The sequence below is a fragment of the Dendrobates tinctorius genome, unplaced genomic scaffold (genome assembly GCF_039654945.1).
Source record: "Dendrobates tinctorius isolate UK_male_01 unplaced genomic scaffold, ASM3965494v1 ptg000134l, whole genome shotgun sequence".
Classification (NCBI taxonomy): Eukaryota; Metazoa; Chordata; class Amphibia; order Anura; family Dendrobatidae; genus Dendrobates; species Dendrobates tinctorius.
In genome coordinates, this window is record NW_027361802.1 from 104,639 (window position 1) to 176,727 (window position 72,089).

The 72,089-nt window shown below is 43.2% G+C and overlaps 1 protein-coding gene across 1 annotated transcript; it reads right to left on the reverse strand.

The window, feature by feature from the left end:
• Positions 1-32,780: 32,780 nt before the first annotated feature.
• LOC141048328 (deoxyuridine 5'-triphosphate nucleotidohydrolase-like) lies at positions 32,781-33,338 on the reverse strand. The gene has a single exon (XM_073543813.1). It carries the CDS (start codon positions 33,336-33,338, stop codon positions 32,781-32,783), a length of 558 nt encoding a protein of 185 aa, XP_073399914.1.
• Between the last annotated feature and the right edge of the window lie 38,751 nt (positions 33,339-72,089).

Below are 72,089 nucleotides of genomic sequence, written 5' to 3' on the forward strand. Positions count from 1 at the left end.
GCACGTCCTTTTGGGGGCATTAGAGGAGGGCACTTTAGTATATAGTTTACATAGTCATGCATGAGTGTAGTTCTGTTGCGGGCCATTCGATGAGGGCCTACTAGTGGGCTCTATAGATATTACTGATAGGACGTTCATAGAGGGTTAAATGTAGGAGGGGCTGCCAGGTAGTAAGCAGGGACCTCGTAGTAAGATAGGCCAGATGGGGCCAGGGTGCCCTAGAGTCCACATGGACTATAGGTCTGGACAGCTTGGCAGCCATTTAATGTTCAAGTGCTGCAGCCCACATTAACCACGACCACTGTGTGTCATAGCAGTGGGCCAGTACAGAAAAGGAAAGATGTGACGACTTGTTGCCTGGGCCGGTGATTTTAGGGCAGGAGTCGGCTGGACAGCTGAAGTGAAGGAAGCTGGGGCTTCGACGAGTTTGGTACAGATGGGCTGGATGCTTTACCAGAGGCAACCAAACCTTGTGACTGGTGATTTCATATCTGGGGCGGGAACAGGCAGAAGGAATTGTCATCATGGCAAGGTTAGGCCAGGAAGGAACTGGGGAGCAGTCTAGGACGGTCCGGTCCGGGTGTGTACTGCACAGAAGTGACAGCCAAAAAGGGCAAGATGAGGAAACAAGCAAATGTCACAATGTACCAACTGTGGATGTAAAGTGTGAGATACTCAGTAAAGAAAGTGTTAAAGTTGACTCAGACTGTGCCTCCATTGCTGGGGGTCCAACAGTCAGCTGATGCAACAGGTGACCTTTTAAGGGATGTGGGAGTGGTCACCAACATCAGCTGACCCAGCAGGACTGCAATAACACCAGCATGCCAGTGGAGAAAAACTACATTTAACCCCTGCTGGCCTGAAAGGAAAAAAGTTTTAATGTGAGAGGAACCAGAGCTGCCACAAATCCAAAAATGGATCATGATAACAGTATTATTATGTGCTTTACCAAAAAACTCTACCTTGGTCTCATCTGTCCACAAGACACCTGTTGGCCCTCGAATAATAGAAAGTGCCACCTAATGGCCCTCTACAAATAGTGATGGCAGGCTGATGGACCTGCAAAAAATGACTTTCAATATGTCTGATCATGTCTGTTCCACACATCACATGGCCAGTTAAGGTATTAAAATGATAATATTACATTTCCTGTGCAATGTTTTGTTACACAATTAAAAGCAATGCAAATGTTCAAAACTGCAGCAAAAACACTAGGAGTGAACTTAGCCCAAATTAAGGAGGAGCATTTTTTTTCTCATATTTGTTTCACCTTACATAAAATTAATTATCCTGGAAAGAATGTTTCTTAAGCAATTGTCTGATCATGTGGAGCAGCTGGCTGCTGAAGTGCAGGGAATTTCCACCTACCTCATTCAGTCACATGCTGCTGAACCTAAGATCCCTATTCCTGATGTGTTTTCTGGGGATTGGTCTATATTTCTGAATTTTAAGAATAATTGTAAATTATTTCTGGCCTTGAAGCCTAACTCATTGGGGAGCTCTGTGCAGCAGGTTAAAATTGTCATCTCCTTGCTGCGCGGCGATCCCCAGGATTGGGCTTTTTCTCTGACACCTGAAAATCCTATTCTGACTAATGTGGATGCATTTTTTCAAGCCTTGGGGTTGTATGATGAACCTAATGCTGTTGATCAAGCTGAGAGAACCCTGTTGGCATTAAACCAGGGTCAGTATTCTGCAGAGTTATACTGTCAAAAATTCCGAAAGTGGGCAGTCCTTACTACATGGAATGATAGTGCATTGGCAGCTCTCTTTCGGAAGGGTTTATCAGAGACCGTAAAAGATGTTATGGTGGGATTTCCTGTTCCCTCTGGTCTGGATGATTCTATGTCATTAGCCATTCAAGTTGATCGGCGTTTACGTGAATGTAAAACTACACGGAAGGCGCTGCCACCTTCTGAACAAACGTCTGAACCTATGCAATGTGATGGGTTTTGTCTAGGGCGCAACGTCAGGAGTTTAGAAGGCGTAATAAGCTGTGTTTTTTCTGTGGAGACGCCTCTCATATTATTTCTGTCTGCCCTAAACGAGAGAAACGTTTTGCACATACATTTGCTGTGGGCAGCATACAACCTAAGTTTCTTTTGGCAATTACTCTGATCTGCTCCTTATCCACGTTTTCCACGAAGGCTTTTGTGGATTCAGGAGCAGCGTTGAATCTGATGGATTTGGACTTTGCTAAACGTTGTGGTTTTTCCATGACGCCTCTGCGGACGCCTATTCCTTTGAGGGGTATTGATGCTACTCCTTTGGGGGAGAATAAACCTCAGTTTTGGACCCAGGTGACAATGCGAGTTGCACCAGACCACCAAGAAAATTGTAAATTTTTGGTGCTGCATAATTTGCATGATACTATTGTTCTGGGATTTCCTTGGTTGCAAACTCATAATCCAGTTTTGGATTGGAAATCTGGGTCTGTGGTGAGTTGGGATTGTCAGTGTGTTCTTAGGGACGCTCCTGTTTTCTCCACCTCTCCTCAGTCTCATGATATTCCTGATTATCTAGACGATTTTTCTGATGTATTTAGTGAGAGTAAGTCTGCTTCTTTGCCTCCTCATAGGAGTTATGACTGTGCAATTGAGTTGATGCCTGGGTGTAAATTTCCCAAGGGTCGGCTTTTCAACTTATCAGTACCCGAACATGATGCTTTGCGATCCTATATTAAGGAGTCATTGGAGAAGGGTCATATTAGACCATCCTCGTCACCTTTAGGTGATGGGTTTTTTTTGTGGCCAAGAAAGATGGTTCATTAAGACCGTGTATTGATTATTGTTCCCTTAACAAGATGACGGTTAAATATCAGTACCGTTACCACTGATGTCTGATTTATTCTCCAGAGTTAAGAGTGCCTGCTGGTTTACTAAGCTTGACCTCAGGGGGGCGTATAATCTTATTCGCATCAAGCACGGGGATGAATGGAAGACGGCGTTTAATACTCCGGAGGGACATTTTGAGTACCTGGTGATGCCTTTTGGGCTCACTAATGCCCCTTCTGTCTTCCAGTCCTTTATGAATGATATTTTCCGTGACATTGTGGATACATTTTTGATCATCTATCTGGATGATATTTTGATCTTTTCTGGTGATTGGGATTCTCATGTGGAACACGTCCAGACTGTGTTCCGGATTTTGAGGGAGAATTCCCTGTTTGTTAAGGGATCAAAATGCCTCTTTGGTGTACAGAGGATTTCATTTTTGGGATTTATCTTATCTCCATCGACTATTGAAATGGACCCGGCCAAGGTACAGGCCATTTATGATTGGGTTCAGCCTCCTTCTTTGAAGGCCCTACAGAAGTTTTTGGGTTTTGCTAATTTCTATCGTAAATTTATAGGTAATTTTTCTGGTATTGTCAAACCACTGACTGATCTGACCAAGAAGGGAGCTGATGTGCTGAATTGGTCTCCTGAGGCTATCTCAGCATTTCAGGAGCTTAAGCAGAGATTTACTTTAGCTCCAGTTTTAAGGCAACCTGATGTCTCACTTCCAATTCAAGTGGAGGTAGATGCTTCTGAGATTGGTGCAGGAGCTGTTTTGTCCCAAAAAGACCCTGTGACTTCTAAGATGAATCCCTGTACCTTCTTTTCTCGAAAGTTCTCCCCATCTGAACGCAACTATGACGTGGGGAATCGGGAATTGTTGGCCATGAAGTGGGTATTTGAGGAGTGGAGACATTGGTTGGAGGGAGCTAGACATCAAGTTGTGGTCCTCACTGATCACAAGAATTTGATTTATCTGGAGTCGGCCAAACGCTTGAATCCTAGACAGGCTAGATGGGCCTTGTTTTTCACGCGTTTTAATTTTGTGGTCTCTTTTCTTCCGGGCACTAAGAATGTTAAGGCAAACGCCCTTTCTAGGAGTTTCTTTGCCGTTTCTCTTAGTGTGACCGAGCCTACTAACATCCTAGGTGAGGGGGTAGATCTTTCTGCCATTTTGCCCGATTTGAGACTCGCCCTGGAGGAATTTCAGGAGGATAAACCTGAGCATTGCCCTATGGGAAAATTGTATGTTCCTGACCAGTGGAGAAAGAGAGTGATGTCTGAAATTCATTGCTCCACATTGGCTGCTCATCCAGGTATTTTTGGTGCCAGAAATTTGGTGAGTCAGTCCTTTTGGTGGCCTGCCTGATCTCGTGATGTCTCGAATTTTGTACAGTCCTGTGGGACTTGTTCTCGGTCTAAACCCTGTTCTCGTTCTCGTGGGTTGCTGATGCCCTTGCCGGTGCCCAAGAGGCCATGGACCCATATCTCAATGGATTTTATTTCTGATCTTCCTGTCTCTCAGAGAATGACTGTTATCTGGGTGATTTGTGATAGATTTTCGAAGATGGTCCATCTTGTACCACTCCCAAAGTTGCCATCTTCCGCTGAGTTGGTGCCCTTGTTTTTACAACAGGTGGTTCAGTTACATGGGATTCCTGAGAACATTGTGTCCGACAGAGGAGTCCAGTTTGTTTCGAGATTTTGGAAAGCCTTTTGTTCCAATCTGGGAATTCAGTTATCCTTCTCCTCCGCGTTTCATCCCCAGACCATTGGACAGACTGAGAGAACAAACCAGACCTTGGAGTCTTATTTGAGATGTTTTATATCTGCTGATCAGGATGATTGGGTCTCATTTTTGCCCTTGGCCGAATTCGCACTAAACAATAGAGCTAGTTCTGCCACTTTGATGTCACCCTTTTTCTGTAATTTTGGGTTTCATCCTCAATTCTCTTCAGGGCAAGTGGAATCTTCGTCCTGCCCAGGTGTGGACACTGTGGTTAAGAGAATGCAGCAGATATGGGACCAGGTGGTGGATAAGTTGTCACTCTCTCAGGAAAAGGCCCAGCGATTTTCCAACTGGCAAAGGACCATTGGTCCCTGGTTTAAAGTGGGTGATATGGTTTGGTTGTCGTGTAATAATATTCCTATGAAAGTTGCATCTCCTAAATTTAAGCCAAGATTTATTGGTCCTTATAAGATTTTGGAAATTCTTAATCCTGTTTCGTTTCGATTGGCTCTTCCAGTTGTGATCAAGATCCATAGCGTATTTCACAAATCTCTGTTGAAGAGGTTTGTTGAGCCAGTGGTTCCTATGGCAGCACCTCCTGACCCTGTGTTGGTTGAAGGCAATGTGGAATATGAGGTAGAGAAAATATTGGATTCTCGTTTGGTTAGATGGAGACTCCAGTATTTGGTCAACTGGAAGGGTTATGGTCAGGAGGATAATTCTTGTGTCTCTGCCTCCGATATTCATGCCAATAGATTGGTTCATGCTTTTCACCGGGCCCATCCTGATCGGCCTGGTGGCGTGGATGAGGGTTTGGTGACCCCTCCTCAAGGGGGGGTACTGTTGTGAGTTCATTCTCTGGTTCACCAGTTGTGAGTTCTCCTTCCAGACTCCCTCTGGTGGTAACAGGAGGTAGTGAGGCTGATTTGATCGGTGGAGATCTACCACCTGAGAATGAGGATGACGATTGGACCTCAGGAGTCTCAGATTGGACTTAAGACAGCCGACGCCCTATTCAGTTGCTGGTGATTCCTTCTGGCTTGTCAGCTCTTGGTTTTCAGCTCTGTTCCAGTCATCTAAAGCTAAGTTTTTTTGCTAATGTTCACACTTGATTTTGTTGGTCTATTCAGTTTTTTGGTGTGGTCAGCCAGCCCCGGCTGGGGGCTGTGCTGAATTTCCACTCTTATTTATCAGTATTTTGCCAATTTGCTTTTTGCCCCTTACTAGTTTGGTCTTATTTTGCTCTGCCTCAGAATATTTCAGAGTGCTGATATAGTGGGAGAAGTCTAGTGACTTCAGGGTTAATTTTGCTATCAGAAGTGTTGGACATTATTTTTGTAGGGTTTTTTGCAGGTTACAGACAGTGTCTTTCCTTTCCTCTGTAGTTAGTTTGGGCCCCATCATTTGCTCAGCCTATTTTACTGCTTGTGTTTGTGCCTTCATCTTGTTTCACCGTCAATACATATGTGGGGGCTATCTATTCCTTTGGGGTCTGCTCTGGGGCAGTTAGTTTTCCCCTTTTCATGCTTCAGGCTTATTTAGTCCTCCAGCTGTGACGAAGCGTTTAGGAACATCGTAGATACACTCCACGGCTGCTGCTAGTTGTGTGGTAGGATCAGGTATCTGCAATCTGCATAGTTATCAACCTCTCTGGTTTTCTGTTACTTAGCTTGTTTTGCTTTTTTCTCCTCGGTGACCCATTCATAACAGAGTAAAGCTTTGGAACTGCAAGCCCTGGTGTCCTCCATTCATTCTTGCGCCAACGCATCCAGCCCCGCTACATCTGGGTAGAAGCTTCTACACCGCTTGTGCCTCTCCTCTTCCCCCACATCTACACTGCCCTGGGGCTACTGCTCCACCTGTGGGGAGCTTCACTGTTATGAGCTCAGTTTCTGCTCCACCAGCTGGGAGTTCTCCTTCTGTTCTCACTCTGGTAGTGACAGAAGGTAGTGAGGTTAGTTTAATTGGTAATGGTCTACCACCTGACGAGGAGGATAGTGATTGGATCTCTGGAGGATCAGAATGGATATAAGACAGCCGACGCCCTATCCTAATGCTGATGATTCAGTCTGTTTCTCAGGTCTTGGACTTCAGCTCTGCTCCAGTCTTCTCAAGTTAAGTTTGTTTTTTGCTAATGTTCACACTTGCTCTTGTTGGTCAACTCAGTTTTTGAGTGGTAAGCCAGCCCAGCTGGGCTGGGCTGAATTTCCACTCTTATTTATCTGTATTTGCCAATTTGCCTTTTTGTCCTTTATTAGATTGGCCTCTTTTTGCTCTGTCTCAGAATATTCCAGAGTGCTGATATAGTGGGAAAAGTCTAGTGACTTCAGGGTTAATTTTGTTATCAGAAGCGTTGGACATTATTTTTGGTAGGGTTTTTTGGCAGATTGCAGACAGTATCTTTCCTTTCCTGTCCTTTCAAGTTAGTTTGGCCCCATCGTTTGCTCAGCCTATTTTTCTGCCTTTGTTTGTGTTTTCATCTTGCTTCATCGTCAATACATGTGGGGGGCTGTCTTTCCTTTGGGGTCTGCTCTGGGGAGATAGTTTTCCTCTTTTCTTACTTTAGGCTTATTTAGCTCTACGGTTGTGACGAGGCATCCAGGACCACCGTAGGCACGCTCAACGACTGCTTCTTGTTGTGTGTTAAGATCAGAGCTCTGCAGTCTGCAAAGTTACCAACCTCTCTGGTTTTCTGAGACTTAGCGTTGTGTTGCTTTTGTCCTCCTCGGTGACCCATTCATAACAGAATCACCAGCCATACCGCAGATTCTAGGGTACTCAAAAGCAGGAAGGAATTGTTTAAGAGGATAAAAAAAGGGAAAGAAAAAGAAGTGTCAGAATTTTTATTTTTTATATTTTTTCCTCTTTTTCTCTAGGGCCATAGGAGGATTTTTTTTCTCTCCTAATAGAGATTAAGCAACTGTCTGATCGTGTGGAGCAACTTGCTGCTGAAGTGCAGGGAACCCAAGATCCCTACTCCTGATGTGTTTTCTGGGGATCGATCTAAATTTCTGAATTTTAAGAATAATTGTAAATTATTTCTTTCCTTGAAGCCTAACTCATCGGGGAGCTCTGTGCAGCAGGTTAAAATTGTCATCTCCTTGCTGCGCGGCGATCCCCAGGATTGGGCGTTTTCTCTGACACCTGAAAATCCTATTCTGACTAATGTGGATGCATTTTTTCAGGCTTTGGGGTTGTTGTATGACGAACCTAATGCCGTTGATCAAGCTGAGAGAACCCTGTTGGCATTAAGCCAGGGTCAGGATCCTGCAGAGTTATACTGTCAAAGATTCCAAAAGTGGGCGGTCCTTACTACATGGAATGATAGTTCACTGGCAGCTCTCTTTCGGAAAGGTTTATCAGAGACCGTAAAAGATGTTATGGTGGGATTTCCTGTTCCCTTTGGTCTGGATGGCTCTATGTCATTAGCCATTCAAGTTGATAGGCATTTACGTGAACGTAAAACTACACGGGAGGCGCTGCCACCTTCTGAACAAACGTCTGAACCTATGCAATGTGATGGGGTGTTGTCTAAGGCGCAACGTCAGGAGTTTAGAAGGCGTAATAAGCTGTGTTTTTTTTGTGGAGACGCCTCTCATACTATTTCTGTCTGCCCTAAACAAGAGATATGTTTTGCACACACATTTGCTGTGGGCAGTGTACAACCTAAGTTCCTTTTGGCAATTACTTTGATCTGCTCCTTGTCCACATTTTCCACAAAGGCTTTTGTGGATTCAGGAGCAGCTCTGAATCTGATGTATTTGGAATTTGCTAAACATTGTGGCTTGTCCATGACGCCTCTGCAGATGCCTATTCCTTTGAGGGGTATTGATGCCACTCCTTTGGCTGAGAATAAACCTCAGTTTTGGACCCAGGTGATAATGCAAGTTGCCCCAGACCACCAAGAAAATTGTAAATTTTTTGTTCTGCATAGAAGTCCATTGCTCCGCATTGGCTGGTCATCCAGGTATTTTTGGTAGCAGAGATTTGGTGAGTAGGTTGTTTTGGTGGCCTGCCTTGTCTCGTGATGTCAGGAATTTTGTACAGTCCTGTGGGACTTGTTCTCGGTCTAAACTCTGTTCTCGTTCTAGTGGGTTGCTGATGCCCCTCCCGGTGCCCAGGAGGCCATGGACCCATATCTCAATGGATTTTATTTCTGATCTTCCTGTCTCTCAGAGTATGACTGTTATCTGGGTGATTTGTGATAGATTTTCAAAGATGGTCCATCTTGTACCACTCCCAAAGTTGCCATCTTCCGCTGAGTTGGTACCCTTGCTTTTGCAACAGGTGATTCGGTTACACGGGATTCCTGAGAACATTGTGTCTGATAGAGGGGTCCAGTTTGTTTCCAGATTTTGGAAAGCCTTTTGTTCCAATCTGGGAATTCAGTTATCCTTCTCCTCCGTGTTTCTTCCCCAGACCAATGGGCAGACTGAGAGAACAAACCAGACCTTGGAGTCTTATTTAAGATGTTTTATATCTGCTGATCAAGATGATTGGGTCTCACTTTTGCCCTTGGCCGAATTTGCGCTGAACAATAGAGCTAGTTCTGCCACTTTGATGTCACCCTTTTTCTGTAATTTTGGGTTTCATCCTCGATTCCCTTCAGGAAAAGTGGAATCTTCTTCCTGTCCAGGTGTGGACACTGTGGTTGTGAGAATGCAGCAGATATGGGACCAAGTGGTGGATAAGTTGTCACTCTCTGAGGAAAAGGCCCAGCGTTTTTCCAACCGGCATAGGACCATTGGTCCCCAGTTTAAAGTGGGTGATATGGTTTGGTTGTCGTCTAAGAATATTCCTATGAAAGTTGCATCTCCAAAATTTAAGCCAAGATTTATTGGACCTTATAAGATTTTGGAGATTCTTAATCCTGTTTCTTTTCGGTTGGCTCTTCCAGTTTCGTTCAAAATCCATAACGTATTTCACAAATCACTGTTGAAGAGGTTTGTTGAGCCAGTAGTTCCTGTGGTGGCTCCTCCTGACCCTGTTTTGGTTAAAGGCAATGTGGAATATGAGGTAGAGAAAATATTGGATTCTCGCTTGGTCAGACGGGGACTCCAGTATTTGGTCAAATGGAAGGGTTATGGCCAGTAGGATAATTCTTGGGTCTCTGCCTCGGATATTCATGCCGATAGATTGGTTCGTGCTTTTCACCAGGCCCATCCTGATCGGCCTGGTGGCGTGGATGAGGGTTCGGTGACCCCTCCTCAAGGGGGGTACTGGTATGAGCTCATTTTCTGCTCCACCAGCTGGGAGTTCTCCTTCCGTTCTCCCTCTGGTAGTGACAGGAGGTAGTGAAGTTAGTTTAATTGGTAATGGTCTGTCACCTGACGAGGAGGATAGTTATTGGATCTCTGGAGGATCAGAATGGATATAAGACAGCCGACGCCTTATCCTAGTGCTGGTGATTCAGTCTGTTTCTCAGGTCTTGGACTTCAGCTCTGCTCCAGTCTTCTCAAGTTAAGTTTGTTTTTTGCTAATGTTCACACATGCTCTTGTTGGTCAACTCAGTTTTTTTGTGGTCAGCCAGCCCTGCTGGGCTGTGCTGTGCTGAATTTCCACTCTTATTTATCTGTATTTGCCAATTTGCCTTTTTGTCCTTTATTAGATTGGTCTCTTTTTGCTCTATCTCAGAATATTCCAGAGTGCTGATATAGTGGGAGAAGTCTAGTGACTTCAGGGTTAATTTTGTTATCAGAAGCGTTGGACATTATTTTTGGTAGGGTTTTTTGGCAGATTGCAGACAGTATCTTTCCTTTCCTGTCCTTTCAAGTTAGTTTGGCCCCATCGCTTGCTCAGCCTATTTTTCTGCCTTTGTTTGTGTTTTCATCTTGCTTCACCGTCAATACATGTGGGGGGCTGTCTTTCCTTTGGGGCCTGCTCTGGGGAGTTAGTTTTCCTCTTTTCTTACTTTAGGCTTATTTAGCTCTACGGTTGTGACGATGCATCCACGACAACCGTAGGCACGCTCCACGACTGCTTCTAGTTGTGTGTTAAGATCAGGGCTCTGCAGTCTGCATAGTTACCAACCTCTCTGGTTTTCTGAGACTTAGCATTGTGTTGCTTTTTTCCTCCTCGGTGACCCATTCATAACACTTCACCATCTTGGCTGCAATACACCACCAGCCCCAGAGGATCTGCATGCAGCATCGGCCTAACATCTCACTTGCCGAACACCACAGGTGGCGTCATGAACTATTCATTCAAATCATTACATTCCCCCCATTACTTGGGCGCCCAGAGCCATGGACCAGGTCCCCGCTGCTGTGATACATCCCGCTGATACCGGCCCGGTATCGAGTACCCCCACAGCCCTGGGAGGGCGACCCAACTTGGCATCACAAACAGGATGACAAGACCTGATACCATCGGGTTCTGTGTGCCTAAGATTTGTTGAACTTAAAACTTTTGAGAATGTGCAGAAGGCCCAATTTAATAGACTGCAAAATGAACATTAAACATGGCCACTGGCGTGGAGAAGAAGGGCGTGACCCGATATGGGAGGTCCTAAGAAAAGACCGTGAACAGTCTTGGGCCTCCCCTGCCTGAATTACTATGTGACAGCAACATGGCCCACTCCCTGAGGGGTTCGTATACTGGCTTGGTATGGAGGCGCTGGAAGAAGACGCCACCCCAAGAAGGAGGGGCAGAAGCCAGTGGCGGGAAAGGGGCCGCCGCCATCACACCACCGGCAGCATCCGGAGCCCCCTCGCTGCCGCCACAGGAAGAATTGTATGACGCCCCGGGAGCCAGAGCGGAGGAAGAGGAGCTCCCGCCCCGACCTGACACGGCCGCACAGGTCCCTACAGAGACCCCCGTGAATCCGAAGCCGCCATTAGCTCCACCGCCGTCCCCGGTATTGCACCAACCGGCGTCTACTGCCATTACGCCTGCAACGGAGCAGAGACCACACGCCAGGAGGCTCCAGGTATGTCTGATGCCCCTACACCTGGGAAGGCCCTGGGGTGTACCGCGGTCACAGCGGCTGGCCAGGTCGTGCTATATCTGGTCTGGGACCGGGATGCCTGTCCTCGGGGGGAAACACCGGAACCCCTGATGGTGGCGCCGCGGTACAAAACCGGCCTGGATCGGTCCCGGGAGGAATGGGAGGATGAGGATAACTGGGCTAGTTGTCAAGCTACCATCCGGCAACTGGCAGCTGAACACCGGGAGAGGGAGCAGCGCCGGCTAGCGGTACTAGGCCCAGATTTGGACCGGAAGGAGCAGGTCCGTGCCGGTCATTATGGTCCCAGAGATGCAGCAGGTTGGGGCCACGTCCTGAATGTCAATCATGAGAGGGAGTTTGGCTTCATCCATGACCCTAGCCGAATCTCCGATCTGTTTTTCAACCGGAGAGACGTAGAACCTCATTTGAGAAAAGGGCACCCTGCCAGGAACCTAAGCCCGGGAGATCATTTGACCTTCACCAGACATGAAGGATTGAGAGGCTGGTACGCAATGAATATCAGGCGGGTCCCGGAGGATCTCATCAAGACCTGCAGGCAGAAACCACCTACTGCCCCATGTGCCAAGGTGTGTCAACACAAGTCCCACAGCCAAAAGTACAGAGAACCACAAGTTTGACCCTACTGGAGGAAGAATACCTGAGGACTGCCAATGCATTTCTCTCATCTGGTAGCGGTTCCAGCCCAGAAACCCCAGGAGGGGATAACCATTAGTCAAGATGCTTCTTGAAATAACTCTCGTTACCCAGGAGGGTATTTGCACAGTTGTGCTTTGTTTTCTATTATGTTTTAGTTTTGGTTTTTCCAGTGTTGCCCTGTTTTGTTGGCAGCCTTTCCATTTGAACTACAGAGATCATGAACGCTGAATGGTCCAGAACTGTTATTGTAAATAGTTGCACCTCTTTAGGTGCCCTCTCTTGGTTTTACATGGACACTTTGCGAAGATAAGGTCTACCTCATCTGGAGTATGACTCAAATCAAAGGACACTGCAAGAGATCCCAGCTGGGAGCGGTGTCCAGCATTTACAAGAATTGTTGAAAGTTTTAATGTGAAGTATTTGATAATGATGTGTCTTATAAGAGTATTGGTAACTAGGAAATGGCTTTTATATAGAAGTAAGAATGTTTTGATATAGAGATGACAGATTTGAATAAAGAATAAAGAATTGAAAATGTAGGTGATGAACCAGGCACCACGGTTGTCACTCAGAATTAAAAGAAAGTAGAAAATGTGCGCTAAAGATGGAAAGAAATCTGTTGATGAAGAATACTGAAGTGATAGTGAGTAACAGACAATAGCACTTTGAATTACGTATTGTATTGAAAATTGCACTTTTGACTTAAGATTTTAGATAGTTAATTAAGAATTGTTTGCAACGTTCAAGAATGAGTGCCTCCCACATTGGGAAGTTTAGTATAAGACATGTTTATTCAGCATTACAAAAATTTGTATGTTCCTGTATTGTTAACTCTGTTTAACTTGCAGCCCGCGGATGTGCTGTGTTTAACGGGGGTATGTGGCGCCCCTGAGGCTCAGTCGCCACAGAGTTACTGCACCTCCTCCTAAGGTGTGGTGCCCCACCGTCCAGGTAAGTTGGAGGCTCCTGACCACGCTCCAACACTCACCCCACACAACAGAGTAGTTCAGTAAAGCCACATTGCGGCTCCTTGCTTAGAGAGTAGCAGAACACCTTTAGTGGTTCCCTGCTTGGAACACTAAACGTGCTGGGAGGTGGGTGGAGTTGAGAATACATAAAAGAGCAGGAAGGTTTAGAATTACAGGTCAGTCTGGGAGAGGAAGCCACTCAAAGAGGAGTGAGGAAAGAAGATCCCTGAAAGAGGGATGGAGGAAGGAGGTGCTGCAGCAGACCTAAGTGACCTGGGTCTGCTGGCACAGGAAAGGAAAGAAGGAGAAAGACATTGAACTGAAACCTGATCTTCCATAAGAGAGAGAGATTAGAATGGAACGAAGGAGTAAAAGGTAACAGAGAGGACGTGGGTTAGAGGAAGAACCATGCCTAGAAGTTCTAAGCACAAGGCCGGGGCCCGGTCCCCGAGGTTGTATGGACATTAATGGTTCTGCAGCAGATGCCGGTGGAGTAGTGGGCTGTAAATGCACTACTCCCATCTAAGACTTGGGGGCACAACAGCAACTTGGATAGTGAGCCGGGACTCAGGAGTAGAGAGTCCCGGAAGCAGGCTACAGCTGTCTGCCGTACAAGTAGAGTTCTTGGGAACATCTGTCAGGAGGCAATCCAGTGTAACTCAGTACTGGGAGTACTTCACACTTAAAGGCGCTATAGAGACGTTCAGAAAGGCACATGTTGGCGGAGCGTTGGAAGGGAGCATTCCATCTTGCCTGGAGGTTGACTGAGTCCCTGCCCCGAGGACACGGCACGAAGGCAGGCACCTGTGTGTACTACAGACTGTGAGTAAAGCTTTGGAACTGCAAGCCCTGGTGTCCTCCATTCATTCTTGCGCCAACGCATCCAGCCCCGCTACATCTGGGTACTTGTGCCTCTCCTCTTCCCCCACATCTACACTGCCCTGGGGCTACAGCTCCACCTGTGGGGAGCTTCACCATCTTGGCTGCAATACACCACCAGCCCCAGAGGATCTGCATGCAGCGTCAGCCTAACGTCTCACTTGCCGAACACCACAGGTGGCGTCATGAACTATTTATTCAAATCATTACATTCCCCCCATTACTTGGGCGCCCAGGGCCACGGACTGGGTCCCCGCTGCTGTGACACATCCCGCTGATACCGGCCCAGTACCGAGCACCCCCACAGGCGACCCTTATAGGAGGCTGAGAGTGCGGTCTGTACGATATATAGGAGGCTGAGAGTGCGGTCTGTATGATATATAGGAGGCTGAGAGTGCGGTCTGTACTATATATAGGAGGCTTAAAGTGCGGTCTGTGCGATATATAGGAGGCTGAGAGTGCGGTCTGTATGATATATAGGAGGCTGAGAGTGCTGTCTGTATGATATATTGGAGGCTGAGAGTGTGATCTGAATGATATATAGGAGGCTGAGAGTGCGGTCTGTACGATATATAGGAGGCTGAGAGTGCGGTCTGTATGATATATAGGAGTCTGAGAGTGCGGTCTGTAACATATTTGGTCGGCTGAGAGTGTGGTCTGTATGATATATAGGAGGCTGAGAGTGTGGTCTGTACGATATATAGGAGGCTGAGAGTGCGTTCTGTATGATACATAGGAGGCTGAGAGTGTGGTCTGTATGATATATAGGAGGCTGAGAGTGTGGTCTTTATGATATATAGGAGGCTGAGAGTGCGGTCTGTACGATATATATAGGAGACTGAGAGTGCGGTCTGTATGATACATAGGAGGCTGAGAACGTTCTCTTTTGCACACTGTACAGTTTGCTAAAAGGCACACATTTTAGCCAAAAAACGAACACTTAATAAAACCGTTTATTGTAGCCATAGGGTGGGCCCCTAGAGTCAATTCCCCTGGTGGGCCCTAGGCACCCCAGTCCGACCCTGCACGTGACCCTCTTTCCATTGAAAAAAATAAAGCTGGATCCAAAATGGCCGACTTCAAAATGGCTTCCATGGTCACCACCCATCTTGAAAAGTTTCCCCCCTCCAATATACTAATGTGCCACAAACAGGAAGTTGATATCACCAACCATTCCCATTTTGTTTAGGTGTATCCATATAAATTGCCCACTCTGGATATTGAAGAATGTATTCCTTTGAAAACTATCCTTAACCCCTTCCTGACATGAGACGTACTATCCCGTCCACAGTACCCGGGCCCGTATGACCGGGGACGGGATAGTACGTCTACCGTGATCAGCGGCGCCCACGTGGTGAGCGCCGCTGATCGCGGCCGGGTGTCAGCTGATTATCACAGCTGACACCCGGCACAATGTGTCAGGGGCGGTCACGGACCGCCCCCGACACGTTAACCCCTTGCACACCGCGATCAAACATGATCGCGGTGTACCGGGGGTTAAAGGGAAGCATCGGCAGGGAGGGGGCTCCCTCCGTGCTTCCCTGAGCCCCCCACGGCAGCGCAATGTGCAGCGCTGCTGCGGGGGGCTCCTTTCCTCCAGGCCCCCGAATCCAAGATGGCGACGGGGGCCTTCGGGGGCCTGGGGAAGCTGGCTTCCTCAGTGCCTGCAAAGCGCAGGCATGAGGAAGCCTTGTGCACTGCCTGTGACAGATTGCTGATCTGTCACAGTGATCTGTGATGTGACAGATCAGCGATCTGTCACAGGACAGTGATGTCCCACCTGGGACTATGTAATAAAGTAAAAAAAAAATAAAAAAAAAGTGTAAAAATAAATTAAAAAAAATCGCCAAATAAATTAGTAAAAAAAAAAAAAAATATTCCCCAATAAATTCATTTTTTGAAAATAATAAAAAAAAAAAACAATAAAAGTACACATATTAGGTATCGCCGCGTCCGTAACGACCCGCCCTATAAAACTGTCCCAATAGTTAACCCCTTTAGCGAACCCCTTAAAAAACAAAAATAAAAAACGAAGCAAAAAATAATGATTTATTATCATACCGCCAAACAAAAAGTGCAATAACGCGCGATCAAAAAGACGCATATAAATATCCATGGTACCGCTGAAAACGTCATCTTGTCCCGCAAAAAACAAGCTGCCATACAGCATCATCAGTGAAAAAATAAAAAAGTTATAACTCGCAGAATAAAGCGATGCAAAAATAATTATTTTTTATATAAAATAGTTTTCATTGCATAAAACCGACAAAAACATAAAAAAACGACCTAAATGAGGTATCGCTGTAACCGTACTGACCCGAAGAATAAAACCGCTTTATCAATTTTACCGCACGCGGAACGGTGTAAACCCCCCCCCCCAAAAGAAATTCATGAAACGCTGGTTTTTGTTCATTCTGCGTCACAAAAATCGGAATAAAAAGCGATCAAAAAATTTCACGTGCCCGAAAATGGTACCAATAAAAACATCAACTCGTCCCGCAAAAAATAAGACCTCACATGACTCGGTGGGTCAAAATACGGAAAAATTATAGCTCTCAATATGTGGTGATGCAAAAACTATTTTTACAATAAAAAGCGTCTTTTAGCGTGCGACAGCCGCCAAACATAAAAACCGCCATAAATAGTAAATCAAACCCCCCGTTATCACCCCCTTAGTTAGGGAAAAATAATAAAATAAAAAAAATGTATTTATTTCCATTTTTCCATTAGGGTTAGGGCTAGGGTTAGGGCTAGGGGTGTGTTGGGGTAGGGTTAGGGTAGGGTTAGGGTTAGGGCTAGGGCTAGGGTTAGGGCTAGGGTTAGGGCTAGGGTTAGGGCTAGGGTTAGGGGCGTGTTGGGGTTCGGGTTGGAGTTAGAATTGGGGGTTTCCACTGTTTGGGCACATCAGGGGCTCTCCAAATGCAACATGGCGTCTGATCTCAATTCCAGCCAATTCTGAGTTGAAAAAGTCAAATGGTGCTCCTTCCCTTCCAAGCTCTGCTATGCGCCCAAACAGTGTTTTACCCCCACATGTAGGGTATCAGCCTACTCAGGACAAATTGCAAAACAATTTTTGGGGTCCAATTTCTCCTGTTACCCTTAGGAAAATAAAAAATTGGGGGCAAAAATATCATTTTTGTGGAAAAAAATGATTTTTTTATTTTCACGTCCGAGCGTTATAAACTTCTGTGAAGCACTTGGGGGTTCAAAGTGCTCACCACACATCTAGAAAAGTTCCGTGGGGGGTCTAGTGTCCAAAATGGGGTCACTTGTGGGGAGTTTCAATAGTTTAAGTACATCAGGGGCTCTCCAAACGCACATGACACCCGCAGACCATTCCATCAAAGTCTGCATTCCAAAACGTCACTGCTTCCCTTCCGAGCCCCGACGTGTGTCCATACAGTAGTTTTCTCCCACATATGGGAAATCAGCGTACTCAGGACAAATTGGACAACAACTTTTGGGGTCCAATTTCTCCTGATACCCTTGGGAAAATAAAAAAATGGTGACTAAAAGATCATGTTTGTGGAAAAAATACGAATTTTTTATTTTCACGCCCGGGCGTTGTAAACTTCTGTGAAGCACTGGGGGGGTCAAAGTGCTCACCACACATCTAGATAAGTTCCTTGGGGGGTCTAGTTTACAAAATGGTGTCATTTGTGGGGGGTTTCCACTGTTTAGGTACATTAGGGGCTCTCCAAAGGCAACATGACACCCGCAGACCATTCCATCAAAGTCTGCATTCCAAAACGTCACTACTTCCCTTCCGAGCCCCGACGTGTGCCCATACAGTAGTTTTCTCCCACATATGGGGTATCAGCATACTCAGGACAAATTGGACAACAACTTTTGGGGTTCAATTTCTCCTCGTACCCTTGGGAAAATAAAAAATTGGTGACTAAAATATCATGTTTGTGGAAAAAATACGAATTTTTTATTTTCACGCCCGGGCGTTGTAAACTTCTGTGAAGCACTGGGGGGGTCAAAGTGCTCACCACACATCTAGATAAGTTCCTTGGGGGGTCTAGTTTACAAAATGGTGTCATTTGTGGGGGGTTTCCACTGTTTAGGTACATTAGGGGCTCTCCAAAGGCAACATGACACCCGCAGACCATTCCATCAAAGTCTGCATTCCAAAACGTCACCACTTCCCTTCCGAGCCCCGACGTGTGCCCATACAGTAGTTTTCTCCCACATATGGGGTATTGATACTCAGGACAAATTGGACAACAACTTTTGGGGTCCAATTTCTCCTGGTACCCTTGGGAAAATAAAAAAATGGTGACTAAAAGATCATGTTTGTGGAAAAAATAAGAATTTTTTATTTTCACGCCCGGGCGTTGTAAACTTCTGTGAAGCACTGGTGGGGTCAAAGTGCTCACCACACATCTAGATAAGTTCCTTAGGGGGTCTAGTTTCCAAAATGGTGTCATTTGTGGGGGGTTTCCACTGTTTTGGTACATCAGGGGTTTTCCAAACGCGACATGGTGTCCGATCTCAATTCCAGCCAAAAACGTCAAGTGGCGCTGCTTCCCTTCCGAGCTCTGCCATGCGCCCAAATAGTGGTTTACCCCCACATGTGGGGTATCAGCGTACTCAGGACAAATTGCACAATAACTTTTAGGGTCCTGTTACCCTTGGGAAAATAAGAATTGAGGGTGAAAAGATCATTTTTGTGGAAAAAAATATGATTTTTTAATTGTATGGCTTTATGTTATAAACTTCTGTAAAGCCCATGGGGGTTCAAAGTTCTCACCACACATCTAGATAAGTTCCTTAGGGGGTCTATTTTCCAAAATGGTGTCATTTGTGGGGGGTTTCCACTGTTTTGGTACATCAGGGGTTTTCCAAACGCGACATGGTGTCCGATCTCAATTCCAGCCAAAAACGTCAAGTGGCGCTGCTTCCCTTCCGAGCTCTGCCATGCGCCCAAATAGTGGTTTACCCCCACATGTGGGGTATCAGCGTACTCAGGACAAATTGCACAATAACTTTTAGGGTCCTGTTACCCTTGGGAAAATAAGAATTGAGGGTGAAAAGATCATTTTTGTGGAAAAAATATGATTTTTTAATTGTACCGCTGTACGTTATAAACTTCTGTAAAGCCCTTGTGGGTTCAAAGTTCTCATCACATATCTAGATAAGTTCCTTGGGGGGTCTAGTTTCCAAAATGGGGTCACTTGTAGGGGGTTTCCACTGTTTAGGTACATCAGGGACTCTCCAAACGTGACATGGCGTCCAATCTGAATTCCAGCCAATTTTGCATTGAAAAAGTCAAACTGCGCTCCTTCCATTCTGAGCTCTGCCATGCGCCGAAACAGTCGTTCCCCCCCACATATCAGGTATCTGCGTACTCAGGACAAATTGCACAATAACTTTTGCAGTTCAATTTCTCCTGTTACCCTTGGTAAAATAAAAAAAATTGAACCTGAAGTATTTTTTTTATGAAAAAAAGTTAGATGTTCATTTTTTTTTAAATATTCAAAAAATTTCATGTGACGCACCTAAAGGGTTAATAAACTTCTTGAATGTGGTTTTGAGCACCTTAAGGGGTGCAGTTTTTAGAATGGTGTCACTTTTGGGTATTTTCTATCATATAGACCCCTCAAAGTGGCTTCAAATGTGATGTGGTCCTAAAAATAAAATGGTGTTGTAAAAATGAGAAATCGCTGGTCAACTTTTAACCCTTATAACTTCCTAACAAAAAAAAATTTTGGTTCCAAAATTGTGCTGATGTAAAGTAATCATGTGGGAAATGTTAGTTATCAAGTTTTTTGTGTGCCGTATCTCTGTGATTTAAGGGCATAAAAATTCAAAGTTGGAAAATTGCGAAATTTTCAAAATTTTCGCCAAATTTCCGTTTTTCTCACAAATAAACGCAAGTTATTTGAATGAAATTTTACCACTAACATGAAGTACAATATGTCACGAGAAAACAATGTCAGAATCACCGGGATCCATGGAAGCGTTCGAGAGTTATGACCTCATAAAGGTACAGTGGTCAGAATTGTAAAAATTGGCCCGGTCATGAACGTGCAAACCACCCTTGGGGGTGAAGGGGTTAAATGATATAGAGAATTAATCTATGTTAAAGCTATTGTTAAAATCACATTGCATATGGGTGGCATTAACAATCTGATGTCCTTCATACACTAGGTGATAAAAATTGCATTGTACATTGAAAATAGCATGCCACTTGCCTAACACTCATCAGAAATTTCCAGATCAACATTGGAATGGGTTTTTAAACACTAATGTGTCTCTGGCCTTAAGGGTAAAATGTCTCATTGGACATGCAGATTGATTTTTGATCTGCCAACAGGAGAAACTGAATAGAATGATATAAAGATTTTTCACAAAGTGTTTAGTATGTGTAGAAGGGAAGACCGGCCTACCATAGCTGCTGGAGAGCTGGGTCCAGAACTCCTGTTTCTGGGGTGAACTAGATTGCAGCCAGAGCAAAACAGTAACCAGGGTGAAGGGGGCATGGCCAGTCAGTGTGAGGTAAAATGGGTTGCGTGGCAATGAAAGCTGTCTTCCCACCAGAGCGCTGATGTGGTAAAGGGTACAGAATGCAAATGCTGAGAGGGCAGTGACTGGTTGTGGTGTGAAGAGAAAGTGCGGCATAGTGAGGCACGCACCGAAACCGGCGGGTGGACAGTGGAGCGTGAGACTGACGGAGCATTGCAGGTCTGACATCTAGAGAGGTGCAGAGCATTGCAGCACAGCCCTTCAGGTGACGGAGGCTGCTCAAAGAGACACATGCTGAGAGGAATCCTGCGGAGAGCTCTATTCTTTTGCTCCACAGATATATGGACTAGGGGCTCAGCGGGCAAACTGGAGACCACCTGCTGCTACCAGAAGTAGGACCGTGTGCTGGGCGAGGATGAGGACACCAGCAGACACCACACCATCTGCCGCCAGCATCCTGCTACCCACTGGACCTTCAGCGAGCGACAGGCTGCGGAGCCGCAATAAGTGAACTGTTAACCAGAGACTGTTAGTTAAACAGTCGTTTAGTCAGTTTAGTTTTGTACCCTTTTACCCTGCTATCGCCCTGCGTGGAGTTCCCTACTGTTGAGTAAATCAATATAATTAACCCCTGCTCTACAGCATTTGTGTTACTGCATCCCAGCACCTGCATATTACATTTGACCTGTATTTTATTCATTGAAAGTATTACTCATTTTAAGCTTAAGAGTCAAGTAGGCCAGCCTAATCAATTATCTCTGTATGCACACTTATGTAAGGAGGTGTCAATCACTGATATAAGGTTAGTGTACATATTCTTAATTTATAGCATTTGACAGAATATACTGAACAGATGTATTTAGTGTTTTCTGCATATTTAAAGCCTTCTGAATATAAAATGTCTTCAATCTTACCTCCTTTATCTGTCACAGTGGCAGACCAACTCATCATTAGATGTGGAATCAAGCATAAATTTTAAGTTCACAGGACAAGTAGAACTCAATGCAATCACTTCTAAACCATGGAAACATTTTAGTAATTATGTGAAATATTCAACATTCATTATAACTAAGCAAGAAATCATCATGCATGCTCCCATATGGCATAATTCAATATGTTACTGCTCCATTCAGCATGAAACCTCATTCAATCATACTGCTAAATTCATTAGTGTATATGTGTCATCTAGAATTATAAAGAGCAGCTAACTCTAGATTACAAGTCTTATTAATTGCACAAACAGTTATATATAGAAACGTGATGTCTTTATTTCCGTGGACTTGCTCACTTAATCAAAGAAAAAGCTCTAATACCATTCATGTCAATTGATCTATGAAAGAGAGAACACTCCATTGGAAACATTCAACTAAAGGTCATATCACTACAAGATTTAACCTTACAAATGACTAACTTAGGGTGGTTTCACATTAGCATTTCAGGGCACAGCGACGGCCTGCGCACGGCCACCGCTAAGCCCCGCCCCCTGCCGCACCTCCTCCGGTAGCTCCGCCTACGGGCACATGATGCTGCATGCGTCCTGCATCCCCTATCTTTATCACTGGGGATGAAGGCCGTGTGCAGTATGCATTTGGCGGCACATGCGTCCTTTTGATGGTGCACCAACCAGCGCTAAACGCAACCTTCTGCAATTTGGTTGCGCTCGGCGTATCGTCAAAAGGATGCATGCGCCGTCAAATGCATATTGCACACGTCCTGCATCCCCAGTGATAGAGATAGGGGACGCAGGACGCATGCAGCGTCATGCGCTTGTAGGCGGAGCTACCGGAGGAGGCGCGGCAGGGGGCGGGGCTTAGTGACGGCTGTGCGCAGGCCGTCGCTGCGCCCTGAAACGCTAATGTGAAACCACCCTAATGCATGTGGGAAAAAAGGTGTTACAACCCTTAGTCCTGTTTCATTCTCTTTAGGGCTCATTTACACTGACGTATAATACGGAGGAGTGCAATATGAGAAATCATTGCCTTGCACTCTGTCAAATGTAATACAAAGAGTCCCTGCTGATCTGCGAGTTTTTCCTAAGCTCTAATCAGACTGAGGAAAAAATCTCAGCATGCTGCAATTGCACTTGTGTATCGGACAAGACTTGCCAATACAAGTCAATGGGTGCGTGAAAAAGAATCGGATGGCACACGGACCATGCGTCTGCTGTCCAATTTTTACACACCCATCTCTAAGGAACCATGAAATTTCATCAGCCAAGTACAGTACAAAGACAGCAAGAACCCTGAAAATAGATAGATAACACTGGTCAACAGCATTTTTGGTGCCAAAGATATTTCATCGAATTTGGGGTATTTTTGGGGTGCAGATTCTGAATATGTCATCAGTTTTGCCAGATTGGCTCAAGTTTTTGAGATTTTTGGTATCTTATTTATAGCACTTGTTGGTAAATGCGACGCATCATCTCATTAATTTCTTTGGATTAGTACTTGAACTGAGCAGTTCTCAATATAGTTTTGTGTTAATTAGTGTTCTAAAAGTTTGTTCATAGCTTGATTTTTGCACTAACTTTATGTTGTTGTCTGTTTTCCAGTGAAAAGCATGAACTCATCAAGAAGAAGTTGTCTTAACGATCCAGACTCATTCTGTTACATTTGTGGTGAATACACACTGCCAAAACATAGAAGAAACATAACAGACTTCGTAAAAAAAGTGTATTTTGCCTATTTTGGGGTTATGCTTGGGGACCAAGACAAGTTTTGGGCACCACACATAGTGTGCAAAGCATGTATCGAATTATTACGAAAATGGAGCAAAGGACAAAGAAAAAGCTTCAAATTTGGTGTTCCAATGGTGTGGAGAGAGCCAAAAAATCATCATGATGACTGTTATTTATGGTAAACACAGGTACAGGCACATCTTCACAATGAGGGACAGGCCTTCTTGCAGATTCCATGTTACTCCCATTTTCGTTTCTTATGCTTATTGAATCCTTGCACTTGCACTGCACAGAAATAACAGTCATCATGATGATTTTTTGGCTCTCTCCACACCATTGGAACACCAAATTTGAAGCTTTTTCTTTGTCCTTTGCTCCATTTTCGTAATAATTCGATACATGCTTTGCACACTATGTGTGGTGCCCAAAACTTGTCTTGGTCCCCAAGCATAACCCCAAAATAGGCAAAATACACTTTTTTTACGAAGTCTGTTATGTTTCTTCTATGTTTTGGCAGTGTATATTCACCACAAATGTAACAGAATGAGTCTGGATCGTTAAGACAACTTCTTCATGATGAGTTCATGCTTTTCACTGGAAAACAGACAACAACATAAAGTTAGTGCAAAAATCAAGCTATGAACAAACTTTTAGAACACTAATTAACACAAAACTATATTGAGAACTGCTCAGTTCAAGTACTAATCCAAAGAAATTAATGAGATGATGCGTCGCATTTACCAACAAGTGCTATAAATAAGATACCAAAAATCTCAAAAACTTGAGCCAATCTGGCAAAACTGATGACATATTCAGAATCAGCACCCCAAAAATACCCCAAATTCATTAAAATATTTTGGACACCAGAAAAAAATTTTTTTTTCGTTGACCTGTGTAATAGATTGATTGATAATAGATAGATAGATAGATACACGAAAAAAAGAAACAGCACAATGCTTACTGTTGGGTGCCAGGCCTCCCAGGCAAAAAGTCCAATACTTGCCCCAAGTTTAAATTGAGATTAAAAAATGAAGGCAGCGCTCCATATTCTTTGAGGTAGATAGATAGATAGATAGATAGATAGATAGATAGATAGATAGACAATACAGTAAATAGACAGATAGATAGATAGATATAAAAAACCTGACCAGCACCTCCTAGGTGTCAACAGGTGCCAGCTGCGATAGCTGCATTATACAGAAAAAGAAAACACAGCGGTACTCTATAGGAGCCAAGATATATGTAAACACTGAAAACATTGAATCTAAGCTGTGTTATTAGTCACTAAGATGAAGTTACAAAAATGAAGTTTCTTAGGCTAGGTTCACATTTGCGTCTATGTGTGCAGCGTATCATCTGCAACCGAAAACGCATGCTGCGTTTTTAATCTGCATCAGCCTACATATGACAGCAAAGAATGCAGCGTTTGCATGCATTTTTACATGCGTTTGCGCTTTTTATACGCATGCTTTCGATAGGAAAATGATTTTCCAGGAAAATTTCCTTGACACAAGCCATGCCCAATGGGTGTGTCTCATGGAAATTCTGTATATAGACCCTTGTACAGATGAAATCCTCATCTTTTGCTGCTGTATCCAGCGTCAAGATGGATCTTTGCATGGAGAGTTTCTATCGTAATCTGGATTTGGATGTGAACTTGTTTCTTGCCTTTGCATTTGCTTGTGAGCAAGAAAGGAAAAGAGAAAGACTGATAAGATGTCAGCGCTTTTGGCAACATCCCATTGTTGAACTCCGAGAGAGCCGTGGAGCCTACCACTCCTTATACAGTGAGCTTCATGAAAAACTGGCTAAATATTTTAAGTACATGTTGTAGTATCAACAGAATTTCAGTGATTTGCTACTATGTGTACAAGGAGCCAGTAGCAGGCAGGACACACAGCTACGTAGAGCAATTCCTGCTAAGAAGCGTCTGCTGGTGACCCTAAGGTACGTAATTTTTTAAACGGAATGCCTGTCATAAATATTATTGTTCTGCCATGTCCATAAGTTTTTTTTTCCTTTTTCTGTTCAGCTAAACAGCTGTCATAAATATTTTTGTGCTAAAAGGCATGTACTTAATTTTTTTTTCCTTTCTCTTTTCAACAGATTCCTGGCTACCAGAGAGAGCTTACTATCGCTCCATTTCCAATTCCGGATTGGCATTTCCACCCTTTCTGGGATTGTTGCAGACACCTGCCGGGCTTTGTGGGATGTTCTACATGAGGAATTTATCCCCCTACCCACCCCTGAAATCTGGCAGGAAAATGCCAAAAAATTTTGGGAAATTTGTAATTTCCCAATATGTTTGGGAGCTGTGGATGGAAAATATATTCGAATTACCAATCCGGCTGGAACTGGATCTGAGTATTTTAATTATAAAATATACTTTTCTATAGTACTCATGGCAATTGCAGCTGCGGACTGTAGATTTGTCGCCATGGACATTGGATCTTTTAGAAGAGGGAATGACTCCCACACATTCAAAAACTCAGACATGGGCCAACACTTATATGGGAATAATTTAAATTTTCCACTGCCACAACCTCTTCCCAACACTCAAGGACCTCTAATCCTGCTTGTTGTGCTCGGGGATAAGGCTTTTCAAATGTGTGGAAACCTCCTTAAACCATACTCTTGTCTGGACTTGAACCACACAAAAAGGATTTTTAGCTACCATCTCACAAGGGCACGAAGAACTGTGGAGTGTGCCTTTGGTTTGCTGGTATCTAAATGGCGGATTTTCAGAACAGCCATTAATCTAAAAATTGAGATTGTCAATGACGTTGTGAAAGTGTGTGTGGTTCTGCACAACTACATCATGGTTAAAGAGCGACCCAATGTAGATCTTGATGAATCTATTTCTACCCCATTGCCAGAGTACCAACATCACGCTCTGAGGACAACAAGGGAAGTTGCCCAAATGAGGGATACATTTGCTGCCTTCTTTGTTTCGGATATAGGACTTGAGGCAAGGCAAGATGAAATGGTTTAAGCCAGTAAAATGTTCCTGTAATGTTATGTACCTGTAATGTTAAAATGTACCTGTTGTGATTGCTGACAAAAAAAATAAAACACCTTAAGCACCTGTTCCAAGTGCCCTCAACATTACAATACTTAGTTTTATAAGGTGTTCACAGTGGGTTTTGACGGCAACAGCACAGAAAGAGACAAAGAACAAGCAGTGATTGGTGAAAATAAACCACAATTTTATTTAGCAACAAAACTTAACTTTTGTGAATGTGCAAGGGCAAAATGTTATAGGCCCGGGTGGTGTAGAGCTGGGATGATTGGCTACATGTGGATGATGAAGGGGTTCCAGGGGAAGGGTCTGCTAAATGTGTAAGGTCTGGGAGGTCAAGGATGGGAGTAGACACAATAAGAGGGGAACCATGGGATGGAAGAGAAACACTGGAAGGGAGAGAGAAACTGGAGAACAGAGATACATTGGGAGGTGAGGGTGGAGGTGGTAGGACAGTTTTGGGGTCATGCTTCTTCTTTTTGGATTTCTGTCCAGATCTCTGTCCAGAGCTGCTACTAGGCAGCTTGCTGCTTCTGTGTCTCTTTGGGAGGGTGGGAGTGGTGGGTTGAGGATGGCATGCAGTACCAGGACTCATTGTGGAGGTAAACGGGCATACAGGAGCATGACTCAGCAACGTGGATGTGGACAGGCTTGCAGGAGCAGGAATAAGCATGGTGGTAGATGTGGACGGGCGTGCAGGAGCAGGAACCGGCATGGTGGTAGATGTGGATGGGCGTGCAGGAGCAGGAACCGGCATGGTGGTGGCGGTGGACTGACGTTCAGCAGAAGGACCTACCATGGTGGTGGTGGTATAGTGGTGTGCAGCAGGACTGGGCATGGTGGTGGTGGTACATTTGTATGCAGCAGAACTTGGTAAAGAGGTGAAGTGGGTTAGTGGTGGCACAGACAGAAATGCCATGTGTGACTGCTGTAAGTACTGAGTCTGCTGCATAGCCTGACCATAAGCAGCATTGCATGCCTGCATCACATTCAGCTGGAGATCAGCATGTTCCGACATGCCCAGCTCTATAGCAGTAAAAAAATGTTATGCTGGTCTCTGAAAGTCAGCTTCCAGGTGGTCAAGGCGTCAGTTGACATCCTGGAAAAGTGTGTTTATATGGGTAAAACCACTTTCCAGTCAATCTCCTAGCGCCTTCAGGCCATTCTGGAAGACTGAACTCAAGTGAACAAACTCACGCATGAGTGACCTGTCCAAGGCCTTCTGCCGCTGGTGGGAAGACACAAAAAAAGCAGTGGCAGAGGCCTGGGACAGGGGAACACCTGAAGGACCAGCTGCCTGTTCTCCAGCCTGTGAAGGCTGCCCACTTGCTGCATCGCTGGTGTATGACTTGGACTGTTTGGTGGCTGTTCGATGAGGGGCCGCTCCAACCAAGGACGATTCCAGTTCGATGGTGCTGCTCCAGGTTCTGTGTGGAAAAGAAATAAAAACATTGCTACAAAAAAATAACAATTGTAAAAGCGCCAACATATCCTGTGGAATAGGAAAAATCAGATTCTGGAATACAACGCAATGTAAGCCTATGCAGCGTCAGAAATGAGCATAGTGTGAATTGTGGTGGTGTCACTGAGATGAGGACCAGAGTAAGCAGCAGTAATTGAGTATATTAACACATTCACACAACACAACATACTGTAGATATGTGCACACATTTACTGAAAACAAAGATTCATGGGAGGGTTTCCTTAAGTAATTCAGCACACCTAGTTAGTAGCTCCTTAGTTGCAACTGACTTGCTCATTGGACAAATAGTCTCAATTTTTTCAAAATTGTATTAATTTTGAAGCATTCCTGTGCTTTCAGACCTGTAGAATAGCATACGCTTATTGTCTTCTACTCCACAACAAAGACTAAAGACAGCCAACAGATCAGAGAGACAGAGACCTGTCCGCAGGCCTCTATGATCCCATCTATGAAGTGAGATATAGTTTTCAGGAAGTGCAGTGATTTAAATGAAATGCAAAATTATGATTAATCAAAGAAGACATACTAATTTAACCAAATAACACAAAAGGACAGAAAATTGCTAATTCCATTGCTTCAAGTTAAAAAGTGACTGTGAGATCTCTGCCTGGACTTTCTACAGTGACATCTGCATCTGTAGCCTGGTGCCATTGTATTTTCTCTGCAGGTAGGTCCAGTGCGGGTCAGTATCCCTGGATGAGGCAGACAATATACTGTCAGAGATACTGGTATGGCTAGGAATTTTGGTACTTCCTAGCAGTATACTTCTGTTTGCTGTCCTGCAGCTTAGACAGAGTAATTAGTTGACTACTGTGGCCAAAAGGACAGCATCACATCCTACTTAAACTCCTAAGGCCGGGGTCACACTTGCGAGTGCAATGCGAGAAATTCATGTGAGTCTCTTGCATCAATACCCGGCACTGCTGTTGGCTGTTCAGACCGGAGCATTCTGCTGCATAGCAAGACATGCAGCCAAGTGCCGGGGGCAGTGCCGGGTATTGATGTGAGAGACTTGCACAAGTTTCTCGCATTGCACTCGCAAGTGTGACCGCGACTTAATAGTCTGCTGGGAGTTTCCAGATATAGTGCTTAATTTACCTTTTGTATATCTGATGTTATCACTACTGATCTCCTGTTATTGACCTGGCTTTATCCTAAGGGTACCGTTACACTTAGCGATGCACCAGCGATCCCGACAACGATATGGATCGCTGGTGCATCGCTAAGTGGTCGCTAATGAGCTGCCACACAGGTAGATCTCACCAGCGACATCGCTGGGGTCGGGGGTCGCTACTTACCTGTCAGACGCGGCAATCCAGATGTCCTCCCGCCCGCGTCCACACGTCGCTCGTCGGCGCCACAGGAAGCCCAGCAGGAAGCGCCCGACGAGAAATGATCCAGGACCTTCTCACGCGACTAGCGATAATCAGCGGGGGAGCCGGTCGGAGGTAAGTATCACATGCAGCGATATCGCTAGCAATATCGCTGCTACGTCACAAAATTGGTGACTTTACAGCGATATCGCTAGCGATATCGCTATGTGTAATGGGGGCTTAACCTTACTAGACCTGTTGTCACCTCCTATTATTCCTTGTGACTTTGACCCCAGCATGTCTTGCTTTTGTCTGTCCTTCTGGTATCTGACCTTGGCTGTTTTACTGACTGCTAGAGATGTCTGAATATATTTGAGTTTAATTGAATTATACTCAAATATTACACAAATGTGCATTCGCCAAAATGCCAATTTTTATAATCTATAATAATAAATGCCCTAAGCAGCTTCCGGTTGTAACAACTTCCGTCCAGCTGTAACCGGTGACGTCACCGCACACCTCTTACCATGTTAACCCTCAACACACCACTCCTCCTTCAACACACACACTCCTCAACACACACTCCTCTCTCACCTTTCACCATCTCCACTCACGTCCACTCACTCTTTCACTCCACATACGACCCTTTCTCTCACTCCGTCTCTCATACTCACGCCGTCATCGCCGCTGATCCACGATCCCCGACATCTTCTTCCGCCGGCGCCATCCTGGATCCAGACGTCCTCCACGCCGGCGACATGTTCTTGCGGTGACGCTATTTTGGATCGGCGAAATCCCGCGATACTCAAGATGGCGTCGCCGCAAGAACATGTCGCCGGCGAGGACGACGTCAGAATCCAAAATGGTGTCGGCGAAAACTCGCGAGATTTCGCCGACGCCATTTTGGATCCTGTCTTACCGAGTTTTCACCTTAAGAGGGGCAAGCCACTTACGTACGTAGCGCTCACTAATATCCTAATTAGGCAAGAAGACTACTAGGTCTTTATATCGGTAAAACAATTTATAGTTTATTAATATAATAGTTCTATATATGTATTATAGGCACATGAATTATAGCAGTGCTAGTCTAACATTACACAATCATCATCATCATCTATAACATAGAGAAAGTAAGCATCAATATATATATTACCAGATATTGCAGCATCACTCCTCTATCGGGGGACTCGACTAGTGAGGAGGAGAAATATCCAGCAGCTCATTGTCACAGAAGTTATGCGTCCATAAAATCTCCTGGAATGTCCCTGCTCATCAGTGAGAACCCCCTTTGTTATATGCTGTTTACAATCAGATATCAGTTCAGTCATGCGCAGTACACTTTTTGTAAGTAATACTCATATAACATGTTTACGTTTGACGCCTGCATGATTAATTCTTGGGTGCGTAATCAGCTCATGTCATACAGGCACCGTATAATTGTTTTACACCAAAACCTCCATACTCTTATCAGGTCATGTAGCAGTCAACCCTTTCAGCTATCTGCTTGGCGCCTGCGTGGTTAATTCTTGAGCTTGTAATCAGCTCATGTCACGCAGGCGCTGTATAATTGTTTTTTCACCAAAACCCCCCATGCTTTTATCAGGTCATGTAGCGGTCAACCACTTCAGCCATCTTAAACTGTGCTGAATTAAATGCAAAAGGGAATAATAAGACCCGTGGTCACCTAATCTGGAATCTGGACACCTATCTTCTTCATGCACACACCATACATATCACATAGGTATCACAATCGGTCCTTGATCACGGGAATTATTTTCCACTTCTATAGGTCACCATCAGCACTTTTGGTTTCCTACAGAAGACTTTGTATGCCATGTAGCAATTCCATATGGATAGAATCATTACTACAATGACAAGCACCAACACAGGGTGAATGATCCAAATTAACATCTTTTGAGCTGAAGGGGAATGACCCATGAAAATATCATACCAATGATGAGAAGTGGCATCAGCAATTACAGAACCTATTTTAACAATTTTCCCCGCTACTATAGGGGTACTAATTATATGCTGTTGTATAGTCCTATTTAGTATTTTAATCATTTCAGAACCTTCTTTAGATTTTTCTATGATATCCCGAAGTTTGGCCATATTCAGCTCCCAGTTGTTTATCTGCAGCACGGCAGGTTGCCATTGTATGGTTTTCCGCACCACTCGATCAGGAGTAAGAAGAAAAGTTTGATTTTCCCACTCTAAAGCTGAAACATTTTGTAGACATCCAACATAAGGAACTTTCATACCTGGGACCACAGGAACATCCGTTATTACACAAACTTCCTGTGGACCAATTTCCACCAACATTTTATATGATGTTGGGAGAATGGTAAATTCACAAACATTCACAGTTCCTTGTAATAAGCACGGTTCATATATGGCAGAATGCAATCTACAAATTTTACCTTCTCAAGTGTTTTCACATAAACTTAAATCATGTGTACGATTATTATTATCAATATATAGACCATTCATTTTAGGCATCCATAGCCATTGGTCCCCTGGAGGTCCTAACAGCAATGGTAAAATAACATATCTACACATTATTTGTTGATTTGTTACATTATACAGACTTAATATACCTTGGCATACTGTATCATTGCAGACCATTTTGGGAGCCTCAATTTTTAACCATGAAACTCCAGGGATCGTATTATTAAACACAGTCCTCCATACCCACTCATTTCCTGTCATAAGCCGGGTCTGCATTGTTGCCTTTTGTTGCATTTGATAAATAGCTTGCATGGTACACATGGTCCAATCAAAAATAACACTAATATTTGATCCTTGTTTCAAAGCAAAAGAATTCGTAGCATTTTGCATTTCTAACAAAAATTTATCTATTTGTAGGGCCTGTTTCCAAGGGTGCCATATTGTAGGCATCCACTTCCCCTGTACAGTTAAAACACCTTGTATATCTCTACCTGCATTACTCATACGATTAGCTAATGTTTCTATATCAAAGGAATTCAAAGTTCCAGTAACCACTCCCATCCCTCCTAATAGTGTGTCATACCACGCTCTTCTTCGTCTAATAGGACAAAGAATGTTAGGCGGAAAAGTTACTATAGCAGTCACTACAGTTTTTTGTGATTGGATTCCAGTCGTTAAACAAGATGAGGGGATCTTCTTCATATGTTCCGAATCGCTTTTAAAGGCGGTGCTTTGATATACCCTCAACCATCTACTCCAAGCTGAAGCCCGCAAATTTGGAGTCCCACAACATAGTCCAGAGCCATTATAGTCACCCGTGACATTATCACACCGTGGCAATGTCTTCCCCACCAGGAATTCCACCTTTCTATCCGTAGCATTAGCACAAATTATTATCATAGTGTGGTTTAAAGGAAATATAAAAATTGTCTTATTCTCCCCTTTGTCTGTATAATTTGTCCAGACAGAAGCATTAAGCCTCCCATAACCAATATCTTTCTCTATTTTTTCTTCCCAACAAATTATTTCCTCTTCTGATTCAATAATCACTTGTCCTGTTCCATTAGTCATGACAGTATCAGGCCAATAATAGTACGCCGCCTCTCGTTGATTCGGCTCTTCCAATGGTGGTCCATACATCCAACTCTGATCTGTTTGATTCAAGGTTAAGTTTACTCGGAAGATTGGTTGTGAGAAGTTATAATATACTCCCCACGTGCCACAGCTTTCTTTGGGTATTTCTTTGGGTAATGTTCTATTGTACGCATTCCAGTCCCCTGGTTTAGGATGAGGCCACACTCGTTCTGTGGTAAGTTGCGTTCCAGGTGTCCATCCTTCAACCTTGGCCAAATATCCACTTCCAAGGATTCCACATATTCCCAGAAATATCTGAAAAAAGATCAAAGCATAATTTTATTCACGCAAATAGCATTTCTCTTGAGGAACATATTCCCATTTTTCCACTCCTGGTCTCATGATTAGCAAAGTACGATCCTTGCCCACAGCAATGACTTCAGCCGCCGATGGCGGTCCTTGAGGACTCTGTACCCAAATTCTAGCTCCTACATTGGTCACATCTGATGACCCGAATGCTTTATCCCCCCGTACGGAGAGTTCTAGTGGAGCTTGTCCTTCGATGGCTTGATCTAAACTAATAAGTATTACCAACATTTGAGCCATCTTCTGTCCTTTAGAGATAACTAGCGGCTCTTGTCCTAGATTGGACATAATAACTTTAATTTCTCCTTGATAATCAGCATCAATTACTCCTCCCACCACTATGGCCCCTCTTAAAGCAAAACTAGACTGAGTTGCCATCTGACCATAATGTCCTTTGGGCATTTGACATCCCAATCCTGTTAGTATAGGAACAGTCTTACCTGGCGGCACAATAGTCACCTCTATTGCGCTGAGATCCAATCCCGCAGACAGGGGAGTTGCTCTTTCAGGAATTTTAGCCTCTTGATTCATCTTCCACCAAGTGATTGTATGTACAATATGAGTTTCGTGTATGGTAAGATTGGGTGTCAGCATTCTCATTAATGGTGTCATGGAATCAGTTATAGGCCTATTGTTGATAATTTGCAAAGCCTCACTCAAATTGTCTCTCCACTGGCCATATTCTCCTTCCTTATTGTGTATCTTTTTCAGAGTGGACTTCAAGAGTCCATTCATCCTTTCCACCAACCCTGCAGCTTGGGGATAGTAAGGCATATGATATACCCATTGGACATTATGCTCATTAGCATAATCCTTTATCTGTTGACCAGTGAAGTGTGACCCATTGTCAGTCTGTATCTGCAGTGGAACACCATAGTATTGTGTGATAATCTCTAATGTACATAATGTGCTCCATTGTGTGGCTGCTTTGCAAGGGAATCCTATCATAAGTCCTGAGTAGGTATCTACTGCTGTGCAGACATATTTACATCCCCTACTCTTAGTGAGTGGACCAATGAAATCCATCTGCAAAATTTGAGCTGGTAATTGTCCTCGAGCTATGTGTCCCATTACTATGTGTGGAACTTCCCTTTTTTTTGAATGCTGGCATACTGGACACTGTGCAATGACTTGTTTTATTATGTCCATAGTTAGTGGAACACCTCTTTCTTGGGCCCACCTGTAAGTGGCTCTTTCTCCAAGGTGTCCACTCTTGTTGTGCACCCAAACGGCTGTACCTTGCAGCCATTTTTCTTTTTCTTGATCAACTTCAGAAGTCTGTCTAATGGCGGCGGCTTTATCTGCTTCAGAATTGAACAAACGGTCAAGTGAGTCAGCAGGCATATGTGCATCAACATGAAAAACAGTAGTAGGGGTGACTTGAACCATTTCTACTATAAATTCCCACACCTCCTTCACCCACACTTCCTTACCATGGATTAGCCAACCATATTTCTTCCATCCCATCATCCAAGTTGCTAGACCATTAGCCACAGACCATGAGTCTGTGAAAAGGTGACACTCTTTCCCTTGTTCAAAACTCAATGCCAGAAAGATAGCATACAATTCTGCATATTGGCTACTTTTACCGTGACCCTCCATAACCAAATGTTTTTCCAGTTTCGGGTTATAAGCCACACTCTTCCAGTGTCGCTTTCCATTGACATATCGAGCTGACCCATCAGTGAACCAAGCATATTGCTGTTGTTGTTCTGTTAAATCTTCATAAGATTTTCCCCATTTTACAGGGGACTCTTCCAGGACAGTTGGTTTCACAGGGGATTTGATTTCTTCCCCTATTTCAGCTATTTTCTCATGGAGGGAGGCGATCCCGCCTTCTCCTTTCTTTACTCTTTCAGAAATATACCATTTCCATTTTATGATACTTTGTTCCTATGCATATCCTACCCTATTGGTTTTAGGGTTAGACAATACCCATTGCATTATAGGTATTGCTGGTCTTAATAAGACTTCATGTCTTAGAGTTAGCTGTTCTGTTTCTACCAATGCCCAATAACAAGCTAGCAATTGTTGTTCAAATGGAGTATACTTTTCTCCAGCATCAGGGAGTTTTCGATTCCAAAATCCTAAGGGGACTCTTTTTCCCCCTTGTTTTTGCCATAATGACCAATTTGCATACATATTTTGTACTGATACATGCCATTCTACACTCCTCGCTGTCATTGGCCATAAATCTACAGCTTGCTGTATGGCCTCTTTTACCATTTCAAAGGTGGTTTGTTGTTCTTCCCCCCAATGAAATTCATATTTCTTCCTCGTCACTTTATACAAAGGAGACAGCATCTGTCCTAAATGAGGTATATGCTGTCTCCAAAATCCAAATAGCCCAATATAAGATTGAGTCTCTTGCTTAGACTTGGGAGTAGGGAAATTAATAACCTACTGTTTAGCTTTTGGTAAAATTTCCCTATGTCCTTTATTCCATTGGATTCCAAGAAATTTTACAACTTGAGCCGGTCCTTGGACCTTTGCTTAATTTATTTCCCATCCTTTGCTCCTCATATGCACCAAAAGTTTTTCCAATTGTGATTTCACTGCCTGCTCCTCATTTCCTTGTATCATTATATCATCAATATAATGAGAAATTTGCATATCTGAGGGCAAGGAGAACTGATCTAGATGTTCTGCCACCGTCCGGTGACAAATAGTAGGGCTATGAAACCATCCTTGAGGCAATCTGGTCATGGTATACTGTCGACCTAACCAGGTAAAAGCAAATTGATCCTGCGCCTTTTCCTCTATTGGAATTGTAAAGAAAGCATTAGCCAAATCAATCACTGCATACCAAGTTCCATTATGATTCTGTATATTTTCTATTATAGTGATAGTATCTGGCACTGCAGCTGTTAATGGAGGGGTACATTTGTTCAATTCCCTGTAATCCACTGTCATACGCCAGGAGCCATCACTCTTTTTAACTGGCCAGACTGGATTATTCCATGCAGTAGTAGTGGTACGCATGACTCCTGCGTCCACCAGATTTTTAATTGTTTCAGCAATCTCTTTGTGTCCCCCTGGTATTCGATACTGTTTCATTGCCACCATTTTGGTAGCAGGAGGGATATGTACAGGGGGCATTTTTACTTTTCCTATCGTTACAGGTCTCATTTGTATTTCTGCCCTTTTTACTCCAAAGGAGAATTTTCCAGCCGATAAATTTAAAGTCATTCCTTTTAAAACATCAATTCCCAATACATATTCCGGAATGGGTACTACTAAAACACGGTAATTTCTTATCGGTAGGTTTCCTATTTTCAAAGCAACTTGTGTTTGTACTCCGGTGATTACCTGTCCTCCTAGTCTGGCAATTTTAATTTTTGGACCTTTGAATTTCGTGGGATTTCCATATATTAGGGTAGCCTCCGCCCCAGTATCAATCAAAGCAGGGACCCTCTGCACATTGCCCCCTTTCCAATGGATACTTAAATTTACGTATGGACGCTGATCAGCTTTTATCCATACGGGGGCTTGGCTGGCTACCTATGGGATCTCCTCATCGGAGTCCACATCCTCCTTCCCGGTAGCTGCCTCATAGGCTACCCCATCCATCACTTACTCGAGTGACTACTGCTGCAGCTAATTCTTCCCACGGATAAACATTTTTAAAGTCCTCCCAAGACACTTTCTCAGGTGCTGTGGTCTTACCCTGATCTTCAGCTTTACCTGTTTTGATAATTCCTTTTTCCGCATCAATTTTCTTTGCCGACAGCACCTTTTGTTTATACAACCTCCATAATTCACCTGTCTGTTTTCCATCTATAGATTCTCTGCTACACTCTGGTAATGTTCCAACTTATCTTTGAGCAGACGGGTATTGCAATCCACCACCACTTTCTGCCCTCCTAGCTCTGCAACTTTTTGTTCCAATTGAGAGCACTTCCTCTGCATTTGTTGATTCCGCTCATGCATCGCGCGATATGCACTGAGCAGAATCCAAGTTCGCCGCCCAAGCGACACAACATCACCCGCCTTGGCGGGGACACCCCTGAGTACATTAACAACATCCTGGGTTGACTGCATCACCTGCCTTTGCAGGGAAAACCTCAAGTAACTAAACAACATTGAGGGATTATCTGCATCACCTGCCTTTGCAGGGATCCCCATGAGTAAACCAACAACATCATGGGTTAACTGCATCACCTGCCTTTGCAGGGAAAACAAATCCACATACGCCGTCCTAAAGACTCTACATCACCCCTGAGTACTTTAACAACATCCTGGGTTGACTACCTTTAAGCTTACTAGATCACTGTTCTGCTAGTCCAGAACTGCTCAACTCATGTGCCAATATATTATACGGTGCCTCAGTCCAACCGGGCACATCCACAACATCCTCCTGTTTTTCCTTTCGTTTCTTAAACATTTTAGGGGGAAAAAAAAGAAAAGAAATATCCTGCCGACTACGCCAATTTATGTCTTACCGAGTTTTCACCTTAAGAGGGGCAAGCCCCTTACGTACGTAGCGCTCACTAATATCCTAATTAGGCAAGAAGACTACTAGGTCTTTATATCGGTAAAACAATTTATAGTTTATTAATATAATAGTCCAATATATGTATTATAGGCACATGAATTATAGCAGTGCTAGTCTAACATTACACAATCATCATCATCATCTATAACATAGAGAAAGTAAGCATCAATATATATATTACCAGATATTGCAGCATCACTCCTCTATTGGGTGACTCGACTAGTGAGGAGGAGAAATATCCAGCAGCTCATCCTCACAGAAGTTATGCGTCCATAAAATCTCCTGGAATGTCCCTGCTCATCAGTGAGAACCCCTTTGTTATATGCTGTTTACAATCAGATATCAGTTCAGTCATGCGCAGTACACTTTTTGTAAGTAATACTCATATAACATGTTTACGTTTGACGCCTGCATGATTAATTCTTGGGTGCGTAATCAGCTCATGTCACGCAGGCACTGTATAATTGTTTTACACCAAAACCTCCATACTCTTAACAGGTCATCTAGCGGTCAACCACTTCAGCCATCTTAAACTGTGCTGAATTAAATGCAAAAGGGAATAATAAGACCCGTGGTCACCTAATCTGGAATCTGGACACCTATCTTCTTCATGCACACACCATACATATCACATAGGTATCACAGATCCCGACGTCGTCCACGCCTGTGACATGTTCTTCCGGCGACGCCATCTTGAGTATCGCGGGATTTCATGATACTAAAGATGGCGTCGCCGCAAGAACATGTCGCCGGCGTGGACAACGTCTGGATCCAGGATGGCGCCGGTGTGTGTGTGTTGAGGGTTAACATGGCAAGAGGTGTGACGCTATCGCATCCTCCCGATGCGATAGCATCGGGCCATAATCTAGTCTATAATAATAAATGCACTAAGCAGCTTCCGGTTGTAACAACTTCCGTCCAGTTGTAACCGGTGATGTCACCGCACACCTCTTTCCATGTTAACCCTCAACATACCACTCCTCCTCAACACACTCCTCTCACCTTTCACCATCTCCACTCACGTCCACTCACTCTTTCACTCCACATACGACCCCTTCTCTCACTCCGTCTTTCATACTCACGCCGTCATCGCCGCTGATCCACGATCCCCGACATCTTCTTCCGCCGGCGCCATCCTGGATCCAGACGTCCTCCACGCCGGCGACATGTTCTTGCAGCGACGCCATCTTGAGTATCGTGAAATCCCGCGATACTCAAGATGGCGTTGCCGGAAGAACATGTCGCCGGCGTGGACGACGTCGGGATCCAAAATGGCGTCGGCGAAATCTCACGAGATTTCACCGACGCCATTTTGGATCCCGACGGCATCCACGCCGGCGACATGTTCTTGCGGCAATGCCATTTTGGATCGGCGAAATCCCGCGATACTCAAGTACTGAACCAAAACGTCTCTTAAGGCCGGAAGAGCAAGACCAGATTACATCTTGGATGGCTGAGAAGACCTCAACCACTGGTTCTTGCAGCACACAATTGTCCTTGACAACTAGGTCTAGTGTCGCTACAGACAACGCAGGGTCATCCAATCCTCAAACTCTTCCTAGTTCCTCAACCCATCGGCAGACAGAGGAATATTTTGACCGCGAATTTGGTCACTCTGATGATTTATTTGCTTCTTACCAGCCCCTGATTGAATCTGGAGTTTCTTTGTCACTGCCTGACGAGATACTTGAAGAAGACGTAAGGTCTATTCATGGACAAAGTTTGGAATCACCTCTTACTGTAGAAAGCCACTTTCACCAAAGGCATACAGTGTCTCAGGAGGTTGCCGACGATGATGATGATGAGACACTCATCTCATCTGGCCAGCCTGAACAGTCACGTTATCCTGAAGACTTTGAAGAGGAAGGGGTTGATGATGAGACCACAGATCCAACATGGACTGTTGGAATGCATAGCCAACAGAGCAGCCCGGAGGAGGAAAGTGGCTATGTACCACCGCCAAAAGCACCAAGGCTTACTCCTTTCTCCAGAAGGCAAACTGTGACAACAGTTGCCCAAATTGTGTCAACTGTTGCCCAAACTGGACCAACTGTTGCCCAAACTGTATCAACAGTTGGTGTTGGACAGAGGTATCCTCCTGTGCCTCCAATACAACATAAAGGACGAAAAGCCATTGTGTGGGAATTTTTTAAGGATAGCCCATCACTACCAAATGTAGTGATCTGTAACATCTGCTATGCAAGGCTAAGCAGAGGCCAGGGAAAAGGAAACTTGAGCACCAGCAGTATGCGTAAGCACATGTCTGTTAAGCACCCAACTCAGTGGTCGGCCCGTCAGGTTTCAAAATCAGTGGCTTCTGATCCCAACACTTCCACTCCACCTCAGATCCGTCCTCACCATCTAGTGTTCATGCAGCAGGTCCTGCTCAGACGTACTCTTCCGAAGCTGCGTTACAAGACAGACATGACAGTAGTCAAGTCACTTGTCAGTCTGCGCCAAACGTGCAGTTGTCTGTGCCACAGCTGTATGAGAGGCAGCGGAAGTTCCAATCGACGCACCCATTTTCTCAACAAATGACAGCTCAAATTGCTAAGTTGTTAGCTGTCGAAATGTTGCCGTTTAGGCTTGTGGGAACAGAGTCTTTTCGGGAGTTGTTGGCTGTGGCAGCACCACGATACTCCGTTCCCAGCCGGTACTTTTTCTCACATTGTGCCGTCCCCGCGTTACACTAGCACGTGGTAAACAACTTAAAGCGTGCACTAACAAATGCTGTAACCGGCAAAGTCCATTTAACTACGGACATGTGGACAAGTACTTGTGGACAGGGCAGATACATATCACTAACGGCTCACTGGATCAACCTGGTGGAGAGTGTCCCAAATTCTAAAAGTGGACCATGTGAGATCCTACCAACTCCACGAATAGCGGGCACAACATCATTCCGGGTGTCCGCCTCATCATACAGTCATGGCCAAAAGTATTGACACCCCTGCAATTCTGTCAGATAATATTCAGTTTCTTCCTGAAAATGATTGCAAACACAAATTCTTTGGTATTATTATCTTCATTTAATTTGTCTTAAATGAAAAAACACAAAAGAGAATGAAGCAAAATGCAAAACATTGATCATTTCACACAAAACTCCAAAAATGGGCCGGACAAAAGTATTGGCACCCTCAGCCTAATACTTGGTTGCACAACCTTTAGCCAAAATAACTGCGACCAACTGCTTCCGGTAACCATCAATGAGTTTCTTACAATGCTCTGCTGGAATTTTAGACCATTCTTCTTTGGCAAACTACTCCAGGTCCCTGATATTTGAAGGGTGCCTTCTCCAAACTGCCATTTTTAGATCTCTCCACAGGTGTTCTATGGGATTCAGGTCTGGACTCATTGCTGGCCACCTTAGAAGTCTCCAGTGCTTTCTCTCAAACCATTTTCTAGTGCTTTTTGAAGTGTGTTTTGGGTTATTGTCCTGCTGGAAGACCTATGACCTCTGAGGTAGACCCAGCTTTCTCACACTGGGCCCTATATTATGCTGCAAAATGTGTTGGTAGTCTTCTGACTTCATAATGCCAAGCATACAGTCAAGCAGTCCAGTGCCAGAGGCAGCAAAGCAACCCCAAAACATCAGGGAACCTCCGCCATGTTTGACTGTAGGGACCGTGTACTTTTCTTTGAATGCCTCTTTTTTCTCCTGTAAACTCTATGTTGATGCTTTTGCCCTAAAAGCTCTACTTTTGTCTCATCTGACCAGAGAACATTCTTCCAAAATGTTTTAGGCTTTTTCAGGTAAGTTTTGGCAAACTCCAGCCTGGCTTTTTTATGTCTCGGGGTAAGAAGTGGAGTCTTCCTGGGTCTCCTACCATACAGTCCCTTTTCATTCAGATGCCAACGGATAGTACGGGTTGACACCGTTGTACCCTCGGACTGCAGGGCAGCTTGAACTTGTTTGGATGTTAGTGGAGGTTCTTTATCCAACATCCGCACAATCTTGCATTGAAATCTCTTGTCAATTTTTCTTTTCCGGCCACATCTAGAGAGGTTAGCCACAGTGCCATGGGCTTTAAACTTCTTGATGACACTGCGCACGGTAGACACAGGAACATTCAGGTCTTTGGAGATGGACTTGTAGCCTTGATATTGCTCGTGCTTCCTCACAATTTGGTTTCTCAAGTCCTCAGACAGTTCTTTGGTCTTCTTTCTTTTCTCCATGCTCAATGTGGTACACACAAGGACACAGGACAGAGGTTGAGTCAACTTTAATCCATGTCAACTGGCTGCAAGTGTGATTTAGTTATTGCCAACACCTGTTAGGTGCCACAGGTAAGTTATAGGTGCTGTTAATTACACAAATTAGAGAAGCATCACATGATTTTTTGAACAGTACCAATACTTTTGTCCACCCTCTTTGTTATGTTTGGTGTGGAATTATATCCAATTTGGCTTTAGGACAATTCTTTTTGTGTTTTTTCATTTAAGACAAATTAAATGAAGATATTAATACCAAAGAATTTGTGTTTGCAATCATTTTCAGGAAGAAACTGAGTATTATCTGACAGAATTGCAGGGGTGTCAATACTTTTGGCCATGACTGTATACGTCCACTACCCAATTGGCTTCTTCAACTTCCTCTGCCACTGCTGACTTGCCCGCAATATCACGTCCAAGTTGGGAGCTTTGCAGTAGCGCTTCAGCAAGGCGACAACAGGCTCTTCTGAAGCTCATCTGTCTAGGTCACACACCTCACACTGCAACAGAGCTGTGGAAAGGTCTTAAGCAACAGACTGATGATTGGCTGGTCCCACTGCAACTCCAAACAGGCCTTGTTGTCAGCGATAACGGTCGAAACCTTGTGGCGGCACTGAAGCTTGGGAACATTGTACACGTACCTTGCATGGCTCACATGCTGAACCTAGTAGTTCAGAAATTCCTTAAAACATACCCCGAGTTATCTGACCTACTAGAGAAGGTGAGGAGAATTTGCGCCCATTTCCGACATTCCTCCAAGCGGTTGGAAGTCTTTCTGCCCTTCAAAACCAATTGAATTTGCCCAAACACCGGCTAATTTGCGACATGCCCACACGCTGGAACTCTACATTCCATATGATAGCAAGGTTGAATGAGCAGCAGAGAGCAATAGCGGAATATCAGCTGCAACATGCCCGTCACACCGGAAGTCAGACAAGACACCATAGTGGTCTGGAGTGGGTCTGGATCGCTGACATTTGTGAGGTGCTGGAGAACTTTGATTACTGCACCAAAATTGTCAGCGGTGATCAGTCGATTATCAGTCTCACCATCCCCATGCTCTGTCTGCTCAAAGAATCCCTCATGAATCTGAAAACAGAAGCTTTGAGGGCCCAGCGGATGGCTATGGAGCCAGATTTGAACATCGCTGATCCTAGCCAGCCAAGCCAACATCAGCAGGCAACATTGGGTCCGGAAGAAGAATGCGATGAGGGTGATGAGGATGAAGATTTCTTGTTCCGTGGCACTGATGTGAACCCTGATGGTACTCCCAACCCCAGCTTTATGTCGGTACAGCATGGGTGGGCTGAAGAGGAGGAGGAGGAGGCGGAGACAGATTTAGAGGCCATGATGCGTAGTGCCCATCATTCGGGTGAAACCAAAGAGATGAGTCTTTACAGCTTAGCACACATGGCTGACTTCATGTCTCAATGTCTGTCCCAAGATCCACGCGTCATTAACATCTATGACAGCAACCTCTACTGGTTGTCAACATTTCTGGACCCACGCTACAAAGATAAATTTCCGTCGCTGCTGTTGCAGTCACCAAGGGGCTTAATTATGGATCATTTCAAGAGTCTTGTTGTACAGAATTTGATGACAATATCACCGTCTGACTCCGCTATACACCGAAGTAGCAGCAGTTTGCAACAGCAGCAATTGGTTGGGACACAAACGCCCACAATGTCAAGAAGAGGTGGGGGTAAGATGTCCACCAACTGGGCGATGTTCAACAGACCTTCCAATCAGCAACACAGTGTGCCTGCGGTCACCTTGAGTAGGAGACAAACATTGTCAAACATGGTGAACGAGTATGTCAGTGACAGTACCAGCTTCCTAACCGACCCGTCTGTACCCTTTAATTACTGGGTTTCCAAGCTTCACACTTGGACAGAGCTGTCTTTGTATGCCTTGGAGGTGCTGGCCTGCCCAGCTGCTAGCGTGACATCAGAGCATGTTTTCAGTGCCACTGGGGGTATAGTCACTGAGACAAGGTCACGCCTTACTACAGAAAATGCCGACAGGCTGACTCTCATTAAGTTCAACAAGGACTGGATATCATCACAGTTCCTAAGCCCTCCAGACGACAGTACCCAAACCTAGGGTAACATAATCATGATTATTAGGATTGTGAGATTGCGCTTTTAACATTATGCCCTTTTCTGACTGGAAATATCTCTATGTCCCTCATCTCAGTCACTTTGATTAGTAATGTTCATGCAACATTTGCTGCATTATAACACAAATACACAATCAGTTTGATTCATTTTACTTTACAAGTGCATCCACTTGTGAGGATTTTTCAGAGTTGTGTATTTGCATCCAATTCCATACAGCCCCTTGGGCTAATTTTTCCAGGCACCAAGCCTATGCCTGCATAGTGGGCACTTCTCTTACTGCAAGCCAGTATTTAGTATGGGCCACACGCCCTGCCTTATTTAAAAAATTTTCCTCAAGTCCCTTGAGACAATTTTTGGAGGCACCAAGCCTATGCCTGCATAGTAGGTATTGCATGTACTATGCTCCCAGTACAAGCAAGTATATTGTATGAGCACTAGGGACTGCGTGTCCGTGAATGTTTTATACATTATTTCAATAGCCCAGAGGGGGCATTTCCCTGGGCGAACCCACCTAATGGAATGTTCATGGACAACCAGTGTTGCCATAAATACTATATCTGCTAACCTTAGCAAACATCACACAACATGGTCCTCCTGATCATCAATGGTTTTGGGGGGTAATACTCCATGTGGCAATGTAAACAATACACATCATCAAATTAGTTGCTCAACAGTTGCCAAACCACAACTAACTGTTTTGATTTTGGTTGGAAAAAAGGCACACACATGTCCGCCCAAATTATGTCTTTCACCATGAACTCGCATGTGCATTTCGGCAGGGGTGCCAAACACTTTACTCTGACGTACAAAATTTGACAAACCATCTGCACATTGGGGAAGTACATATTCTGGGGAAATACATACATCAGTTTGGCTATGTGGACATGTTGTGGTGTTGGACTGGCAACATGTCACCAAATGCAGCTAGGCCCTCAGCATTCTTCTTACACTGTATCTCTAAGTCATTGGCCCGAATATGCACCCGTATGGCCTGGCCAGCCTTAGGCTGGTTTCACACTTGCGTTTTTTTTCGCGGTATTTTAGCGCTAAATAGCGCATGCGTTTTTTTTTCCTATACTTTGCATGGGATGCGCTTATGTGCGCATACACATGCGTTTGTACTCGTTTTTCCGCGCATGCGTTTTTTTGCGGTATGCGCTCGGGCGCACAAAATGCAACCTGTTGCATTTTTGGGCGTCCGACTTGCCTCAAAAAAACGCATGCGCGCGCAATGCATTTTTTTACAGCAAGACACCCATTATAAGTCTATGGTGAGCATATGTGCGCATTGGCATGCTTATGTATGCGTTTTTTTGCACATGCGTTTTTTTTTTACCATTAGTTTAGACAATGGAATTTAGGGGTTTGGGTTAGAGTTAGGGTTAGTTAAGGGGGTTTAGGGTTAGGGTTAGGGTTAGGGTTACGGTCAGGGTCAGGGTTAGGGTTAGGATCAGGGTATGGTTTGGTTAAGGGTTAGGGTTAGGGTCAGGGTCAGGGTTAGGGTTAGGGTTAGGGTCAGGGTTAGGGTTAGGGTTAGGGTCAGGGTATGGTTTGGTTAAGGGTTAGGGTTAGGGTCAGGGTTAGGGTTAGGGTTAGGGTCAGGGTTAGGGTCAGGGTCAGGGTTAGGGTTAGGATCAGGGTCAGGGTTAGGGTTAGGGTCAGGGTCAGGGTTAGGGTTAGGGTCAGGGTTAGGGTTAGGGTTAGGGTTAGGATCAGGGTTAGGGTTAGGGTCAGGGTTAGGGTTAGGGTTAGGGTCAGGGTTAGGGTTAGGGTCAGGGTTAAGGTTAGGGTTAGGGTTAGGATCAGGGTATGGTTTGGTTAAGGGTTAGGGTTAGGGTCAGGGTCAGGGTTAGGGTTAGGATCAGGGTCAGGGTTAGGGTTAGGATCAGGATATGGTTTGGTTAAGGGTTAGGGTTAGGGTTAGGGTCAGGGTTAGGGTTAGGATCAGGGTATGGTTTGGTTAAGGGTTAGGGTTAGGGTCAGGGTCAGGGTTAGTTAGGGTTAGGGTTAGGGTTAGGGTTAGTAAAGTCATGGTTTGGGTTAGTGTGAGGGGCCACCTAATGTTGGAAAAAAATGCAAACGCGGTAAAAACGCACTAAAAACGCATACAAACGCATAAAAACGCTGCGTTTTTTTCATGCATGCTCATAAAAATGCTTGAAAAAAACGCAGCATCTGTATGCGTTTTTATGCGTTTTTTCAATGCGTTTTTTTGCGGGAAAAACGCGCTGCAAAAAAAAGCAAGTGTGAAACTAGCCTTACACTTTACTTGTTGACTCAAGCGTTGTGCCTCTGTCCAAGCGCTTCGTGTTGGGTCTCAAAAATGGCTAATGCTACGGTTACATTTGCGTTTACAATTGCAGATGCCGTTCATGTTTTTTTGAGAAAACACCGGTGTTGACCTATTGGAGAAAAAGTATAATTTGGAGAATCTACCCGGATCTGATTTTTGGAGTTCCTCGTGGTGTGGCCCCAAATAATAGATCATGATCGCCAATTCCAAATGCAAATGTAACCGCAGCCGAAATCCCACCTTCCGTGTATTACATAAACTGTCTTGCTTAAGTGCTCATGTGAAAAGTGTGTGATAGTTCAAAAAACATGTTTTGAGTGGTGTACTGAACACATGACACATACAACTGTTGTGTGGCTGGCAAAACACTTTTTTTATTTCTGTGGTTCACTTTCATGCCTGTTGGCTTTCTTTTACTTAAATTTTTTGTCTTGCTCTTTCCTTCTTTCCACATATGTATCACAATGCCACAAAAAGCCACATTTCTTAACCGTAAAAAACAAAAAAAAATTACAGAAAGGGGATAAGAAAAAAAAAAAAAATAAAACAAACCAAAAAATAAAGAATGTTACAGTATCTCAAACATAGACAATTAAACGTTTAATTAAAAAAACAAAAGTTTTGGACAGAAAATTCCATATGTCCATATGCAATTAGAGTACATGGTAACTTGGCCCACCACTCTGTTCCACATTGACATCCAGGTCACCCTCATCTACAGGAACATTGATCACGTTGAGCGCCTGGTGTATCTCCTCAGCCAAGGGCCTGTGATACTCTGGCAAACCTCCAACATTGGGCACATTAAGTAATGGCTGATATGGACGCCATATGTTATGTTCCACAGGGTGTCCATCCTGACTCTGGTAGCCCTGCATGGCTCTTGGTTGCCCTGGCTGCTGGCGGGTTGAAGTAGCCATGAGGTTGTGTGGTGAACGCTGCCAATCCTCAAGCATATTTAATACCCGTGTGGGGCTGTTGGGGGGCACATTTGCTTCAAGTAGTATTTGGAAGGCTGCCCTTGCATGCCGTCTCCGCTCACGTGGAATATGTGTGAGACTACCTATGAGACTGTGTGCAAAGGCAGCTGCCCACTGTACTGCGTTGGTCTCTGCATTGGATGGCCAGCCCCCCCCCTTCCCAGGGAGCAAAGAAATTCTCCTCAACCTCAGGGGCTACATATCTGGGGAAATGTGCCAAGCTGGGGGTGAAGGAAACTGTGGGCAAGCTGGAGGAGGCCACAGAATCCAGACCAAATGACGAGGATGGAGCAGTGAGGCCAGAGGTGGACACAAGCGGCAAAGGAACATAGTGGCAGGGAGCCAGAGCAGGGACAGAGGAGCAAGTTAATGGAGCTGGGGTGGAGCTAACCAGAAAAATAGCTGGGGCAGTGCAGGAGGGAACTGGACCAGGACCACTGTTGGAGTTCTCAAGATCATGGCCAGAGCTAGAGGGGACCACAGCATCTTGAAAACCGGATGGCCCATGAACTGGTGGAGCTGCCAGAGCCATACCACTCACAGCATGTTCTTCTGCAGCCCGTGGTGGTGAAGGTGGTGGAAGCTGATCAGCCACGGGTTGGTTGTCATCCGCCTGCATACCCTCCCGTGCTTCCTCCACAGGCTGTTGCTGGGCTGGTCTGTCTCGTTGTTGCAAAGGTGCAACACCGGCCTCCTCATCTGCGCCTTGGCCTTGGGGAACCTCCACATCTTGGGGATTTTGCCGGCGAGGTCTATTTGTAAGCACAAAAAAAAATGTCAGCCCACATTTGCTGGATTGAGATAGGAAAAACACAAGGTAAAAATTACCAACATTAATGCAAACCTACACTTACATTTACCCTTGTGTGTCTAACATAAACAAATATAACTTTGCCAGCCCTGATTAAGGTAATGGGCCAAGTAACATTTTTAAATTAGGGACATCATAGTGTCTAATCTTACAAATGTTAAAGTTATGGGCAAATAAAAATCTGACATATCCTACCTTCTAAGGCGCACAAATGGACGAAGGAATGCCAATCTGTGATAGTGGTCATAAACCTGCAACGGTGGTGCAGCTTGTGGGCCCCGGCATAACTGCCGCTCGTACTCCTTCTTATGCTGGTCACGGCAGCTCCTCCATCTCTTGATTATCATTTTAACTGCAAGCAGATAAATAAAATACAGACATCAGATTTGATCACACATTGTCAGGTATCAATCAATAGGCCCAAACATACAATAGACATGCACTTCTTGCCCTCTTTGTACCCATGGTTAAGTATACCGTACACGTACAGAGAAGGGAGAGAAGAAGGAGAAACATGGAAGGACCATTTAGAGAGAGGGGTCTGGCAAAAGAAGGAACCTGTCTGCAGTTTAGGAGAGTCCCTGAGGGAAAGGAGAGAGTCCCCATTGAAGTGTAAAGAGGTGTAATTGAGAAGTGTAAAGAATTGAACCTCTGTAACAGGAAGGTGAAAAGAATTGTAACATCTGTGATTGTAAAAGACCCAGAAAGTCAGAGCTGAGTTACATCCGGTAAACACTGACCAGTGTGTGAGTCGCTTTTAATAAAGTAGCTGCAGCAGGATCCAGTGTGAAGACAAGTGTTGCAAGACCAATTAAGTGCAAGCATAGACCTGCATCAGCCTCCCCATCACCAACATCAAGATCCATCTTCTACAACCTGCCTGGGGATCCCAGCCCTACCCAGAAAGGGCTTCTCCACCTCAGCTGCCCCTCACCATCATCCCCAGCCAGTCATAGGCAACGGTGGCAGTAAATAGCCACATTTATTCTGGGTGGCGTCCCAACAATAACTCCTAAAAACGTTTAATTAAAACATCCCCTGTAGTTATCCCCTTTGCACTGTGCATCCCCTGAGACTACAGCACGGGTCACATCACATCCCCCAGTGAAGCAGACCCCGGCCTGGTGCTGGGTACCACGGTTTCAGTGCTTCACAGACGCCAATGGTGACACAAGAAAACTCACTCTCTCCTAATCCAAAAAAGGGTACAGTAAAAGAAAATAGAAGAAATGACATCACATAACTCTTACCCATGTTTGCCTGCCCATCTTCTCCAGCGTGATCAAATGACGGGAACATACTTCTGGCGATGGACTTCCAAGCCATATTTCGCTGTCTTTCATCACCATAGCCAGGGTGGGTGGGCTGCCACAGCTGGGGCCACTCTTCAACCAGGCCGATCAGCCTTTCTGTATCACGTCTGCTACACATCTTTGGTGGGCCTGTGTGTGCAGATCTGATCGCCCTGTGTGTGCAGATCAGATCGCCCTGTGTGTGCAGATCAGATCTGCCTGTGTGTGCAGAATATCAGATCAGCCTGTGCAGTAAATCAGTCAGCACAGGCGACTTCCTGTTTAGCTTCTAGCGTGATGTAGAAACGATTTTCTGTGCTTTAGGGATGAATTCTAAATCGCTAAGCTAGGGGCCACTTGCGAGAGTAAAGAGTAAAAAAAATGGCAGCACAGGAATCGCTGCAATACTCGCATCCCCATTCATTAACATTGGACTCGCTAGACTTGCAACGAATAGCGAGTTTCCGAGTCGGACTCGTTAGAGTCTAGCGATTCCGAGTATTTCAGGATTCGCCCATCCCTAAAAGACATACATACAACAGAACATCTCTACAACAACTTATTTCCAAAACACTTAGCTTAACCCCTTAATGACCACTACTACGCCTTTTCACGGTGTGGCAGTTAAGGGTACATATTCCTCAGCAATGCTTTTTAACGTTGCTGAGAAATAATGTTATAGCACCCCCCAGCATCGGAAAATCTCCAGGGTCAGTGATTTGGGTTGGTTTTCACCATCCCCAGTGTTGCGGGGAAAAATTCTCACGGTGATCTGCTGTGAAGACACTGAGCTTGAACTGCGGTGACCTCATCACTGACTTTTTCCCACGGTCCTGAGGTCACCATAGTTCAGGCCGACTGGGCTCAAAGCAGCTCATTCAGCAGTCTTTCAGTCTGGACAGTCGCATCTTGGCACCGTCCAGATTGAAAATTAATTATCCCCCAGACATGGATTACAGTGTGAGACAAAATGTCGGACAGGTATGATATATCAAATTTTCATTATGACCTTGAAAAATGTTGGCTTCGCTGCATTTTTCTAATTAATTTATTATTCTGGTTTATACTCTCTTTTTAGGGGTTGGGTATTTTAATTTTAATTTAATTTAATTTAACATTGATGTAATTCATGTCTTTTTATATAGTTTACAATATTGTGTTTGTTTTTTATTTAGATGTTTTTGGATGTCCCTCCTATATGTGATCATACCATCTTCTAGCGTGTTTGGACATGTTACCATCGTTTACATGGAAGTTGAATGCATCTTTTTTCAAAGGAAATACATATGTATAATCTTAAGATTTTATTCTAAAATAATATTTGTTCATAAAAAATATTACAAAGATTTTATAATATTTGTATATTTATGATAATTTTTTATAGTTATATGTGGCTCATTATATTGTACATATATATTTATATCACTTTGCACTTTATTATCTGTCTTTGCACTATCGTGCAATTTTTTCTTTCTTTATAATAATAACAATAATAATAAAAAGTATTTTTATATAGTTTTATCACTATGCACTTTAATATTTCTGTACTTATCTATATATTATGATCTAATTATTTTTAAATATATTTAATATTTATTAACAATTACTTTTACACCCTGCACTTTGCATTTTTTGCACTATATTAATGTAATCTTCTTCAAAAATGTATATTGCGGTTTAATTATTTATATAATTTTTTGGATTTGTTGATCTTACATTTAATATAGAGGGTTTGTATTTTCTGGTATTATATGGTGAAATTCCCTCTTTTTGTAACTCTATTATGTGTGCTATATGTTTGGAGTCATTTTGACTCACTGAGGCTTTTATTATATGATTGTACCTACATTGAATTTGGACTTAATACAAATAGTCCGTTTTTGACCGCACGGTTGCTGATTCCTTAGCATGCTGAACGGCGGTATGCATGCTTTAATTATTCGGACTCTAACTGATTCATTGAGGCTGGTAATTTCCTTTTTTGCTTCCTTTAATCTTAATATGCTGAATGGCATTACGCATGTGCTGATTACCCAGACCCAGGCCGATTCACTGAGGCGCTCATTATGTAGCAACATCTAACTGACAGCTGTGGCTCACTGAGCGGTTTCTAGGGAATCGATGGTTACCATGGGGTGTGGCATTAGCGTTCATGCGTCACTATGCCGTCGGCAGATATTCATTAACCCGACATCGATATTTGACACCGGTATATTTAAATACCTTTCTTCTCCCCACTAAACCACGCCCCCGGAAGAAGCAAACCGCGAAACGCACGTCGGGGTAGTGAGACGCCACCACCACATATTACCAGGTATAAATTTCCTATAGGAAGCGCTTAAAATGTACTCTGCATCACTTGATATATTTAATTTATCTCACTGAAGTATATGATCACGGGGTTAATGTAGTTGGGCTCCTATTTTAGGATGTATTGCCTGGTATATATATATTTTTTTTCAATAATACCTATATTAGTCCACTATAATTGTTTGGTATTACAATACACCTATATACAGTGGGGCAAAAAAGTATTTAGTCAGTCAGCAATAGTGCAAGTTCCACCACTTAAAAAGATGAGAGGCGTCTGTAATTTACATCATAGGTAGACCTCAACTATGGGAGACAAACTGAGAAAAAAAAATCCAGAAAATCACATTGTCTGTTTTTTTTTCCTTTTATTTGCATATTATGGTGGAAAATAAGTATTTGGTCAGAAACAAAATTTCATCTCAATACTTTGCGATATATCCTTTGTTGGCAATGACAGAGGTCAAACGTTTTCTGTAAGTCTTCACAAGGTTGCCACACACTGTTGTTGGTATGTTGGCCCATTCCTCCATGCAGATCTCCTCTAGAGCAGTGATGTTTTTGGCTTTTCGCTTGGCAACACGGACTTTCAACTCCCTCCAAAGGTTTTCTATAGGGTTGAGATCTGGAGACTGGCTAGGCCACTCCAGGACCTTGAAATGCTTCTTACGAAGCCACTCCTTCGTTGCCCTGGCGGTGTGCTTTGGATCATTGTCATGTTGAAAGACCCAGCCACGTTTCATCATCAATGCCCTTGCTGATGGAAGGAGGTTTGCACTCAAAATCTCACGATACATGGCCCCATTCATTCTTTCATGTACCCGGATCAGTCGTCCTGGCCCCTTTGCAGAGAAACAGCCCCAAAGCATGATGTTTCCACCACCATGCTTTACAGTAGGTATGGTGTTTGATGGATGCAACTCAGTATTCTTTTTCCTCCAAACACGACAAGTTGTGTTTCTACCAAACAGTTCCAGTTTGGTTTCATCAGACCATAGGACATTCTCCCAAAACTCCTCTGGATCATCCAAATGCTCTCTAGCAAACTTCAGACGGGCCCGGACATGTACAGGCTTAAGCAGTGGGACACGTCTGGCACTGCAGGATCTGAGTCCATGGTGGCGTAGTGTGTTACTTATGGTAGGCCTTGTTACATTGGTCCCAGCTCTCTGCAGTTCATTCACTAGGTCCCCCCGCGTGGTTCTGGGATTTTTGCTCACCGTTCTTGTGATCATTCTGACCCCACGGGGTGGGATTTTGCGTGGAGCACCAGATCGAGGGAGATTATCAGTGGTCTTGTATGTCTTCCATTTTCTAATTATTGCTCCCACAGTTGATTTCTTCACTCCAAGCTGGTTGACTATTGCAGATTCAGTCTTCCCAGCCTGGTGCAGGGCTACAATTTTGTTTCTGGTGTCCTTTGACAGCTCTTTGGTCTTCACCATAGTGGAGTTTGGAGTCAGACTGTTTGAGGGTGTGCACAGGTGTCTTTTTATACTGATAATAAGTTTAAACAGGTGCCATTACTACAGGTAATGAGTGGAGGAAAGAGGAGACTCTTAACCCCTTTCTGCCATCCGACGTACTATCCCGTCCATGGGACCTGGGCCCCTATGCCCATGGACAGGATAGTACGTCGGCGCGATCAGGGGCGCCCACGTGGTGAGCGCCGCTGATCGCGGCCGAGTGTCAGCTGATTATCACAGCTGACACCCGGCACAATGTGTCAGGGGCGGTCACGGACCGCCCCTGACACGTTAACCCCTTGCACACCGCGATCAAACATGATCGCGGTGTACCGGGGGTTAAAGGGAAGCATTGGCAGGGAGGGGGCTCCCTCCGTGCTTCCCTGAGCCCCCCACGGCAGCGCAATGTGCAGCGCTGCTGCGGGGGGCTCCTTTCCTCCAGGCCCCCGAATCCAAGATGGCGACGGGGGCCTTCGGGGGCCTGAGGAAGCTGGCTTCCTCAGTGCCTGCAAAGCGCAGGCATGAGGAAGCCTTCTGCAGTGCCTGTGTCAGATCGCTGATCTGTCACAGTGATCTGTGATGTGACAGATCAGCGATCTGTCACAGGACAGTGATGTCCCACCTGGGACTATTTAATAAAGTAAAAAAATAAATAAAAAAAAGTGTTAAAATAATTAAAAAAAAATCGCCAAATAAATTTGAAAAAAAAAAAAAATATTCCCCCAATAAATCCATTTTTTGGAAATAATAAAAAAAAAACCAATAAAAGTACACATATTAGGTATCGCCGCGTCCGTAATGACCCGCCCTATAAAACTGTCCCATTAGTTAACCCCTTTAGTGAACCCCTTAAAAAATAAAAATAAAAAACGAAGCAAAAAATAATGATTTATTATCATACCGCCAAACAAAAAGTGTAATAACGCGCGATCAAAAAGACGCATATAAATATCCATGGTACCGCTGAAAACGTCATCTTGTCCCGCAAAAAACGAGCTGCCACACAGCATCATCAGCAAAAAAATAAAAAAGTTATAGCTCGCAGAATAAAGCGATGCAAAAATAATTATTTTTTATATAAAATAGTTTTCATTGCATAAAACCGACAAAAACATAAAAAAACGACCTAAATGAGGTATCGCTGTAACCGTACTGACCCGAAGAATAAAATCGCTTTATCAATTTTACCGCACGCGGAACGGTGTAAACGCACCCCCCCAAAAGAAATTCATGAAACGCTGGTTTTTGTTCATTCTGCGTCCCAAAAATAGGAATAAAAAGCGATCAAAAAATGTCATGTGCCCGAAAATGGTACCAATAAAAACGTCAACTCGTCCCGCAAAAATAAGACCTCACATGACTCAGTGGGTCAAAATACGGAAAAATTATAGCTTTCAATATGTGGTGATGCAAAAACTATTTTTACAATAAAAAGCGTCTTTTAGCGTGCGACAGCTGCCAAATATAAAAACCGCCATAAATAGTAAATCAAACCCCCCGATTTCACCCCATTAGTTAGGGAAAAATAATAAAATTAAAAAAAAGTATTTATCTCCATTTTCCCATTAGGGTTAGGGTTAGGGTTAGGGCTAGGGTTAGGGCTAGGGTTAGGGTTAGGGTTAGGGTTAGGGCTAGGTTTAGGGCTACGGTTAGGGCTAGGGTTAGGGCTCAGATTAGGGTTAGGGGTGTGTTGGGGTTAGGGTTGGAGTTATAATTGGGGGGTTTCCACTGTTTGGGCACATCAGGGGCTCTCCAAATGCAACATGGCGTCTGATCTCAATTCCAGCCAATTCTGAGTTGAAAAAGTCAAATGGTGCTCCTTCCCTTCCAAGCTCTGCCATGCGCCCAAACAGTGTTTTACCCCCACATGTAGGGTATCAGCCTACTCAGGACAAATTGCAAAACAATTTTTGGGGTCCAATTTCTCCTGTTACCCTTAAGAAAATAAAAAATTGGGGGCAAAAATATCATTTTTGTGGAAAAAAATGATTTTTTTATTTTCACGTCCGAGTGTTATAAACTTCTGTGAAGCACTTGGGGGTTCAAAGTGCTCACCACACATCTAGATAAGTTCCGTGGGGGGTCTATTGTCCAAAATGGGGTCACTTGTGGGGAGTTTCAATAGTTTAGGTACATCAGGGGCTCTCCAAAGGCAACATGACACCCGCAGACCATTCCATCAAAGTCTGCATTCCAAAACGTCACTACTTCCCTTCCGAGCCCCGACGTGTGCCCATACAGTAGTTTTCTCCCACATATGGGGTATCAGCATACTCAGGACAAATTGGACAACAACTTTTGGGGGTCCAATTTCTCCTGTTACCCTTGGGAAAATAAAAAAATGGTGACTAAAAGATCATGTTTGTGGAAAAAATACGAATTTTTTATTTTCACGCCCGGGCATTATAAACTTCTGTGAAGCACTGGGGGGGTCAAAGTGCTCACCACACATCTAGATAAGTTCCTTAGGGGGTCTAGTTTCCAAAATGGTGTCATTTGTGGGGGGTTTCCACTGTTTTGGTACATCAGGAGTTTTCCAAACGCGACATGGTGTCCGATCTCAATTCCAGCCAAAAACGTCAAATGGCGCTGCTTCCCTTCCGAGCTCTGCCATGCGCCCAAATAGTGGTTTACCCCCACATGTGGGGTATCAGCGTACTCAGGACAAATTGCACAATAACTTTTAGGGTCCTGTTACCCTTGGGAAAATAAAAATTGGGGTGAAAAGATCATTTTTGTGGAAAAAATATGATTTTTTAATTGTACCGCTGTACGTTATAAACTTCTGTAAAGCCCTTGTGGGTTCAAAGTTCTCACCACATATCTAGATAAGTTCCTTGGGGGATCTAGTTTCCAAAATGGGGTCACTTGTAGGGGGTTTCCACTGTTTAGGTACATCAGGGACTCTCCAAACGTGACATGGCGTCCAATCTGAATTCCAGCCAATTTTGCATTGAAAAAGTCAAACGGCGCTCCTTCCATTCTGAGCTCTGCCATGCACCGAAACAGTGGTTCCCCCCCACATATCAGGTATCTGCGTACTCAGGACAAATTGCACAATAACTTTTGCAGTCCAATTTCTCCTGTTACCCTTGGTAAAATAAAAAAATTGAACCTGAAGTATTTTTTTTTATGAAAAAAAGTTAGATGTTCATTTTTTTTTTAAATATTCAAAAAAATTCCTGTGACGCACCTAAAGGGTTAATAAACTTCTTGAATGTGGTTTTGAGCACTTTAAGGGGTGCAGTTTTTAGAATGGTGTCACTTTTGGGTATTTTCTATCATATAGACCCCTCAAAGTGGCTTCAAATGTGATGTGGTCCTAAAAATAAAATGGTGTTGTAAAAATGAGAAATCGCTGGTCAACTTTTAACCCTTATAACTTCCTAACAAAAAAAAATTTTGGTTCCAAAATTGTGCTGATGTAAAGTAAACATGTGGGAAATGTTAGTTATCAAGTTTTTTGTGTGCCGTATCTCTGTAATTTAAGGGCATAAAAATTCAAAGTTGGAAAATTGCGAAATTTTCAAAATTTTCGCCAAATTTCCGTTTTTCTCACAAATAAATGCAAGTTATTTGAATGAAATTTTACCACTAACATGAAGTACAATATGTCACGAGAAAACAATGTCAGAATCACTGGGATCCATGGAAGCGTTCCAGATTTATGACCTCATAAAGGTACAGTGGTCAGAATTGTAAAAATTGGCCCGGTCATGAACGTGCAAACCACCCTTGGGGGTGAAGGGGTTAAAGAAGAAGTTACAGGTCTGTGAGAGCCAGAAATCTTGATTGCTTGTTTCTGACCAAATACTTATTTTCCACCATAATATGCAAATAAAAGGGAAAAAAAACAGACAATGTGATTTTCTGGATTTTTTTTTCTCAGTTTGTCTCCCATAGTTGAGGTCTACCTATGATGTTAATTTCAGACGCCTCTCATCTTTTTAAGTGGTGGAACTTGCACTATTGCTGACTGACTAAATACTTTTTTGCGCCACTGTACTTAGAATTTAATGATTGTAAATAAACATACCTAGGCATATGATTTTATAGCCGTGTATATATATATATATATATATATGTATGTATAGAAGGAGAGAAATTTTCTTGTATATTTATTCCTGGTATAAATTTGTTTACCATAGAATTTGTATAGATGGTGGTTAACCTATTTGTGGTGACGTCTCATTTTGGAGACATCTTGTTTCATTTTATTGTGTATGTCTTTTTAAAAAAAATATATTGAAGTAAACTTTATTTTAAATGGAACTCTTCTATCTGGAGTTTATTTTCTCTGGTTTGTGATATATGAATTTTTTGAAGTGCCATAGATAATTTTTGTGGACAATTTGGATTAATTTAAGGTATGATATATTGTTGTTTTTTATTTTACTTTTATTACAGGAGATCGAGGGCTTTGGCAAAATTACAGTAGGTGAGGTCGTAAGTATGGTTTAATGGAGAATATTAAAGGCGTCTGTGTCATTTTTTCAATTAAAGGATTTTATTCTGGCTGTGTCTGTATTTAACATATAACTATAGGATTAGTAATGGATAGATGTCTTATAGACACCTCTCCATTACTAAGCTATGGGCTTGATGTCACCTGACAATACGAAGGTGACATCAACCCCACCAATATTAACCCCGAATGCCACATTGCAAGTGGGAAGAGTCGGGCAAAGCACCAGAATTGGTATAGATGCGCCTTTTCTGGGCAGCTGTGGGCTACTGTTTTTAGGCTTGGGCGCCTATATCAATGACCCTTTACCAGTCTGAGAATACCAGCCCCCAGCTGTGAGCTTTATCAAGACTGGTTGTCAAAAATGGGGGTGACCCCATGCCGTTTTTTTAATTATTTATTTAAATAATTAAAAAAACAACAGCATGAGGACCCCTCTATTCTTGATAAGCAACCTTGCTGAAGCTGACAGCTGAGGGATGCAGCCCCCAGCTGTGAGATTTGCCTGGTTGGTTAAAGAAAATAAGGGGGATCCCACGCCAGGTTTTTCATTCATTTATTTAGTTATATCACAGGCGGTGGGTGAGGAATACCCCAATCATCCGCTCCTGCTGTCATTGTTATTAGCGGCAGCAGGTGTCGGATGATGGGAGTAAGAGTCCCAAAAGCCCCCACCTGCTGTCATCGTTCTGACTTTAATATAACTCTCATCATTCTCCTCTTCTCACGCCAATCTCTGGCAGAGCAGGAGAGAATGATGAGAGCCGTCTTCAGCACCAGCCGCCGATGAATAGCGCTTACTGTAACGCTTCTTCCCCGGCGGCCGTGCGTTGGTACTGATGCCGCACACGGGATGCATATGGTTGCCACACGTGTGCCATACATATTACACACACGGACACATGGACACAGATATCTCCGGTACCGTTTTTTTCCGGTACTGGAAATAAAAGGGAGTTTGAAACCGGCCTAAGACAGATTAGAAGCAACTGAAATGGAGTGGCATGTTTCTGACCAGCATAGAAAGGATAATTAACCTCTTCAGCACCAATGGAAACCAAATTAATTTAATATGGGATCCAAACACACAGGCTAAATGGAAGAACTGTGATTCACAATATGCAGTGATCTTCTACCCCCAGATCTTCCAGGTTAGAATGATACACTTATGACAGTCTGTAAAGCCCTGTGGAATATGATGGATCTATATAATTAAGCAAAATAAATAAAATGTTACTGTATATAATCCCAGATTTTAACATGTACATATAAATTTGATGGAGGAGAACAATACCAGCGTTTGCTGAAAATGAGCTCTGACTAATAGGCAAGAGTTTAGGGAACCATTTTGTAATTTAACTAAAGACTTTGTGCCAAAACAAACAACATGCTTTCAAAATATTGTAATAGTTTATCATGAATAATTCTGTGCTCAACTAATGCCCATGTATAGATTGATATTATTCATTTAAATGATGCAAAGCGTGAATGTTTGCTTAGTTTCTTGTGTGCATAAATAAAATTATTATATTGCTGCATTGTAATAGATTGAAATAACTCACGCCTCACCAAATTAAACTGCTTCTCAGGAATAATTGAAGCATTTTTTAAGTGGCTTAAGCAGTCGCGCATGTATATACTTACCGTAGATGTAAATGGAGTTGAACAGCAAGCTGAATTGGACAGAAGTCTTACATTATACTTTGCCACACTGATTAAATTAAGTATTTTTTACAAATGAATTGTTTCATGCAAATTCACTGTTCACATTATTCTTTAGATACAATATAAAGAAAAGGCAATTGGGACTGTTGCACTACATTACAGGGATGGTTGTTGATTTGGCCTGCAGGAAGAAACCTTCTCAAAGGAAGAGTGACAGCAAGTGGCATCAGGGCATCAGAGTTAGATGCACTGTACAAAACAATGATCTTGTATGTATTTTAAGCTAAAGTAGAGCACACAAGAATATCTTACTATAAGTCTGAGTGAGAGTCATTTTGAGATTTAAAGTCATAATGATATACCACCCCTTTGGACATTTCTGCTACAAATCTGCTACATATAAACATGCCATTAATAAGGCTGCATTGAAATTTTTTTTTTAGTTATGACTGCAATACTTGGTCCTATTGCATCTACTAAACGCATATTAGTACATGGGTGTCAAACACACGGCATTAAAGGCTCCATTGATTGTCTCTCAGGCCCCCTATTACAGAATTGAGCACATTATTGCAGGATTCAGGATACCATTACAGGAAGGGGGCATTATTACAGGATTGATGACCTTTTTACTGGAAGGAAGATATTATTACAGGATGGGGGACATAATTACAGGATGGGGACACTATCACAGTATTGGAGACATTATTACAGGGTGAGAGACATTATTACAAGAGGGGGATATTATTACATGATGGTAACATTTTTACAGGATTGAGGACCTTTTTACTGGAAGGAAAATATTATTACAGGATGGGGACATTATTACAGTATTGGAGACATTATTACAGGATGGGGACACTATTACAGTGTTGGAGACATTATTACAGGATGGGGACACTATTACAGTATTGGAGACATTATTACAGGATGGGGACACTATTACAGTATTGGAGACATTATTACAGGATGAGGACACTATTACAGTGTTGGAGACATTATTACAGGATCGGAACACTATTACAGTATTGGAGACATTATTACAGGATGGGGACACTATTACAGTGTTGGAGACATTATTACAAGAGGGGGACATTATTACATGATAGTGACATTATTACAGGATTGAGGACATTATTACAGGACAGGGGACATTATTACAGTCTGAGGGGCATTATTTCATGATGTGGACCTTATTACAGGATTGAGGACATTGTTACAGGAAACAGGACACTATTACATTCTGTGGGAGATTATTACAAAACAGGGGACTTTATTATAGACTTATGACAGAAAAACTGATGGCACATCAAGAACTAGTCTGAATAGGTGCATACCAAAAACAGCTTACATATCAAAATGAGAAAAATGGTTGCACTCAATTGCATTAAGACATGTCAATATGAAATCTAAGAAGTGTGACTAGCATAATCTAACTGCCTAGTGTGTACACTTACCTCTGGCTAATAACAACATAAAGCCTTATTTATAGGAGGATAGGAACCAAATGATTGGATGTGCCGTCAGTTTTTTCTGTCATTTGTATGTTAGCTTTCTGACTGAGCACTCCGCCCTTCACCAAGCTGTGATTTTAATTACATCCAATCATTTGGTTCCTATCCTCCTATAAATAAGGCTTTATCTTGTTATTAGCCAGAGGTAAGTGTTCACACTAGGCAGTTAGATTAGGGACCCAATCGATCATGAGATTACCTTGATGTTGGTGAATGGGCTCACAATTTTTGGCCAAATTTTGTGCTAAGTATCTCATGTGTCTTTTCTAAGTTTCCAAAGCCATTATGCTATTCACACTTCATAGATTTCATAGTGACATGCCTTAATGCAATTGAGTGCAACCTTTTTTCTTATTTTATTATAGACTTGTCATTATTTCAGGATCGGGGACATTATTACAGGGTGAGGGACATTTTTACAGGATGGGGACATTATTACAGGGCAGGGGACATTATTACAGGATTGTGGACATTATTACAGCACATGGGACATTATTAAAGTCTGAGGGGTATTTTTACAAAACAGGGACATTATTGCAGACTTGGTGTCATTATTGCAGGATTGGGGACATTATTACAGGTTGAGCTCCATTATTACAGGAGGTGGGACATTATTACAGAATTTAGGACATTATTGCAATCTGAGGGACATTATTACACGATCGGGACATTATTACAGAATTGAGGACATTGTTACAGGACACAGGACACGATTACAGCATGTGGGACATAATTACAAAACAGGGGGTTATTATTACAGGATCGGGGACATTATTACAGGACAGGAGACATTATTACAGAATTGGAGACATTATTACAGAATAGGGGCCAAAATTACTCTAAGGGGCTAATTGTAAAATAGTAATATTGTATGTGGCTAATTAGGAGACACAAAAAGCAAAACATTTTTCTTAAAATATTGAAAATAATGTATGAAAAATAAGGGAAATATATTTGACCAACGAAAATGCTGTTTTTTGTAAAAACTGAAGTAGAAAAGAAGACCTGTACCATAACCCATGTGGTAAACAGTAAACACCATTAACCTCTTAAGGATCAAGCCACTTTGTAGGTTAATGACCAGGCCTTAGTTTTGAAATCAGACCACTGTCCCTTTGTGTGGTTATAACTCTGGAACGCTTCAAAGGATCCCGCTGATTTTGAGATTTTTTTCATGACATATTGTACTTCATGAAAATAACGGAAATGTGTCAAAAATTTTGAAAATTTTACAATTTCCAAACTTTTAATTTTTGTACCCTTAAATCAGAGATTGATATCACACAAAATAGTTAATAAATAACATTTCCCACATGTCAGCTTTGCATCAGCACAATTTTGGGAGCATAATTTTTTTTGTTAGGATGTTATAAGGGTTAAAAGTTGACCAGCGATTTCTCATTTTTCCAATAAACATTACAAAACCATTTTTTTAGGGATCATATCACATTTGAAGTGAGTTTGGGGGGTGAATATAACAGAAAATACCCAAAAGTGACACCAATTGCACCCCTCAAGGTGTTCAAAACCACATTCAAGAAGTTTATTAACCCTTCAGGTGCTTCACAAGAATTGAAGCAATGTGGAAGTAAAAAATGAACATTTAACTTTTTTTCCCCAAAATTCAATTTTGGACACAATTTTTTTATTTTGTCAAGGGTATCAGGAGAAAATGAACCACAATATTTGTTGTGCAATTTCTGCTGAGTACACCAATACCTCATGTGTAAAAAAAGACAAATCCTTAGGTGCACAACAGTGCTCAGAATGGAAGGAGCATCATTTGAGGTTTTGAATGTCAAATTTGCTGTAATCGAGAGCGGACGCCATGTTACATTTGCAGAGCCCCTGATGTAGCTAAAGAGTGGAAACCCCCCCAAAAGTGACCCAATTTTGGAAACTAGGCCCCCCAAAGAACTTATTTAAATGTGTGGTGAGCACTTTGAACCCCCAAGGGCTTCACAAATGTTTATAATGTAGAGCCATAAAATTAAAAAATCCTATTTTTTCCACAAAAATGAACTTTTCACCCCCAATTTTTATTTTCCCAAGGGTAACAGGACCCCAAAAGTTGTTGAGCAATTTGTCCTGAGTACGCTGATACCCCATATATGGTGGTGAATCACTGTTTGGGTGCATGGCAGAGCTCAGAAAGGAAGGAGCGCCATTTGACTTTTTGGGCTGGAATTGAGATCGGATGCCATATCACGTTTGGAGAGCCCCTGATTTGCCTAAACAGTGGAAACCCCCCAAAATGACCCCATTTTGTAAACTAGACCGCCCCAAGGATTTTATCTAGATGTGTGGTGAGCACTTTGAACCCCCAAGTGCTTCACAGAAGTTTATAACATAGAGCCGTGAAAATAAAAAAAATAATTTTTTTACACAAAAGTGATCTTTTTGCCCCCAAATTTTTATTTTCACAAGGGTAACAGAAGAAATTACACCTCCAAAGTTGTTTTGCATTTTGTACTGAGTACACTGATACCCATATGTGGGGGTAAACCACTGTGATCGCCTTACTGCGATCTTTGGGAGGCAGAATAAACAAATCCACAAAAGGTGAAAAATTGGTTTTATTTTTTACGCCGTTCCTCGTGTGGTATTAGTGATTAGGTGACTTTATTCTTCGGGTCGGTGCGATCACAGCGATACCAGATTTATATCCTATTTTATGTTTAGCTTCTGTCACACACTAAAAGATGCTTTTTTTGCAAGAATTTTTTGTTAGAAGTTCATGCATTGCCGTATTTTGAGAGATATAATTTTTCCATATTTTGGCCCACAGTCATGTGAGGGCTTGTTTTTTGTGGGATGAGATGCCATTTTTATTGGTACCATTTTCAGGCACATGTCATTTTTTGATCGCTTTCTATTTTGATTTTTGTGGAGGCAGAATCAACAAAAACCATCAATTCAGGAACTGTTTTTTTTTTCTCCATTCCGCGTGTGGTAAAATTGAAAAGGCAGCTTTATTCTTCGGGTCTCTATGATTACAACGATACCTCATTTATATAGTTTTTTTATGTTTTGATGTTTTTACGCAATAAAAACTTTTGTAGAAAAAATAATTATTTTTGCATCACTTTATTATGAGAGCTATAACTTTTTTATTTTTCTGCTGATGGAGCTGTACGGCAGCTTTTTTTTTGCGGGACAAGATGGCACATTCAGTGATACTATTTTTTCATTCCTTTTTTGATCGCGTTTTATTCCACTTTTTCAAAGCGATATGATGATACCTCTTGGAAAAACGCAGCGATACCAAACGTGTACCTTTTTTATTTTATTTTTTTACATAAAAATGTGTATTTATTAGGGGATTTTCTTTTATTATTTTTATTATTTTTTAATATTTTTTTTACATATTTCTTGTTTTTTTTTTACCAAGTCTCTTTATGGGACTTTCACCTGTTTACTTTGATTGATGGTATAATATATTGCAGTGCTCCAGCATTGCAATGTATTATACCTATGGAGAAAGCTTCTGAGACCATGCTGTGAGCATGGTCTCAGAGGCTTTCCGTAGTTGGATGACCTGGGGGTTGTCATGACAACTCTGGGTAATCATGGCAGAGATCGGGCCCTGCGATTACATCGCGGTGACGCCGATCAGAAGGCAGAGGGAGCTCCCGACCTTCTGCCTCCCCCCTGAATACTGCAATCACACCCGATCGCAGCAAACAGGGCATTAACAGCCAGGGGCGGGCACGGACGCCGCTCCTGGCTGTTAATGCAGGAAGCTCAGCCACCACAGCACTGAGATCCTGCACTGACTGAGTGGGAGATGCTGAAATTTCAGCATCTCCTGCCCCATCATGCTGTGATCGATTAGTCATTTTGACTGACGAATCACAGCGTTGTGAGTGCGGGGACCAATGGCAGTGACAGCTGTCGGCACGGAACTATCACTACGTGTTTACACACAGTGACAGTTTAAATACAGGTGGATATAGTCCATCATGGTGCGGAAACTGACATCCTGCCATGACGGACTATGTCCATCCTTGGACGTTAAGGGGTTAAAAACAATAAAAACCATGACAAAAATAAAAAAAACATTGTGATCAAAAAGTCATAGAAAAATAATGGTATCACTGAAAATGTCTTCTCCACAAAGAACGTCACCCATCATATAAAAATTATCTATGTGTGGCCCATTTACCCAGCTGAGTTTGATACCTCTGGTTTTGTAGAAATACAGAATTTTCAGTCATAGCATGGATAATATGCTATATTCATTAGGTTTTATATCACATTTGGGCATTTAATTAGCATGACTACACAATGATGTTTGCTCTAAATTTAATCTGAATATATTTATCACTAAAGGTAATACTGTGTGCACAACAAATATTAAGACTTTACTTATTCTTGTACGTTGCAGTAAATGCATATATTTATCTGTAAATCCAAAGAAAAATAGTTTTTGAACTGTTTTCCAGAATCACATAGCAAAAGATCTGGAATTAGGTTATGATCACATCTATTATACTCCCATTTTCCTGCTCCATCATAGGAACAGAAAAAACAAAATAATCTACTGTAGTAATGTACCTATTTTACTATGACCACACATTCAAAACAAAATAAAAAAGTCTATAAAATAAATGGAGACAAACATTGTTCATTTAGTGTACAATATAACATTATTCAGAATATAGATCCTTTTAACGTTATTCTCTCTTCCCTCTTTTTCTTCTTGCTTTCGTCTCCCTTTCTTATTAATCCAATATTATTTAGGACACTTTCAAATTAGCTGGGCCTTTCACCCTTTACATTTTTACCTTCTTTTTGTTTTCCCTTTAGTCTCCCTCTTTCCCTTCATCTCCTTGTTCTTCACCTGCCCTGTTTCTCTGTTTTTTTTTCATTTTCTTTTTCTTTTTATGGTTTGAAGCCTGAAGGTAGACTTAAGTCCATCGAGTCCAATCAGTAGCCTAATATGCTGATCCTGAAAAAGGGGGTTTACCGCTTACTATTAGGGGTAAAATTCCTTCCCGACTCCATACGGCAATCAGATTAGTTCCCTGGATCAAGTACCCATCACAGAATCTACTGCCCAAAGCCTATATTATATTTATCAAGAGAGGCATTCAGATGCTTTTTGAATTTTAGTAGTGAATCACTCATTACAACATGTGGCAGAGGGGTCCATAGTCTCACTGCTCTTACAGTAAAGAATCTGTGTCTGTGATTATGATTAAAACTTTTTTCCTCCAAATGTAGAGGATGCCCCCTTGTCCTTGTTGCAGTACTAAGTGCATAAAGGTTAGAAAGATCTCGGTACTGTTTCCTCATATATTTGTACTTTGTAATAAGATTGCCCCTATGCCTTAATTTTTGTAAACTGAATAGCCCCAGGCTTAATAACCTATCTTGGTATTATAGTCCACCCATTCCCTTAATAACCTTGGTTGCTCTTCTCTGCTCTCGCTCTAGTTCAGCTGTATCATTATACACTGGTGACCCAAACTGTACACAGTATTCTAAGTGTGGTCGCACTAGTGACTTGTATAGGAGGCCAAACTTTGTTCTCATCATGAGCATCTTTGGCTCTTTTAATTCATCCCATTATTTTATTATATTGGCAGGAGCTGGCTGACACTGATCACTAATGTGGAATTCGCCATCCACCCATACACCCAAGTATTTTTGTTTTTCACACTCAGTTTAACCCAGTGGTTTACATTTTAGTGTATAATTATACATTTTACTTCCTCTGTCCACGTGTATAATCTTATATTTGTCTGCTTTAAATTTAAATTGTCATTCCTCAGCCCAAGACTTCAGCTTACATAAATCCTTCTGTAACACTAATTTATCATCCTCTGTGTTTACTGTTATATGCAAATATTATAATTCTACTCTCCATATAAGTACATTAATATGTTAAAAAGAAGAGGGCTCAATACTGGCCCCTGTGGTAACCCATAGTTAACTGGGCCCCATTCTGAGTGTGCTTTAATAATAACCACCCTTTGTTTCCTATCATTGGCCAGTTGTTAACCTATTTACACATATTTTCCCATTGCCACATTTTCTTTTTTTATATGCCAACCTTTTGTGTGGCACTGTATCAAATCCCTTTGAAAAGTCCATATAGACAACATCCACTGCATTTCCATGGTCCAGTCTGAAAATTATCTCCTGATAGAAGCTGATCAGATTAGTTTGACATGACCGATTCCTCATGTTGACATTGGGTCATGAGGTTATTCTTATTGAGATACTCCAGGGTGGCATCCCTTAGGAAACCCTTAAGGATTTTATTCACAGTGGAGGATAAATTTACCAGCTTATAATTTCTAGGCTCAGATTTTCTCCACTTTTTTAATATTAGCACCACATTTGGTATGCTCCAGTCCTGTGGTACAAACCCTGTTTCTAGTATCCCTGATCATGGAGCATACCAACCTTTCACTCATCCACTTCCACCATTTCACACAAACTTTTTTTGAGGGGGGTCAACACTACCATTTTTCAGTTTGTTACTGTTTATATCATTGAAGAATATTTTTGTATTAATTTTAATTTCTTTGGCTCACCACTGTTCCAGCTTCAGAAATGGCTTTATAACCTTTTCCAGACTGATAGATCTCAATTACTTTGTTTCTCATTTGTTCCATAACTTCTTTGCATTGCGGCATGATGTCTAGCTTTTGCAGATCTTTTTGGTTTACTTTACTTTGTCAAGCAGGTCCTATTTAAGTGTTATTTTGATTGAGAACAGGTGTGTCATTAACCAAGCCTGCATGTGGCTAAGGAATATGAACTCCACTTCCCAAACATATGATAAACCACAGTTAGTTTATGCTTTAACCCCTTAGTGACAGAGCCAATTTGGTACTGGTAGTGACCAAGCCAATTTTTACAATTCTGACCACAGGAACGTTTCAATGGAGCCAACTGATTCTGAGAGTGTTTTTGCATGACATACTGTGACATACTGTACTTCATGTTAGTGGAAACATTTCTTTGATATGACTTTCATTTATGAAAAAAATGGAAATTTGGCAAAAATTTTTAACATTTTGCAATTTTCAAACTTTTACTTTTGTGCCCTTAAATCAAAGAGTCATATCACACAAAATAGCTAATAAATAACATTTCCCACATGTCTACTTTACATCAGTACAATTTTGGAAACATTTTGTTAGGACGTTATAAGGGTTAAACGTTGACCAGTGATTCCTCCGGTAGCCGAGACCCTGGAGAATTTCTGATGCTGGGGGGTGCTATACACTTATTTCTCAGCGCCGGTAAAAAGTGGCACTGAGGAACAAGTACGCTTAATTGCCGCCATTAGAAGGTGTATCGGCGGTCGTTAAGGGGTTAAGGGGGTAGTCAGTTTTTAACACATGGCCCTGTAGGTTTGGATTTCTTTTTCCCTTAATCATAAAGACCATCATTTAAAAATTGCATTTTGTGTTTACTTCTGTTATTTTTGTCTAATATTTAAATACGTTTGAAGAATAGAAAATCAGGAAGGGGGCAAACACTTTTTCACACAATTGTGTTTGCTAAGGATATTTTCTGCAAATTCCATTATATTTGGAGAGTTGTAACAAACCCCTGCCAGTATTTAATTATTTTTTCTCTCCCCTTATGTCCACCCACGTTTTCATTAGCTTCACATATAATATTTGCTTTAGGGAGTATTTTAATTACAAGCAAACCCCTCTCCCTCACTTATTTGTATGCTTATTCCTGAACTGACAATTTCCCTGTTAATTAACAGCCCAGTCATAGCTCTCATCCAGCCCTGACTCCGTTGTCTCCATCATATAATAATTTTCTTTCAGCAATATTGAAGGGTTTGTCCGAATAAAATTGATAAGTCTGCAGTTACTCTGTGTGACTGCAGACTTGTGAATCACTCCCAGCACAGGCACTGTACACTGTGGGGGATTTGCCGGATTTGGACTGGGGAACGGAGGGTATATATGAGTATATATGGGAATGGCCTTGCTCTACATACACTTGTCCATCCACGTCACTGCTTGGGGGCACGTCGTTAGTTCAATACAAGTGTATGGAGCGAGGCCGCACCCACTGGCCAGGGGTATGTATGACAGATTGGTTTTGACTTGACAACTCCTTTATAATGTTGAAAGAAAATTATTATATGGAATCTCACAGAGCCAAATATTAGGCATCAAGTTCCCGCCTCTGCACAAGAGGAATCCCGGGTATTGCCCTCTGTGGTCTCCCATTCCTCTCCAGCCTCAGAGGAGCCTGCTCAGCAAAGACATCATTCCCAGCGTCATGCTCAGTCTACTGCTGTTGGCTTGGTTACTGCTGACAATCGGGTTTCAGCTATAGTAACCTGCAATGGCCAGTAGCAAGCAGCTCTTGTGACTAAGTCCTTCTTTCGGCCCACTGAGCATGCCCGTGGGAAGTCCTCTCATTGGAAGTATGAGGTCACATGCTCAGGTCCTATTGCTGCTCCCATTGGACCACTAGGAAGGTCCCGGAAGGACGCTACTAGAAAAGAGTCACATGGCCGCATGACCATGCGCTAGTATAGACAGTAATTGGTAGTGATGTGTGTGATGATGGATGCTTGTGAACCACTGAATTACTCAATATGAGACCCCTTCCCTTTGATACGCATGTTGGTAGGGTTTAGAGTTCTCAGTCAGCGCCGAGTTGTGGCACTGCCTAGCGCCGCAGTGCTCCCAGCTCCTCACACATGCTAGCGCTAGAGTGTGCCACTCTACCTAAAGCAATACGCTACTGCAGGTACTGCAGCATCCGTTAGAGTGGCGCCGTGCGTGTCCTAAGGGCTTTCTAGTCCTGAGCTTAGGCTTGTTAGTGGCGTCCATCAGAGCTGCGCTGAACACACACATAGTGCGGTAAGCAACGATCAGCTGAACCCTCTGGCTGCTAACAGGGCACAGTGTTCTATAAGTGTCTGTCTACACATCGCTGTTGTGGTGCTGAGCGCTAGTAGGACAAGAGGGGCTCTAACCCTGTGTCCTTGGGGCAGAGTCCTGTGTCCTAGCACTAGCGCTCTCCTGCCGAGTCCTGTGAGGATAAACAGGTTCTCACACTTGTCCCAGCAGCTCAGGTAACTGAGTTCACTCCTATACATACCGGTTCAGCGGTTAACCCACCGGTGTCTAGTTAGTGTTCCACCATTACCAAACAGCAGTTAACATCTCTGCGCGCTGGACCCCGGGCTGCGAACGCACCTCTATACCATCTCATATTATTTGATGCATTCCGCAAGCCCATAACACCGGAAGACTTTTCCAAGGAAGACTGGATGAATAATCCTCAAACAAGAATTGAAAGACTCTTGGCTGGCCACAAAAAGCATTTACAAGATGTGATTGCAAAAGAGGGTGCTACTAGGTACTAACCTTGCATGCAGGATGCCCAAACTTTTGCATCGGCACATTTTCATTTTTTGTAATTTTTAAAAATGTAAAAAATTACTATTTTTCGGGCTTAAATTACAAAAGAAATGTGTCATTTTTAACTTTAGGCCCTTTAGCGATCATTTCATCTTCAACTTGCTTAACTGTTCACAATAACAGTAATTTTGACGAGGTGTGCCCAAACTTTTACATGCTATTGTTTTACTAATGGGAATTTCATAAGACAGATTTAAATAGGCAGGCAAGTACAGTGAATTAATATAAGGTACTCACTTCTAAATTCCCCAATTCCAAAGACACTGAATTACAAGTCATAAACTGATGTGAAATATTAAGAATATTAGCAATTACCTCCAATTAGATATTCTGTATAGTTTTTTAGTTGTATTGCTTACCCCATGCTCAGGGTATCGCAGTTGCTCAGGTATCCATTATGACGGCCACTATGGCATTCCTGGCCGTGCTTGTGCAGTTAGTAAGGAGTTTATCGTTATCACTACCCATGTTCTTGGTAGTGCACATAGTTAGAGTCTGCACAGTAGCGTCCTGCCCGATGACTGCACTCATGCACTAGAGAACTGCTGTAGCGCATGCGTAAAGAGTTTATCATTATCAATGGTTGGGTTCTCAGGTGCACGAATAGTTAGAGCCCGTGCAGTAGCTCCCTGCCCGGCCACCTCACTTCTGCACTTTAGAACTGCTGTAGAGTTTATCATTATCAATGGTTGGGTTCTCTGGTGCACGCGTAGTTAGAGGCCATGCAGTATCTCCCTTCCCGGCGACCTCACTCCTGCACTATAGAATTGCTGTAGAGTTTATCATTATCAATGGTTGGATTCTCTGGTGCACATATAGTTAGAGCCCGTGCAGTAGCTCCCTTCCCGGCCACCTCACTCCTGCACTATAGAATTGCTGGAGAGTTTATCATTATCAATGGTTGGATTCTCTGGTGCACATATAGTTAGAGCCCGTGCAGTAGCTCCCTGCCCGGCCACCTCACTCCTGCACTATAGAATTGCTGGAGAGTTTATCATTATCAATGGTTGGATTCTCTGGTGCACATATAGTTAGAGCCCGTGCAGTAGCTCCCTTCCCGGCCACCTCACTCCTGCACTATAGAATTGCTGTAGAGTTTATCATTATCAATGTTTGGATTCTCTTGTGAACACATAGTAAGAGTCCATGCAGTATCTCCCTTCCTGGTGACCTCACTCCTGCACTATAGAACTGCTGTAGAGTTTGTCATTATCAATGGTTGGGTCCTCTGGTGCACGCATAGTTAGACCACGTGCAGTAACTCCCTGCCCAGCCACCTCACTCCTGCACTATAGAATTGCTGTAGAGTTTATCATTATCAATGGTTGGATTCTCTGATGCACGCATAGTTAGAGGCCGTGCAGTATCTCCCTTCCCGGTGACCTCACTCCTGCACTATAGAACTGCTGTAGAGTTTATCATTATCAATGGTTGGGTTCTCTGGTGCACATGGGTCACCCTCCCAGGGCTGTGGGGTACTCGGTACCGGGCCGGTCTCTCAGAGGGAGGTGTCACAGCAGCGGTGACCCAGTCCGTGGCCCTGGGTGCCCATGTAAAAGGGGTTGAGTGATGGAATAAAGTTTATGAGTGATTCGTGACGCCACCTGTGGTGTTCGGCAAGGGAGGTGTTAAGCCGACGCTGCAGACAGATCCTCTGGGACAGATGGTGGGGTGCAGCAGTGATGTTATAACCCTCCACAGGTAGGGCAGTAGTCCCAGGGCAGAGTAGATGAAGAGGATAGGTGTTGAGGAAGAGGGTGCAGTGTCTGGCACAGAGATGTAGCAGTGCTGAAGAAGTTGCAGGAAGAAGGCAAGGACACAGCAGAGTGTAGTTTCTTTACCTTTACTTTGTAAGTGCAGTCCAGGGTCCAGATTACAGATGGCACAGGAGATGATTAGCCTGGAAGCAACTTAGGAATCTCTCTATCAGATGGGTTGTAAAGTCTCCTCTCTAGCGCTTACTTGAGGTACATGCAGTACTGTGTTACACTGACGTTCCTCCTTCTTCTTTCCTTTTGGATCTACCTCGTATGGCAGACAGCTGTAGCCTTCTATCTCGTTTGGCTCACACGTCGCTGTGGTGTCTCCGAGTCTTAGATGGGAATAGAGCATTTACAGCTTCCTATTCCTCTGGTTTCTGTTGCAGGACCATCAGTATCCATACAACCTTGGAGACCAGGCTCCAGATCATGTGCTCTAGCTGGTAATGAGCCTCAACTCTCTGCTCAATCTCCCCGCTC

Coding starts and splice junctions, on each gene's coding strand:
- LOC141048328 (XM_073543813.1), bottom strand. CDS start 33,338: ATGAATCAAGAGGCTAAAATTCCTGAAAGAGCAACTCCCCTGTCTGCG.